Genomic DNA, 55,820 nt, shown 5'->3' on the forward strand with positions numbered 1-55,820 from the left:
ATGGGGAGAAGGCAACTCCAGCAAGGAGAGCGCCTGCTGGGAAAGGTGCCCTAGTGTCTGCCCCCTCCACGTGCTCCATCTGTCCATCTGTCAATGAGGCTGGGGAGAAAGAATGCCCCGGGCCTGGGAGGAGGTGGGCGTCCCGGTTTCTTTCAGGGAAAAGGAAGTCGAAAGGGCTGCGGGTTCAAGATGGGGAGAAGGGGCTCCGCAGAGCAGAAGTGCGGGACTGTGCGCAGGAAGGGAGCCGCACTGGCGCAGGGGCGCTGCAAGGGAGTGCTCCCGCCGCCTCTCCCGCCTCCTGGAGCGGTCCCACCGCTCCCTCCCAGGCTTCCGCTGCAGCGCGCGCCCCAGCCGGGAGGGGGCGCCGCGCGGTGACGTGGGCGGGGTGAGGCGGGGGATTCAAGCTTCAAGCGTGTTATAAGGCGCGGAGCCTGAGAGCGATTCATTCCAGAGGTGCGCACCGCCTTCATGGCCGCCGCCGGAGCCCGCCTCCTGCTCTTCCGCGCCGGCCTGCTGGTCGTGGCCGTCGCCGCCGCCGCCGCCGCTGACCTCGGGTCCGGGGATGGCGGGGATGGCGGGGATGGCTGGGATGCCGGTGCGCACCCAGGGAACCGCGACCGCCCGGAGCTGCCCGCCGATACCGCGGATCACCGCATGAGGCGTGCTACCACCGGCCTGCCGGTAAGACTCAGACCCCCGAGCCTCAGTTTCCCCACCCGGAGCCCGCACCTCCCTGAGGTCCAGGACACACCAAGGGAGGAGGGCGCTAGCTCCCGGGACCTGCCTGACTTCCGGTGTTCTTTCTAATGTGGGGTGTTCCAGGGAGACAGAAGGGGTCTCGACGCCCCTCTGCACAGCGGGTATTATAAAACCCGGCCTTGACCTTGGCTTTTGGGTAGTTTTCTTTGGCATTAAAGCAACATTCTATTAGGCCAGTGGAATATGCCGTTTATTTGGGGTCAGAAGGTAGTTGGGAAATACGTGGAAATAACTTGATGTTCATGGGGTTGGAAAGAAACGTAAGCAAATTACTGACTCCCTCCCGCAATCTATTTGGTGAAATTCCCCGTGAAAACAACTACTTTTCGCAGGTCTGGGGGAAGGAGGTGTGAGGGCTGCAGAACCCAGTGAGGGTGACTTCTGGATGTGCAGGAGTCCCCCTAGCTCCGCCCTGCTCCTTCCTTCCCGGCTGGGGCGAGGGGAATCAGGATGGGGAAGGTGGGTAGGAGGGTGTTGGGAGAGCCCTCGGTGTGGTGGGGCCTTTCAGACAGGAAGGTAGTCGAGTCCCTGCATTATCAAGATGCTCATGCGCCCTGCAAAGGAGAGAGTAGCAGTGGGGCCTCAGGCCTGAGCATCTGCTCTCAGCATCACACTTGGACCACCAAGGCCAAGGACACCCCTACCTGTGGAGGCAGCCAGCCCTTCTGGCTCCCTGGGAGGGCCTCCCTGAAATCCAGTCTCTCCACCTCAGCTACTTCCCATGGATTGAAGGCAGACCCCTCCCAGACACTCAACCACACCCCTGAGGGGCAGGGCCACCAAATGTTGGGGCTACACTGCCAGGAAGCAGATGGGGACCCCGGGTGCTTCCAGGCAGGGTTCTGGCCTTGGACCCTCTTTGGGGGTCAAGGTTGCACCAGAGACTCCCCAGCTCCTTTCTGAGAGTCCCTGAGGCTGGAGACCTTCGTCAGCCAAGGCAGCTGCTGGACACCCACTCACACCACAGGCCCATCTCCCAGGTCTCCCGACCAACATGGCTCCACCTGTTTCTGCTCTCCCCACACCAAACTGGACAGGACACGGGACCAGCTGTGAGGGCCAGCTCGCATGCTCGTGCAGCCCTCGTGGAATCCTGCCATGTGTTTCTACTGAGGGCAGTGTGAGGCTGTGAGTGGCATCACAGGTCCTTGTTTTCGGTGAGCAGCCAGCAGGTTGGCACCTCACAGGGCCCACCACCCAGTGAGACATGGGAAAGCTGGAGAGAGAGACAAGGCCCTGGACCCTTGGAGGCTCCTCCCACAGAAGCCTCCACATCCTCACCACGGCACAGTGGTTGCTGAAGAAAGCCCAGGGCTGGGAGACCACCAACTCTGTCTCTGATGAAAGGACCTGACCAGCTCTAAAACCCTAGGTCCTTCCACTGGCCCTGGAGTCGGTGCCCATGACCTCATCTAAGCCCTCTGGGGCCAGTTTCTCCCCTAGCCGGCAGCCTTGCCTGGAGCCCAAATCATCTGAGGCCCGCTGCCCAAAGGGCTACATGTAGGCCTCTCCCTGGAAGGTACCTGCTGGCAACTTTCCTGTCTGTCATGATTGGTCAGAATGCAGTGTGCAGGGGAATGGATAATTCTGGACTGGTCACTGTCCTTGCTTGGGTCAAATGTCCTGGAAGTCCTGAGGAGGATGGGCAGTGTCACACCCCACGCACAGGCCTTAAGATCCTGCCATCTCAGTGCTGGGCCACCCAGACCCCCGGACTGAGGGCTGAAATTGGCTTCCGTGGAACTTCAGAAAATGCGGGTGGGATGGGAGGCCGGCTGATAGCTGGAGACCTGGGTAATCAGTCGCCTCTTCCTGAGCGCCTGTGGGTGTCAGTGGTCTGAGCCTTCCGGTAGCTCTCCTATGGAGGGAGCTGGAAGAGGCCTGGTGGTGCAGCTGGGCGGGATTGCCACCTGCTACAGAGCTCTGCACCTGTCTTCCTCTCCCACAACGCCCAGATCATGGTAAAGCCCATTCCCCATGGTCCTCCCCAGGGGCTGTGCTTCAAGGGCACCACTGAAGGCCAGTCCTGTACATGACCTCCTGAAAAGTGTCCTGTCCAGTCTGCTCGGTGGACACCCGCTGCGAGGAACAGGGGGTGGGAACCAACCTGATGCTTTCTAGGAGTCCACCACCGAGAGAACACCCAGCCAGGACCCCTGGGAGACCTGGAAAGCCTTCCTCAGGCACAACATGGAGAACGCTAAGGCCAGGAAGAACAGAGGCAAAGGCAGGAAGTTGGAGGTGAGCAAGGCCAGCCAGGATGTGTGTGCGAGGAGCCTCCAATTGTGGGCCCTCCGTGAACCCCCAGCCCACCACACCCCTCGCCGGCCCCCACTGGCACTCCCTGAGCACTTCACCAAGCAGACTCTCACCTTTGGCCTGGGGCCAGAGAGCACAACAAGTGTCAAGCCGGAGGCTCAGGTGGCTCTGGGGCCTGTTCCTACCATTTACCCTGCACCTCTGGAATGCCAGGCAGCCCCATCAGCTCTCCTCCTTCCACATCCTGCTGTAGGAGACCTGGGCTGGCCTGGGAGGGCAGCTTTCAAAGCATGGAACCTCATTGCCTTCTCCGCAGTCTGAGGCCCCAGTGGGAGCCCCTTTTGCCTGCCTGTTAGAGGCAGGAGCTTGTCAAGCAGGTGCCCATCGTTCCCAGCCTGTCCATTCAGATGTCTTCACTGCCAAGTTTCCCTTCCAGCCATGCCCCCGAACCTTTGTCCTCCTGAATGACTCAAGGCCCATCAACTCATCAGAACTGGTGAAGGAGTTCCGGCGGCTGCTAGAAGGTAGTAGATGCACACCATGCGGGGATATACCCCCGGGTGTGAGTGGGGCTGGGGAAGGTCTCCCACAGGAGCCAAGACAGGCTAGTCCTCAGGACCTGCAGCACCCAATACGGCCCCTGCACTGTGCCAGGCTCAGGGTCAGGAGTTGGGGGTGGGAGTGTGGTAAGGACACTGCAGAGGAAGGCAGACTTAACCACTCGGTGCTCAGTAGGTGCTTGGGAACCAGCACCCACCCCCAACCTGGGAAGTCAGGTGAGTCCAGGAAAGGCCAGATCTGAACCCATACCCCTCAAGTGAGGAGTGTCAGGGAGGGGGTCAGGGCTCTTTAAACTTTCACAATGCTCCTCTGATTCCCCCAGTGCCACAAGGGAGATTTAAGGCTCACCCCAGTCAACACAGGCCCCGACTGCAAACCCCAACTTCTTCCCCTCGATCACCTCTGCCCCTTCCCCTGACAGATCTCAGCTGCCGACACAGAGAGAGCCCCTTGGGAGGCTGCCTGGAGGGGCAGGGAGGACCAGGGGCAGCACAGGGCTAGCATCGCCAGGTCACCATCTGACCCAGGCTGAGCACGAGATGGAAGGCATAGAGGGAGACAGCAGAGCTGAGCTGAGCTGTGGGACTGGGGCAATGTCCCTGCACTGTGGTCACTGCTAATGGGTAGCTCACATTATTTACTAGATTAATTTTATTATGAAGAACCTAGTGACAGAGCCCTTCCCCCACTTTAATTCAGTGTAGTGGCCCATTAGATACCGTTTCAGAGGCTGAAGAACCTACATATTATTTCCAGTATAGTTGCAATGATTATGTATACCCAGCTTCCTTCCAAAGTTGGCCAGGGCTGGTTGATATGATTGCGTTCGCTGATACAATAAAAGCATAAACAGAAAAAACACCACTACAAAGGGGGCAATGTGGGTAGGATAGGGAGGTGAGGCAGAGAACACGGGCACTGGGTGTGACTCTGCCCTAAACTTCCCGGTAGCCGAAGTGTGAAGGGAAACAGGAGCAGCAGCAGGGTCAGGAAGCAGTTTCTGCCTGCCAAGCAGGCCGAGACTCTGTGAGGGGTTTGAGGAGTGGGGGGCATGGAAAGGAGGGCAGGGGGGGCTCAGCCACCACTTGCTCTGCCAGAATTGGTGCCACTGCGAGAGCGCTTGGAGCTGGGTCTTGCCCCAGAGGAGGCAGCAGGGGACAGGGACAGGGTGCCCTCGCTGACAGAGGCCCTGGCCATGAGCCCACCGCTGGTGGGGGATGCCTTCCACTGCCGCCTGCGCCAGAAATTGTTGGTGGAGCGGCGCACGCTTCACGAACTTGGTGGCTACTACCTGGTGAGTCCTAGCCTGGAGGGGCCCAGGAGAGGGTGTGTGGTGGGCCCAGGTGACCCTGTCTGCGCTCCACAGCCCGAATCCGAGGGCGCCTTCTATCGTGGCCTGGGCCTGAACCTGACCAGCGGCCAGTACACAGCGCCAGTAGGGGGCTTCTATGCTCTTGCGGCCACGCTGCACGTGGGTAAGACCTAGCGCCAGAGTGTGTGTGGGACTGGGGGTGGGGTAGTGCTGGGGGGGCCTCGACTCCGCCCACCGTGACTACTCCCTCCCTCCCCTAAGCCCTCCCTCAGCAGAGGAAGCCAGAGCAGCAGCGCCCTCGGGACCGCCTGCGCCTGCTCATCTGCATCGAGTCCCAGTGCCAGAACCACACGTGAGTGGGTGTGCGGGTGGGGGCGGGGAGTGCCGTTTGGGGCACTGGACCTGGACCCTTTCCTCCATCCTCACTGCCACCCTAACCTGGGTGACCCCAACGCTCCCATCCCAGCAGCAGGAGCTAACTGGGCTTCCTGGGCACACCCCCACCACCTCAGCCATTTCCAGACCACTCTGCGCGACCCTTCCCCATTAATTCTCCCACCAGCTCCTGTAAACTTCCTTCACTGCGCATGACCATGCCCACCTTCCAACTGCACCTGGTCACTGAGGGCAGGGGTTCCTCCCTCTGTCCCCCCACCCAGAACAGATCCAGACCCAGGCAGATGCTGGCAATACCTGTTGAAGAAAGGAATAAGTGAAGTTCAAAAGTTCTGATTCTGGTTTTGAAAGCCCTCCACACTGGCCTGACACGGTTTCTGCGGCCCCTCCCACCTAAGCTGCAGCAGCCAGTGCAGTGGGGTTCCTCAGAGCTGCCCCCAGCTTCGGCCAGGCTTGCCTTTCCCGAACCTGCAGCACAGCTGGCCCTGGGGAGACTGGCCTCCTTTGGGAGCCCAGTTCAGACAGTGCCTCCACCCGGAGACCCGAGACGGCTGTCCCCTTGGCACCTTGCTGGGTCTTGTCAGTTGTGAGGGACGCGGGTGGGGTCTGGAGTGGAGGCCCTGTGACCCTCTTTCTGCTTTGGCCGCAGCTCCCTGGAGGCTGTCATAGGTCTGCAGAGCAGCGGTGAGCTCTTCACCATCTCCGTGAACGGTGTTCTGTATCTGCAGGTGCAGGGGCAAGCTTGGGCATGGGGGGTACCACCTGGTTGTGGCCATGGGGTGACCTGGCAGGGAGGGGTGCTGGTGGGCACTAAGGGGCTCTGGGTGCAGCACTCCAACTCCAGGCCTGGGAGAGACGTTGAGACCTCCCAAGTCCCACACTGAGGGCTGGTGCTCCTAGTGGTAGAACAGGGGTCAGCTCCAGAGCCCAGACTGACCTCCCTCATGACATCTGAGCCCATTGCCACTGCAGGAAGCAGCACATGTAGTTATTTCCTACACAAATCTCTTTCTAGCACTGGGGATTTGGGCAAGTACTCAAGGAATTGATGCAAAGGTGAGATTCACTAAAAAAGAAAAACTGTCAGTGTGGATGTGAACAGCAGCTCACATTTAAATAGCACTATGCAGGCCCCATTCTGAGTGCCCATTTCACTGTCACGGCGCTCTGAGGGCGGCACTGCCATCATTCCCATTCACAAACAGGGAACAGAGCACAGAATGGTTAGATAACTCGCCGAGCTCACGCAGCAGTCAGGACTCCAGGCCCAGCTGCTGAAAGGCATGTAGTGGTCTGGTCTGGTCACAGGCACCAAACACGTGGGGGAGTCAAATGGCTCACAGTGCACCTGGAGTCTGAAGTTTTGGGAGTTCCCAGGGGATGGGATCCTGCTGGTGTGTGGACCACATCTGGAGCAGCCATGCCAGAGTACTGATCAGTCCCACGGTAGCCCTGCCCCGCAGGTCAAAGACCAGGCCTGTGGGACGGGGCCACCCTCACACCCCAGGTTAGAGCCTTACAGGCTCCATATGCAGCACAGAAGCATGTTGGACTCTTGACCCCCTGCTGGCCCTGAGCAGAGGTTCGCTCTCACAAATGCGAACTGCAGGAGCCCATGAGCGCAGAGGCCAATGGAGCTGGAGGGAAAGCACTAGAACGGGGCGGAGGTGCTGTTTTGAGGGTGTGTGCCAGTGCCCAGGCTGACGCTGCCCTTCTCGCAGCTAGGGCAGTATACCTCCGTCTTCCTGGACAACGCTAGCGGCTCCCTCGTCACTGTGCAAGACGGCTCCCAGTTCAGCGCTCTCCTCCTTGGCATCTAAGCAGTATCGAGCTGGGTCCCAACAATCTCTGGGTAGTGTTGGAGTGACAGAGGCCACATGCAGGAGAGAGCCCATTCAACTGCACACAGTGGCCCCTGCAGTTCAGCTCAGAGATGGCCACTCCAGGCAGCCTGGGGAGGTGACAAGCAAACCTGCTGTCCCAGAACCAGAAAGGACTTTAAGATCCCGCTTCACCAGAGTTCAGCGGACTCAGGCCTGGGCCCCTCGCTGCTGGCCTATTGGCTTGTCTAAAATCTCAGTTCCACCGGCCTGCATGGTTCAGTGGTTAGGTATCAACCTATGAACCAGGAGGTCACGGTTTCATTCCTGGTCTGGGCACATGCCCAGGTGCAGGCTCGATTCCCAGTGTGGGGCATGCAGGAGCCAGCCAATCAATTATTCTTTCTCATCACTAATATTTCTTTCTCTCTCTTCCTCTCTGAAATCAATAAAAATATATTTAAAAATAAATAAAACCTCAGCTTCTTCACTGTGGCCAAGTCCCGCCCTTTCCATCTTTCTTAAGTATTGAGAGTGCCGGCAGAGAACGGCCGGTCTGCCTGCTGGGGTGCCCTGTGTAGAGGGGCAAGGCAGTCTGTGCAGGGCTGCAGGGCCTCCTAGGGTAAGTGAGCTGCATGGAGGGCCAGCTTTAGCAGCAGCCTTCTCACTGTGCCCATCTCCACCTGGGGCTCCCTCCCAACCACGCCTTTGGTCTGTACCAGCCGTAGGCAAACTATAGCCCGCGGGCCGTATCTGGCCTGTTTGAAATGAATAAAACTAAAAAAAAAAAAAAAAAAAAAGACCGTACCCTTTTATGTAATGACTAGGGGCCCGGTGCACGAAATTCGTGCACTGTGTGTGTGTGGGGGGGGGGAGTGTCCCTCAGCCCAGCCTGCCCCCTCTCACATACTGGGAGCCCTCAGGCGTTGACCCCCATCACCCTCCAATCGCAGGATCGGCCCCTTGCCCAGGCCTGACGCCTCCGCCAGAGGTGTCAGGCTTGGACAGGGGACCCCCATCTCCCCCCGATCACTGGCTCTGACCCCTGCCCAGGCCTGAGGCCTCTGGCCCAGGAATCATGCCTGGGCAGGGGACCCCCATCTCCCTCTGATCGCTTGCTCCACCCCTCGCCCAAGCCTGATGCCTCTGACCCAGGCTTCAGGCCTGGGCAAGGGGACCATCATATCCCCCCAATCCCCGGCTCCGCCCCCCACCCAGGCCTGATGCCTCGGCCAGAGGAGTTGACCCTCATCACCCTCCGGTCACCAATCACCGGATCGGCCCCTTGACCAGGCCTGAGGCCTCCGGCAGAGGTGTCAGGCCTAGGCAGGGGACCCCCAGCTCCCCGCGGTTGCAGGCTCCGCCCCTGCCCAGGCCTAACGCCTCTGGCCTAGGCGTCCGGCCCGGGCAGTGGGGACCCACAGCTGCAGCGGCCCCACAATTGTGGGCTTTGCTTTAGGCCCAGGCAAGGGACCCCTAGCTCCTGGGACTGCCAGCTTCGACCGTGTCCAGCTCCCATCGCTGGCTCCACCCCTACTTCCTGCTATCACTGGCCAGGGCGGAAAAGGCACCTGATTCTCTGATCATGGCTGGGGGGCAGGGCAAAGGCGGCCCCAGGGCCGCCTTTGCCCTGCCCCCCAGCTCTTAGCTCCCCCCTGGGTTTCCGATCACTGTCAGTGGCAGGGGCTTCTTCCTGCTTTCCCTTTCGCCTCCCTGCATTGTGCCTACATATGCAAATTAACCGCCATCTTGTTGGCAGTTAACTGCCAATCTTAGTTGGCAGTTAATTTGCATATAGCCCTGATTAGCCAATGAAAAGGGTAGCTCGTACGCCAATTACCATTTTTCTCTTTTATTAGTGTTGATGTTTACTTTGAATTTATATTAGTTCACACAAACACTCCATCCATGCTTTTGTTCCAGCCCTCCGGTCCAGTTTAAGAACCCATTGTGGCCCTCGAGTCAAAAAGTTTGCCCACCCCTGGTCTGTACTGATCACAGGATCCAAGACTCTCTTTGTGGCCCCTTGGACATCAGACAAGACACTGGACAGGGCTTATGGGGTGGGAGGCATAGAGTCTGGGCCCAGCTTCCAGGAGATCCTTTCACTTCTAACATGTACAAGCTAACTGGCACGCTCAACTTGCAGACAGATGATTTATCAAAGAGGAGTGGTAAACCTTTTAAAAGACCAAGTCCTTTCCCATCCCCTCTGAGGCTGACTCACTGCTAGGACCCACTAGCCATATGGAAGAGCTAGAACATCCTTGAAGGCCCCGCCCACCCACCTGACCAGGCTAAAAAGAGGCTTCCCAGCAGCTAGCAGCCCCTGGTCCCCACCCTAGCCTAGCAGGGTCCATGGGTTCTGGGGCTCTTCAAGCACCCACTCTAGTTAGATGGAAATAGGCTCCAAGCTCAGACAGGTAGAGATGGAGACCATACTGAGAAAGAACTGGTCTTGAGAGGGCTGGGTACCACCAAGTCCCCTGTGCTGCTGCAGTGATAGCACCTACATAGTTGTCAGCCTACAGCACATTCCATCTAAGGCAGTGGTTCTCAACCTTCCTAATGCCGCGACCCTTTAATACAGTTCCTTATGTTGTGGTGACCCCCAACCATAAAACTATTTTTGTTGCTACTTCATAACTGTAATTTTGCTACTGTTAGGAATCGTAATGTAAATATCTGATATGCAGGATCTATTTTCATTGTTACAAATTGAACATAATTAAACCATAGTGATTGATCACAAAAACAATATGTAATTATATATGTGTTTTCCGATGGTCTTAGGCGACCTCTGTGAAAGGGTGGTTCGACCCCCAAAGGGGTCACGCAACCCACAGGTTGAGAACCACTGATCTAAGGAGCAAGAATGTCCCAGAGCAGGTGGTCCTTCTGAAGTTACCCAACCCCCATTCAAACACACAATGGGCTCACATGAAATCTGCTACCACAGGATATGGCTCTTGTCACCTTAACCTCGTAGCTGGCCTCAGGATGACTTCCCCAGGAGCCTAAAGCTTCTACTCCTACACAGAAGTAAACATCTCACTCCCAGCTGGCTCCCAACATGAAACCCTGTACCCCTTGCCAGGCCTGGCACAGGCACGATTCTCAGTAGGACCTGCACCCGCCCTACTAGGAAGTGCCAGCTGGCCTGGTGTCCTGTGTCCCCACACTCTCTGATAAGGGCTGGTGTAGCCACAGATATTTTAGGAAAGTTATCTTTTACCCTTGAAAAAGCCACAGATCTCTTTCATTTTCTCCACATAAGTATTATAGCCATTTATTAGAGTATTTATTTAGTATTGCCAGATGAAATAATTTATATAACTGACTTTATGAATTGGTCAAGTACCTAAGAATTGTTACGTGATTATACAAAGTTACAAAAATAAAGTATAGACCTTAAAATATAAAATCTTAATCGTTTTAGGCCAGGTCCACTGAGGATGGGGAGGAATGACCTCTTTGAGGCGAGGTGGGGGATGACCCCCAGCTGGGGAGGCGGCTTGGACTCTATGAAGGTGGGGGAAGGGACTTGCCAGGGAAGCCACAGTGGCAAGCCTCTTCCAGCTCTGAGACAATGGCACACTGGGAATTAGGGGCATGTGAGTCACATGTTGACACCTAGTTTGCTATAGGAGGATATTTATCGAGCAACTTATTTCCCAATTTGAGATGTTGAGGCTCTTTCCTTCAATGATGCCAGTTCATCAGCAGCAATGGAGCCTGGCATGTAACTCTCTGGGGAAGGGTGTGCTCAAAATGTTCCCCTGAGGTACTTGTAGCAGGACACCAATCCCACCAACTGACTGGGTGATAAGACCATGTGTGTATGCTGGGTGGGGGCCAGAGAACATTACAGAACAGCTTTCTGAATGGCAAGTTTCTTAAAATCTTACATCATCCCGAGGCAAGCGTTTGCCCAAAACGACCTTAGAGCTGCTTTCCTAAAAAGTAATTACAGCAATACCGATGACTTGTTTTATACAGAAATAAGAGCTTGAAAAGTATTTTCTAATCTTCCCGGTAGGCTGATCATGCATGCATTTTCCCCTTTGGACATCTTTAACTGAAGGGTACCACTGTAAGGTGTTATTGGAAGGTGGACTCAGCCCAGCAGAGCTCACTGAATGCACATTCTTACAATGCAGTTGGCTCTCAGAGGCCACACTCCACAGTAGCTTGACTGCTCCATCCGGGAAGTACATTCCACGCCCAGGGGATCCCGATGGGAGACCTGGTAAAAAGCCAGTCCTCCAGAGCCCTTCAGCCAGACTGTGCCTGTTCTCACAGGAATTAGAAACAAGCTGAACCACCGTGCTGCTTCGGAGAGCTCGTCAGGGGCACACCACTCTAGAGTAGATAACTTTGTGTACCAGTCTACTGTCCTGGCTCGGCCTGGATCGAGATATAAAATGTTCTGTAACCTTATTTTTGTATGGAAATTTGAAAGAAGCTGGAGTGCTCCATTAGCCCTGGGGTTGGGACCTACCTGTCCTAACAAGACGACCAGAGTATATTCAGAAGCAAACACAATTAGCTTCTGAAGGGTCACGAGTTTCTCAAAATGTAATGAGATAAGATTAGAAAAAAGAGAAACTTTTATTTACAACCATGGGAATCCCACAGGAGTACACTAAACACACATAATGTGTACACACACACATGAACCTCTGAAGCCAGCGGCACGCCACGCCCTCAGTGCCCTATCCGCACCAACATCACCGTGACGTTATCCGCCGAACCCCGCTGCACTGCCTTGTTGGCCAGCCTATTGCAGGCTGCTTCGTAGCGGGTATCCACAGCAGGCTTCCCTTCCCGGCTCTGGATCTTCTCATCCTGCCGGGCAGGAAAGGGTGCTGGTGAATAGGGGAATCCTGCACCCCACCACTCTCCTGAGACAGCATCGCCAGAAGGAAGAATTGCTCAGTCCCCATCACGGCAGGCAGGACAAATTGACCAGTCTCCCGGACATTGAAAATGCACATAAGGATACCCCCCAACAATGGGGATGTAGGGGAGGACTGGGGTGTCAGTAAGGTGCAGCTGGACAACTGGCACTCACTCCCTCGTGCAATTTCTTACCTCGAGGCAGGACAAGATGAAGTTCACAGCTTCTTCTGGGGTAAAGACCTTGAAGAGGCCGTCGCAGGCCAACAAAATGAACCTACAATACGGGGAAGAAATATAAATGGGTTTTAACAGCAAACTCTATAAAATCGCCAGTAACAGAGGAAAAAGAAACAAACACTTGTCCAACTACAAAAAAAACTAAGACTTTTAAAAAAGTAATTTGACTTCTATGAGACAAAGATTAAAACTACTTGAAAATAATTGTGGGTGGGTCTAATACATCAAAACTGGAACATGCCTTCTGTTCACCAATATTGAAAGTATGAATTCAAACATCAGGTAGGTATTGCACTTTCTTATATAAACGCAAAAGGTACATCACCGAATAAAAACATCAGGTATTATGGTAAATATACACAGAATTTCTTTCGCCACCTGCCTTGAGCCATTTCCCAAAGACATAAAACTAGTGGTTAGACCTAAATGGAACATCCTAGAAGCCATGCTGAGTCCAAGGCCCCAGGAGAACCACCACCCACCTTCACTGTCTGAAAACAGGATTATTTCCCTACCAAAACCCCCATCCTCTGGGCTTCCCAAGGAAAGTCATTCTGAACAATGGTGGCTCAGATAGAAAGATTTTAGTTCTCCAAGCACCAAGGAATGTTCCCCATGGCTTTAACCACCTCTCTTTTCTCACTATCATACCCAGGTCTTAGTTCTCCTCTTCTGACTGGGCATTCATTCAACAGGCATTGACCAGCACCTAGTCTGTGCCTGGGACAGTGTGGGGCACAAGTCCCAGAAGACTCCTGCCCCTTCCAGTGAGGTGACAACCATCCAGAATGGGGGGAACTAGCATATCACACAGCAGGGGCCTGGTCTGGGGGCAGGCAGACAAGACTTTCTGGGGCATCATTCAGAAAAACAGATGTGCGGCTAGTGGAAACACGTTCCAAGACCCTAGGGTCAGCAAGAGCATGGCGTGCTGAAGGCAGGCATGGAGAACAGGGAGGCTGAGCAGGGAGGACCAAAGCAGGGCTCCTTACCCGCAGCACTGAGACCACGGCTCAGAGCTGTGCTTCAGAAGAGCTCCTGCCCGCAAGGCTGCAGCTTGATCAATGAGCCTTTCTCCCCTCCCTCATCACTCATTCTTGTGAGCCCTTATTGAGCTCTTTCCTATTCTCCTCCACGCCACTGCCTCAGTTCAGCCCCGTTCAAGCCAGGGCCACCACCATATCCTAATGAGCCCCTGGGCTCCATCCTGCTCCGACCCCCAACATTTAGGGCTTCCTGCCACCAGGCAGCCAGGCAGTGTGGTGCCTCATCTTCAGGCAGCTTAGAATGGCGATGGACAACTGACCAGACCGTCTTTCTCAACCTAGCTTGGTCTGCCTAAAAATCGCCCATGACCCTCCATCATGAGAAGCTAAAATTCAAACTCCTCAGCATGGAACTCAGTCAGTGGCCATCATCTCTCACCAACATCCCCTGCCACCATTTGCCTATCAATCTGTCAAGGGCAGCAGCCTGGCGCCCTTTCACACCATCCCATTTTAATGCCTCTGTTGTGTGTTTCCTCTACTAGAAAACCCTCTTGTTCCTCCAACAGGGACACCTTCCACCCCCACTGGCCAGGCTCCCAGAGCAGCCCATACTCCTAGGACATGAGTGCCCCCAACCAGACTGTGTGGCCCACTAGAGCAGAACCGTAGAACTGTATTTTTTCTCTCTGCACCTCCAGGGCCTAACACAGTGCCCAAGACACGGCTCCTTACAAGCCAAGAGTTGGGGATAGATAGACCATATATGTGCATGCCCATGCCTCTAGCGGGCATTTTTACCTGTCATTGGGGGTCAGCTGGCAACGTCTGATGTCTGGCACAGAAGTGACCCCGCAGCGCTTGTACTGCCCATCCCCAATGGATCGGGATACCTCCAGCACACCTAAGACACGCCCGTCTCTAAAACAAAGGGAAAACAATTCAGACTCCATCTGCCAGATCATAAGGCCACAGTACTTACAATCTGATCTTAAAATCAGAAAAATAGGACAGAATGAAAGATGTAGCCTGCAGAATTCACATTAAACAGCATCATGCCCTAGCCGGTTTGGCTCAGTGGACAGAGCGTCAGCCTGCGATTGAAAGGTCTCAGGTTCGATTCTGGTCAAGGGCACATGCCCGGGTTGTGGGCTCAATCCCCAGTGGGGGCTGTGCAGGAAACAGCCAATCATGATTTTCTCTCATCATTGATGTTTCTATCTCTTTCTCCCTTTCCCTCTGAAATCAATAAAAATATGAAACAAATAATAATAAAAAAAAACAAAAACAGCATCATCTCCTGACCTCAAATAATACACAGATGTGCTGAGTCCCCACTGCTCTAGGTCAAGCATGCCAAACTCTCAGCCCAAAACAAATATTTTTGCTGCCCAGCCAATATAACAGTTATGTAAGAAACGTTTTAATAAAAATTTCATAACTTAATTTTTACAATATCCTGTTACACATAATTATTAATAATGAACTACAATGTTCTAATGACTGATTACTATAATTGTGTTGCATTCATTTCCCTGACGCACAGGTGCACCATTTCTCTCACTAATACTAGCAGCGAATATTTTAGCAGCCAATTGCCACGTCCTTAGTCTTGGACTAACTTGTTTGGTGTGTTGTGTGCTCCAGGAAATATTTCACTTTCAGAGAACAAGAAAAATGGGTTTATTTGCGTTAAACTTATTAATATGTGCAGTTATTCATTGTCTGGTAAGTCAGTGTTCAAGGAAAAATATTAATTTATATTAAAATGTTCCATTATTTTATGTTAACGATGACTCATTTATTTCAGCCCTTTGTATTCAGCATGTCTCTATTGAAATAAACCTATGTTTCTATGAAAATTGAAGCTTTTGTTTTTTTGCGGCCCACATAAACTTAAACCTTGTTTATTTGGCCCGTTTTTAGCCTTTGAGTTTGACATGTTTACTCTAGGTCCGTGGTCGGCAAACTACGGCTGGTGAGCCACATGCGGCTCTTTGGCCCCTTGAGTGTGGCTCTTCCACAAAATACCACGTGCGGGCACGCATACAGTGCGAATGAAACTTCGTGGCCCATGCGCAGAAGTCGGTTTTTGGCATGGGCGAGGCTATCTTGAAGAAGTACTGTTGATATTTGGCTCTGTTGACTGTTTGCTGACCAATGACCTAGGGCATTAATATTCCTGCGGCCTCAGCCAGGCTGCACATTAGAGGGAACAGTGCCCCCTCTGGCTGCACTTATGTGGTCGCAATGGCCAGTTGATTTGCCCAAAGCTGGGAGTGGACTTAACTGGGCTGAATAGGGGCTTGGCTTTGTTTTCCTGTTTATCTTAAAGCTCCTTAGGTGATTTGAGCATGCACACAGGGTTAAGAAAAGGTGGAATAGAGGACTATTTTGCATTTCAATCTAATTAGGTTTGGAAAATACTCAAAGTGACCATTCCCAGACTCCACAGCACCTTTTGTTTCCACTGGGTATGGGTATGATTAACTTACATACAATTGGTAACACTCTGCATAGCATTACACTTTTACCCATCCTATTTTTAGGTAAAGGATACAAAGATGGTAGGGTGACCCATAAGTGGGACCATGCTGAAATACAGGGGAACAGCAGTCCTTGACTCAAGGCCCCAAGAACAATTCTGGTGGCGCTACCACTGTGTGACCTTAGGCAGCTGCCACTGGGGCCCTCAGACTCTCATGTATACAGCCAGAGGAGAAACCAACTGGAGAAGATGCAGGAGAGCTTTTGGCAAACACCAAAGCTGGGCCTGGAGATGCTGCGTGAATGGAGGCACATGGCAGAACATCCTCGCCTGGGCCTGGGCCACTGTCTCAGAGTCAGAATTCAGCCTGGTCCTGGCCCTACACTGTGTCCAGTCACCCTCCCCGCAGGAACAGCTGAGGGATCAGCAACAGACTTAACCAGGCACCTGAAAGAAGCAGTACTCCCCATACAATTACTACAGCAAACAGCAGCTGGCGAGGTACACAGGAGCAGAAGTGAAAATGGACAGGGAAGGGTTGGGGGAGTCCCTCAGCCCTAAGAGTGCCATTATGGAAGCCGCTCAAAGCATAAGAATCCAACCAAGTGCTTCTTCAGTGACCAAATGGCCAGGTGCCCGGTGTGGACACCCCTCCGCCACATCATGAACGCAGCTCATTTCAAGGAGACAGAGTGTCATGACCTGGGCAGAGGGCTGGACCACCACCTTCATGCTCAGACAAGTTCAACAGGACTACATGCTTCTTCACTACCCTCAGAGTTCTCCCAGACCACTGTGCTGAGGAGTGAGGGGTTCTTAAGTTTCAACCCATTAATCCTGGGTACCACCTTCTCTGGCACATTCCCCACTTTTGCTCAGAATTGTGTTAGTTCCCATCCCTTTCCCACCTGCCCATCAATCATAGCTTCATGCTTCCTCAGCCAGACAACTATTTTCCTGCTAGTTACACAGACAGAAGCCCTGATCTCTGTGATCTTTGCTAGTACTTTGTTACAGTTTCTCCTTCACAATGAAAGAGAGAGGTACTGAGACAGTTGCCCTGGCGGCCAGGATAAGCTGCACACTGCTCTAACGTCAGCTCCTCTAGCACATCAGCAAAAGCAGGGCACAGTCGGTCTCAATGCTTTTGCATCCTCTTCTGACTCAGATGCCCAAGTCCTGTGTCTTACTATGATGGATGCTAACGAAGTAACTGAAGGTGGATTCCAGAATAGCGCCTTTTCAATATCAGAGACCTGAATGTGACCTGGTCCCAGACACATGCACTGTATATTTGTTTATTTAATATATTTTTATTGATTTTCTTTTACAAAGAAGAAGGGAGAGGGATAGAGAGTTAGGGTAGTTAGAAACATCAATGAGAGAAACACCGATCAGCTGCCTCCTGCACACCCCCTACAGGGGATCAAGCCCACAACCAAGATACATACCCTGGACTGGAATCAAACCAGGGACCATTCAGTCCGAGGGCAATGCTCGCCACTGAGCCAAACCAGTTAGGGCTGCACTGCATATTTACATCTAAATGCTACACATGCAAGCTTGCCTCATCTGTCCTGTCCAGTTGCCTTCCTCGTAAAATAAAAATAAAACTGCACCTTCTCAGAGAAGTGCACTGAGATAGTGTGACACACTGCTGCACACAGTATGCTACCTTTGGTGGAAGAAAGTAGGAAAAATAAGAATCTGTACACAGATTTGCTTCTTTCTGTAAGAAGAAACATTGGAGAGAATCCAGAACTATGAATAAGGGGGACAGGCACGGAATCTATAAATAAGCCTTTTTATTTAACCATGTAAATGTGGGTTTTTATTTTTTAAATTATAGTAAAATATACACAAGATAAGATTTGCCTTTAACTATTTTTAATGTACAGTTGAGTGGCATTAACTGAGTTCACACTATTGTGCAGCCATCACCATCATCATCTCCAGAACTCTTCATCTTCCCAAACTGAACCTCTGTTAAACACTCACACCACACCCTCTTTCCCTGGAGACCCCCATTTCACTTCCTGTCTCTATGAATCTGGCCATTCTATGCACCTCATATTCATGGAATCATACAGTGTTTGTCCTTCAGTGACTGGCTCATTTCACTCAGCATCATGTCCTCAAGGTTGATCCATGCTGTAGCCAATGAGATGATTTCCTTCTTTTATAAGGCTAAATAGTATCCACTATATGGATGGACCACATCTGTTTATCACTACATCTACTGATGAACACTAGGATTGCTTCCACTGTTTGGCTGTTGTCAATAATCCTATATAATAAAAGCCCAGCGACCGAATGGCACAACAACCAGAACGACCGTAGCCCCTCACCCTGGCTGGCCCTGCCCCTGATCGGCCCCCATTGGGGCAGGCTGACTGGACCCCACCAGTGTATGAATTCATGCACTGGGCCTCTAGGATTACTATAAACATGTATGTGCACACACCCGTCCAAATCCTTGCTTACAATTATTTTGTGGAATTGCTGGATCTCATGGTAATTCCATTTTTAATATTAGAGGAACCTCCATACTGTTTTCCACCACAACTGCACCATATTACATCCGCAACAACAGTGCACAAGGTTCCGATTTCACCATGTAAATGGCTTATAATATAGGGGGGAAAGCCCTAAAGTCTAAGACAAATTGAAACTAGTGATAATGACCAAGGTGGTTTACACAAGCACAGTGAAAGCAATTATTCTAGGTTTACAAACATGTCCTTCATGAGAAATAGTTCAAGGACAAGAGAAAAGGAACTCAAACTTTGTAATAGTGATAATGCAAATAAATGTACTGTTATTAGGAACCAAGATTTTCAGCAAAAAGGACAGATCTATGACTACTGACCCACAAAAGAGAAAGCCCTGTACTGTTAAATTTGAATAACAAATAGCAGCCTACGCTCACCATCTAAAGAGTGCTGAACAGACTTAGAATTAGTGACATCCCAGGTGAAACAAGAGTCCCCAGCACACGGAGCTAGGTTTTAAAGATGAATGGAACAGTCAGCTCAAAAGCACTCCCTTTCACTGGCTACACTGGGGGTAATGTGAGCAGGAAACGCACCAGGACCCTATGACTAGCATCAGCACTGAAATCACACCCCCTGACAAATGGTGGTTCACAGAGCAAGGAGAGAGGAGAAAGGGAGAGAAGCGGAGTGAAAAGAAAAACCACTAGGCCCCTGGGTAGCTCAGTTGGTTACAGCATTGTTCTGATAGGCCAAGGTTGCAGTTTCAACCCCATCAGGGCACATACAAGAATCAATCAATGAATAAGTTAAATTAAGTTAACAAGTCAATCTTTCTCTCTTTCCCATCCCCTCCCCTCTGTCTCTAAACATCAAAAAAAAAAAAAAAAAAAAGAGGGAAAAACCCCACTAATTTCCATAAGTGCAGGGGGCCATCTTACTTTGCAAATTGATAATGAAAAAATTGAGTATCGACCCTGCTTTCTGGGAAGCAAGTATGGTTCATTCATACCCCACTGATGAAGGAAAGCCTCTCCTTGTAGGATGCCTGTTAATACCTGTGGCAGGAATTCCAGAAGCAGGAAATCATCTTTGTCATCCCTATGAAATAGATTCAGACAAGAATCACTAAGGGACCTACCACCGTGAGATGAAAGATGGATGCAAAACAGAATGTTCCCAAGGTGCTAAAGCACATCTCTCCAGATCACCTGCTGATCACACAGGAAAACCTGTCCCTTTCCCTGCGGGGACTCATTACCACCAAAGTCCAGTGCTGGGAACTCAGCAACAGTGACCTGACGTGGCCACTAAAGTGAGGGATTATCAAATATAGGCCACCCCCCAATAAATATTTTTCTAAAAATGTTTAATCTGAATCTAAAGAAGACTTAAAGCTAATTTCTAGTTTATAAGAAAAACATGCAAACAACTTAAATGATAACATGAAAACACAGGCAAACTCAGAACGTGACCCTATACAACCACTGGCCTAGACAACTGCATGATCCAACCTGAGGAAGAGTGGAGACCATTCTACACTGAATGATGTGAATCCAAGGTGAGCATGAGCGCTGGCTGGACCCTGCTTTCAAACCAAGACACTTTGGGGACAACTTGGAGAAATATGAATACAGACAGAATTACAGATAACCTAAAGAATTATTTTCTTAAGTGTTATCTGCAACTAACTTCCAGATAGTTCTGCCTAGCATACACACACACGAAGCAAATATGGCAAAATGTTAATTACTAAATCTAGGTGGTAGGTATTAAAATGTTTACTCTAATTTTATAAAAATGTTTGATAATTTTAATGAAGTGGGAAGGGTAGAGGGAAATAAATGCCCACCAGTCCTGGACTCGGGCAGATGGGGTCACAGCCTGGCCCTGCTGCTGAGGAGCAAGGTCCCTGCCACCTGAGCCTCCTTGCCCTCTTCTCTGAAGTGCAGGGTTCACCTTGAGCACACTGTCAAATGAGCTCCCTAAGGTGGGTACTGGGAAAAAGGAAGAACCTGCAACAGAGCTGACCATTCACCCACAGGACTGTCAATGTCAAAAGCCTCTCCAAGGAGTTCAGGCAAAGCAGAATTTTAAAGTTATAAGAAAGGGCAGAAAAGATGATGCTGACATTAACACTGGGATCACATTCTCGACCAGTAACTTCTGCAGCAGCCACAGTGGGAAAATGGGGCATGTGCCACTGCCCAAGGTCTAGAACCATGCCCACAGTCCCATCAGTGCTAAGATGACCACACTATAACCAAGGTTATCTCTTACTACCATTCCAGCAATTTTGAACAAACTCAAAGAGTGTTGCCTCCTCTCCAGACCTCTCTGCACTGCTGGCTAGAATCAGCCTGGAGTAAAACTTGTCTAAGGACAAGTGATTGCAGCCTTATATTGCTGATATTTCTCTCTCATCTCCAACAAAAATGTAACACTAATGGTCAAACTGAAAAATGAACCAGAAAACACTTCTGGTCAAATCCTTAACACCATGTCCCAGGAGTGAATCCCCGTTAAGTGTATTAAGACTGAAGCCTTGGAGAGATGAATGGAGGTGCTGTGGGCAGAACAAGGGCAGAAGGCCCCTGGCCAGGGGAGCTACTCCCCAGGAAACCCAGAGACTGTCAACCTGTCACATATTTCCTGTCTACATACTTTAGATGTTCTCTCTGAGCAACGCCCCTAAACTGCAACTTATTCAGTTGTGACAAATGATAGTATTTATGGAAGTTCCTAGGACCAGAGAACTGTTGCAAATGGTGACCTTGAATTTGAGGCAGGTTTCCTCCCTTTGCAAATTTAGGAAGGCATGTTTCTTGTACACATTTTGCTCCCACTTGGACATAGTGAAATCCTACAACCTTCATTCACCTACTTCACAGGTCAGACCTCAGTCTCATCACACTAAAGACTGCATGACAAGGAAAGTTCTCCCCTTGGAGGACTCATGGCCATTCCTCCCTCCCTCCCTGGAGTTCCCACAGTTCCTGGTTACCTGACGTTTCCTCCAGCCTTCTGTATTCTCATTCGTTCTTCATACTGTGTTGGGTTATGCTCCTTGCTGAGGCTTAAGGCTGCATGTTTTTGACTCTCCTCATTATAACGACACAGGATTGCCTGGGAAGATGGAGATTACAACAGCAGTAAAATTCAGGAGCCCAGTGCCCAGAGTTACCAGTTGAAGACAAAGGTCAACCATGGAGTTTCAGAGTCAGCTTCCTGCCGACAAACGCGAGTTCAAAGAAGAGCCCAAGTGGCAAAGTGGTGCCACAGTAACACTAGCCAGGGAGAGAGGCCCCGGTGTGGGCCTCTGTTGGGTGACTAGAGTGGGCACTCATCCTCTCTAAGATGTTGTCCTCTCATGGGTGACGTGGAAAGGAGGCAGTTAATGAGCACCAAAGCCCCCTTTGGGCCCAGTTACTAGTTCCCAAGTCTACACGAGGCAAAGATGAGGGCATGCTGACCAAGTGCATCTCCATGTGCTCCTGACACCACATTTACCATGTAGTAACTTCTGGATAAACCTGGATTTTAGAGAGGAGGGAGCTGAGGCCTGGAGGATAGGTATCATGTCCAATGTCACACACAGGATTCAAATTTGACTCCAAAGTCCCCCCTCTCCCTTTGTCTTGGTCCAATTTTACTCATGCTATTTTAAGTCACTTGGTCAAAACACTTATGTACTGGAGATAGCCTACTAAGAGGACCTCCAGAATATAAACTCCACTAGGCAGGGACTGTCATCTGTAATGTTCACAGCAGCATCCCTACTGTTTATTTCTTCAGGAAATAAATCACCCTAAAAGCTACAGGGGCTGGGGGCAGCTGTCTTCAGTTCTGCAGATGGTGCTTATGGGTGGGAAGAGTCACTCTGTCACTGTGACTCCAAAGGAACACGAGACGGAGGCTGGCTGAAAAAGCTCCTGACTGAAGGCAGGGGGCTGAACCCACCTTGCAGAAGGCCAGCCTCTAGCTTCGTTTCCCACCACAGGCTGTCAGCAGTGGGAAATGACTGGCTTTTCTCCCTTAGCCTTGTGAACTGGGCTCCTTGCATGAATGGCGCATCACCTAGCACTTTCCTAGCTGCAGCTCTTGAGTTATTCTAACATAACAATGATTTTGAGAGGCAAGGGCCTGTGGTCAGAGATAGGAAGTTAAATGATATTTGTAACTGCACACCAATTAAATTCCCACCTATAGCACTACCCTGACAGAGTACACACACAAAAGGAAACATAGAAAACAAAAAGAATGTATTTGGGTTTTAAAGCAGAAGAGGTCTACTGCAGGATGTAAGTCTTCCCAGGGAACAAAGTGACCCAAGCTCAGTTGTTGCTCCCCACCCAGAATCTACACTCTGCACTGGAGCCCCTGCAGCAATCCCGCAGCACATTCCGACCAGCCTTCGTCATTGTAATCTTAGTCAACAAGCGCCTACTGCCACTCTTCCCCACAGAACATGGTGTTAGCTAAGCGGGTGGCTCCAGAGCCGCATACCCGACTATCTCCGAGGTTGGCAATATAAAGAGTGTTGTCTACAGCCAGAACACACGTGGCAGTGGACCCATCTTTCCAGGCAGGTTTCCTGGGGGGAAAGACATCAGAAATACAGTCACCACCAACATGCTAGCACTTCGAAACTAATTTCCAGAGTTGAATGGGAAGTGGTGTAAACTTTAAAATGAAGAGTTTCCTTAATACTTGCTTTTTTTCTGTTTCAGATTTAGTTAACAATTACAAGAACTTACTTGGTGCCAGGTACTTTTCAGACAGTGAGTGTTAGTATGAAACAGAATCAGAAGATCTGAAATGCATCCAGGAAAAGAACACAGACACACACACTTCATTCATAAGTTTTCATGTGGTTTCACTTACTGGCTTGAAGCTTGTTTAAGAAACTCTTCATCAGTATGCTTAAAAGTGTCCAAAAGGCATCTCTTCACAGTTTTCTCCACACTGATTACATCTCCTGTTACAGAAGGAACAAAAGAAAAACTCTTAAGGAGGAAAGGTTACCCTCCACCCACTGTCATTCTGTTTCTGAACTACGACCAAGAACAATCTGCACGGCTGGTATGGCTCAGTGGTTGAGCATTGAACTATGAACTAGGAGGTCATGGTTCAATTCCTTGTCAAGGCACATGCCTGGGTTGCAGGCTTGATCCCCAGCAGGGCGTGTGCAGGAAGCAGCCGATCAATGATTCTCTTTCATCAATTATGTTTCTATCTCTCCCCTACCCTTCCTCTCTCTGAAATCAACAAAAACTTTTTTTTAAAATAAAAACTATCTATTTCTTCACCTACAGGACAGTGCCACTTGCACTGGTGGTAGTAGACTCCCAAGTATAAAGGCAGGACACACACTTGTATCACAGACATTTCAGGAGAGGTGCCCATCACTCAGAGACATGAGGAGCTCTACAGGCACACCTGCTCACCTCAGAGCCCACTCCTCACAGGTTTGCTCTTCTACTTATTTATTATTTTTAAATATATTATTATTGATTTCAGAGAGGAAGGGGAGAAGGAGAGATAGAAACATCAATGATGAAAGAGAATCATTGCCTCCTGCACAGCCCCTACTGGGGCTTGAGCCCACAACCTGGGCATGTGCCTGACCAGGAATCGAACTGTGACTTCCTGGTTCATGGATTGATACTCAATCACTGAGACACCTGGCTGGGCTCAGCTCCGCTCTTTTAATTGTCATGACTTTTGTAAAAGCCAAAACGACATCTCAGTGAGTCACACAAACAGCAAACACCAAGATGAACATGAACTGATGTATTTCTATCTCACCTTTAGGAAATTTCCTGATTAAGTTCTGATGTAAATTCTGTGCAGCAAATTTTGAGGCCCGAATTCCTCCATGTCCATCAAAAACAGCAAAATAGGAAACCCGGGTACTAGGAGAATGATTGAGAGTCAATGAGAGTCTCACAGCAAACATTACTCCTCTCCATTAAAGCTTTCCCATCTTATTTCAAACAGTGAACTTTGACACAACAGAGGAAGTCCCACTGGTAAGACACTAGTCACACTGTCATGAATGGAAAACAGGTAATGACACTGAGACAAATGTGTAAATAAATTTCATAGTATTTCAAAATTAAACATGTTTTAAAAATCAAGGTCTATTAACTCTGACTTTTCAATGAAGGTGAAACTAAAATTCAGGATTTTTTCTATTTAAACTAGATTTGGTTTTAAACACCAAGACACAGATAAACAGTTACTGACCAAGAATCAAAAATATCTGTAAGGGTAGGGGGCAGGGTTGTTACTCAAACTTGGACAGATATCTAAATCTTAAAGCCTACCTCACCAGACTTATTCCTATCCCCCTCTCAAGTTTTGCCAGAAAACTCACATATATATGGAATAAATGGCATTTATAAAGGGTTTCAAGAAAAAAATAAAATCCTTATGAGAAAGAACATTTTTACTGCGGAGCTGCTTTTTCCAAACATTTTTGCAATATCTTTTTATCTGGGACATCATGACCCACAGGAAAAATAAACTCAGAACTCAAAACTGCTATCTTGCAGCATGGTATCTACCTGGTATGGGTTAGTGTTCCCCACCAAAGGGTTTGCTTCCCCCCCGAGGGCTCCTTAGAAGTACCTATCCTGGCTTTAAAAGCAACTCCATAGTACACTCCTGATCCTGGTGAGCATGAGTGCATGCATAAATACACAGATGACCTTATAGGGCCATCATCTCCTCATCTACTGGACAAAAGCCACTAGCACCAATGGCTCCAGCACACTGTATGTTAACAACCAACTGGTGTCAGTTAATGAATGTATCATGTATGTTATGTAATTATGGAAATTAGGTGGTATATATGTAATTATTATATATGTAAACATGTAAGTTAATGACCACCTCCACATCCCACCTTTGGGTTGCTTTTCCACCACACCCAAGACCTTATCCAGAAGGCTTCATTGAGTTTGTACAGGTTTGGTAATTTCCTGTTGTTCTTCTCCTGATGCCATTCCTGCATCTGGTTCTCTTTCTGTGCCCTCACTAGCTGCACTAGCTCTCCTTCACTGCTGTGTTCAGTGGTTTCCAGCTCTAGCTTCTGGGTCCCAGAACAAAAAAACTCCCTGCAAGCAGCTCTTCAGATTGTGGGGAAGAGAACACACCCTGAAGGCCCCCAATATGGAGCCATTTCCCATTTATCAGGTTTCTCGATTTCAGCATGATTGACATTTGGAGCTGCACGATTCTTTGTTGTGGTGCGACCTTGGGAGTTGTAGGATTTAGCAGCATCCTGAGCCTCCCCACCAGATGCCAGTAGCACAACCTTCCACTGTGACAACAAAAAATGCCAAAGGGAGGGGGGCTAAAATCAACTGCAGTGAGAACTACCACTGTTGAACCAAGCAGCTCAAGTGTTATGTGTCAATCTTCCTAATAAATACAAAGTGGACAAAGTCCAAAACTGAAATCAGAGCTTGGTCCAGAGACTTTTAGGCCCACCAGGCTTGCCAGAGCAGGGACACTCACATGAGGGATGATAGGGGCCTACACTCCTCCGTGATGTCATTCAGGATGACATGGGCATCCTGCATCTCCTCCCGCTCGCCCTTCCGCTCAGCCACGTAGCCTTTCAAACCAAAAATCACTGAAGAGGCTAAGGAAAAGAGAACAAAAAGCCAATACAAAACTGTGCCCTGCCCTCCAGAAGCCCTAGTCCCAGAGCGAACAAGAGGGAACTCTGGCTATTTTACTCGGCAGTCTTAACAGGCAAACAAGCTCTTCTCCTCAAGGCATCTCCCCACTACAAGTCTGTAACTGAAATCAGACCACTGATGGTCAGGGCTGGTCTCTGCAAGGCTAAACAGTGGAGAGGAGACAGGCAGATGACAGCAAGTTAGTACAGGACAACTCCGTTTAAGGCATTAAAGCAAAATACCAGAGTTAAGAAATGTACTGTCATTTGAATGGGGGGAGAAGGGGTTCCAGTAAATCTAATCTGGTCAATAATTTAATGAGGACAGAAAAATTCCTACTCTAGAGAAATGCAAGTAGAGTTTATCCCAAAGGTCCTGCTGGACATATGAAAATATGTTATTTTCATGCCTGAGGCTTAGTGAAGAATTTGAACAACTGGTAAGATCAGCTGCTTTTACTCTAAATGAGGGAGAAAAAAATAAAGGGGAGGCACAGATGCCTCCTTCTATTGAAAAGCCTGACTAGCTTAAGCTCACCCTTTGACCCCTAGGGCCATGCAAATGAAGTGAGCACTTTCCGAAGAGCAGCTGTGGGTGGGCAGAGCTCTTTAGGCTAGAGTGCTGAAAACTCAGCTGAAGACCAGCAGAGCAAAGTAGGTCCTCTCACATACCTCCAAGTGCACCCTGCAGCTTTGAGGTGCTTTGTGGTAAAAAAGCAAACAAAACCAAAGGGGTTGGGACAGTGAACGAATCTACAACTATTTATCTTTAATAGGTACTTTTCATTTCCCTTACTCTGTGACAAATTACAAAGCTGACTACAAATTTCAATTGCTTTCCCCAGCCTTGGGCTCTTTCTAGGGAAGTTGCCTACTGAGTTAACCATAGTATCAAAACGCTAATCATCAGGCTGTAACAAAGACAGGGAATTTGAGAGAAATGGGTGGTCTGCAGGCTACCTGATCACTAGAAAGGGTTAAGTGAAAACTCTGTGTTGTTTAAGCCTAGGAACAACTGTAGGTTTTCTACCTGACCCAAGGTAGGGTCAGAGGCAGAGATGTCCATGGAAAGTAGAGAGAGAGAAGGCAGGAGTAAACTTCAAGAGTCTGTCTGCAAAAAGGGAGCCCTACCCAATTCTTAAATACAGACACAGAGAGGAAGCAGTATCATCAAAAAGCTGAGCTCTGGGTTGTTTTAAATTATGAAGTCTAATACATTTGTTTTCAAACTGTCTGAAAACCTTTACAAACTTTCTTTTCCACAAGCTCTTCACTGCCATTCTCCTCTTCTTCAGAGGGTTTTCTCTTTGCTCCTTTCCCTTCATTCTTTACCATCTGGGATATGGAGGTGTCAAGAGAACCTGGAAATAAAGTAAAAGCCAGACAGAAACAGCTGTAGACTTACAAAAAGACCCCTGCAGATCAGGCTCCATCCCAGCCCTCAAAGATAAAATGTCATGTCCAGCAGTCATAGCTCTGACTCCAAGGGCCAAGCCAGTGTGCCTGGGCACCCACAGTGGGAGACCACACCAACCATGAGAGGATCTGCAAGAGAGGCTTCTCAGTGGTAAAAAGAGACATCTGTACTCGGGCTGTAGCACATGCATGGTGTTGTACATCCACAGGCCCTTATTTACAATTAGGGAAGTTTCCAAAATCTGCAAAGTGACACATACTAAACAAGTTAAAAAAAAAAAACAAGTACCAAAAAAGGCTTAAAATGAGATAAAAGTCAGGCTTTAAGAACAGCTGCTGAAGCTATTCTCGGTGACAGAGGGATGAATCTGTGTTCAAAGCCAGAGCTAAGAGCACCTGCAAGGCACGAGCGTGGTGGTGGGTATTTAGAAAGGTCTAACTTCAAATCCTGGTTCTGCCACTCACAAGAGGGTTACCCTTAAGGCAAGTTACTTAGCTTTCAGCCTGTTTCTTCTTGGGAAGAATATGGTAAACTCAGAGGGTTGTTTGAAAACTGATGGGGACAAGTTATGTAAAGCATTTATCACAGCGCTTCGTCGATCAAGTATCCAAGAAATGGTAGCTGCTGTCATGATAAATGGCCCTACGTATTCTTTGCATTTAGCTATAAGAGCATGCAACTATTTATCAACTACTCTTTGCCAGGCATTTCTAAGTACTGAGGAAAAAGGAAGATGTCTGCATTTTGTAATCTGTCCTTTTGCAAGTAATTGACTCTTATTTCATACAACAGTATAACACAGCACACATACCCCAACCCATATAATGTGGCAAATTAACAAAATTTCCTGGGTGTTTCCAACAGGATCTCCCAATGGTCTCTTCATTAACCTCCAGTCACTTACTGTTTGTGTTCCCTTTTCCCAATGTGTATGTAAAAGAACCTTCCTTGCTTTTAAATTGGAAAACAGAACATTTTAAAGCTTTGTTTTTGACTTCTAAAAGAATCACACTGAAATCAGAGAATGTGGTCTATCTTCGTTGGGATTTTACTTTATGTCCTAGAATGCAGTCAATTTTTATAAATGTTTCTTGCCTGCTTGAGAAGAATATCTTTTCAAGAAATCCAAAATAGCCCGGCCGGTGTGGCTTAGTGGTTGAGTGTCAACCTATAAACCAGGAGGTCATGGTTCAATTCCCAGTCAGGGCACATGCCCAGGTTGCAGGATCGATCCCCAGTGTGGGGTATGCAGGAGGCAGCCGATCAATCAATGATTCTCTCATCGCTGATGTGTCTATATCTCTCTCCCTGTCCTTTCCTTTCTGAAATAAAAATATATATTAAAAAAAAGAAATAAATCCAAAATACTGGATGCAAGATTGGATTCCATATCCAAAATACCTCAATCTTGTTAAGAGTAATGTTGAAATCTTCTAAGTTGTTACCAATTTACTGTCTTTTGCCCTATGGACAACTAAGCCACAACTATGCTGAATCTTCCTTAGTTTTATTAAATCTGTTAGGGGCCCTGCTTGCACACAATATTCATTATAACTAAAAGCACTATCTTTATTGGGAAGATCTTTATTAGGCTAAATTGTATGAGCATGCTATAATTTTTTGGTATAGGTATGTAAATACAGAAACTATAATAATTTAATCCATACTTTCTAGACTACTTCCAACGACTTTATGGTAATGAATAATACAAAAAAGAAGTGCACTTAACCTCCAGGGAGCACGCTTATGCCATTCCCTTTCTCTCCTCCACTGCGCCCCCCAGCATATGGTCCCAGGCTAACCCCCTGAATGTCTCCAAGCCCCCCTTTCACCCTTTTTCTCTGACTTCCCAGTGAGCCAAAGCAGCCTAGCCCAGGCTCTCCTGTTGCTTCTTCTAGGTCAGTGGTTCTCAACCTGTGGGTCGCGACCCCTTTGGTGGTCGAACGACCCTTTCACAGGGGTTGCCTAAGACCATCCTGCATATCAGATATTTACATTACGATTCATAACAGTAGCAACATTACAGTTATGAAGTAGCAACGAAAATAATTTTATGGTTGGGTCCCAACATAAGGAACTGTATTTAAAGGGCCAGAAGATTGAGAACCACTGTTCTAGGCCCTTCTCTGTTTCACTGCCCTAAAGTATGTTTTTGGTGCAGTTAATAAATTCTTATTTGCTTTTCTACAAACAAACAAACAAACAAAAACCCAACAACAAACAAAAAAAACAAGAGAGGTTTGAAAAGCAAGTGTTCTATTTGACAACAGACAAGGTCTTGTTACCAGAAGACAATTGCATTTGAAAAAAACTGCATCCCCAACTGTTCCCAGGCCACTATACCTTCCCTTCCCCAGGGGAATTCCATGTCAGTTCTCAGTGAGACAGAGTAATAGGTTCCTCATTATGATAACCTAGACTCTAGGTCAGTGATGGCGAACCTTTTGAGCTTGGCATGTCAGCATTTTGAAAAACCCTAACTTAACTCTGGTGCCGTGTCACAGATAGAAATTTGCAACCATAGTAAAACAAAGATTTATATTTTTGATATTTATTTTATATATTTAAATGCCATTTAACAAAGAAAAATCAACCAAAAAATGAGTTCGCGTGTCACCTCTGACACGCGTATCGTGTCATAGGTTCACCATCACTGCTCTAGGTCCTACAGCAGTGGTTCTCAACCTTCGTAATGCCGTGACCCTTTAATACAGTTCCTCATGTTGTGGTGACCCCAACCATAAAATCATTTTCGTTGCTACTTCATAACTGTAATTTTGCTACTGTTATGAATCATAATGTAAATATCTGATACGCAGGATTTATTTTCATTGTTACAAATTGAACATAACTAAAGCATAGTGATTAATCACAAAAACAATATGTAATTATCTATGTGTTTTCCGATGGTCTTAGGCGACCCCTGTGAAAGGGTCGTTCGACCGCCAAAGGGGTCGCGACCGACATGTTGAGAACCGCTGTCCTAGAGGAATCCACTCTATTCTTACTTCCTAAATTGGGACAGGAAAAGAAGTTAAACATTTACAGAACAGGTAGAACCAATGTTAATAGGCTCGATGAAAATAAAATCAATAAACAGAATCTCAAGAACATATGAATTGACTGGAAAATAACTACGGTAGGTCTTGAATTTCAAGACAATTCCTGCACAGGGTCTATACCAAACACTAAATCAGGGGTCCCCAAACTTTTTAAACAGGGGGCCAATTCACTGTCCCTCAGACCGTTGGAGGGCCGGACTACAGTTTAAAAAAAAACTAGTTGGCTGCTAAGCAACAGGCAACGGCAGCAAAAACACCCGGCGGCCGGATAAATGTTTTCGGTGGGCTACATGTGGCCCGCGGGCTGTAGTTTGAGGACCCTTGCACTAAACCAATGTCATTCAGACCTCATTTTTTTCTTCTTCTTCTTTTTAAAAATATACTTTTATTGATTTCAGCAAGAAAGGGAGAGGGAGAGAGAGAAACTTCAATGATGAGAATCACTGATCGGCAGCCTCTTGCACACCCCACAATAGGGGTCGAGCCCACAACCCATCATGTGCCCTGACCGGGAATTGAACCGTGACCTCCTGGTTCATAGGTCAAAGCTCAACCACTGAGTCATGCCTGTGGACCAGACCTCATTTTCTTTCTTTCTTTTTTTTTTTAATATATTTTATTGATTTTTTACAGAGAGGAAGGGAGAGGAATAGAGTGTTAGAAACATCGATGAGAGAGGAATATCATCGATCAGCTGCCTCCAGCACACTCCTCACTGGGGATGTGCCCGCAACCAAGGTACATGCCCTTGACCAGAATCGAACCTGGGACCCTTGAGTCCGCAGGCTGACACTTTATCTGCTGAGCCAAACCAGTCAGGGCCAGACCTCATTTTCTTAAATCAAAATTCTTTTTAGTATAAGTGGCAGAAAACAGAAGACCTACATATCAGTATTTATGGGTTCAGGGACACTAAACACACACACACACACACACACACACACACACACACACACAATTTATTTCAGAGAGGAAGGAAGAGGGAGAGATAGAAACATCAATGATGAGAGAGAATCACTGATTGCCTCTTGCATGCCCCACACTGGGGATTGAGACTGCAACCAGGGCATGTTACCTTACTGGGAATCCAACCGTGACCTCCTGGTTCACAGGTTGACGCTCAACCACTGAGCCAAGCCGGCCGGTGACACTAAATATTTTAACTCTATTTCATATATTCAGATACTTCCGCTGGATACATTTGGGTCAGGAACATAAGGCAAACCAGAATGACAGATTTTTAATTAAAAAACATTAATAACAAAGTGGAAAGTAAATTAAGTAAACTCTTAATTCTTAGTCAGCTGTAAGAGGCTGAACCCCAAGGAAGAAAAAAAAAAAAAATCACCAAAAAGTGATGTTATAGCTAGCTAATCTTTTTCCTTCCATCTGATGATGCCTACTTGCGTTTAATAAATCTATGCTATAGTATAATTTAATGTCATCCTAAACCTTAAGAGCTATAAATAAATTTCACAAGAGTAAAATATGTATTATTTCCACTAGCACGTTGGATTTTTCCCTACTACTTACCTGACTCGCCACTGCTGGCTGGTGGGAGGTCATCAAAAAGCAAAGGTCCGCCTGGTCCTGAAACACAGCAGGACACTGAGTGAGCCCACAAAACCTGGGTAAGGCCTAAGTGTCAGAATCCATCCCACCAGGACGCCTATGCAGGTCACTGACATAAACTCAAAACTCTGTGTCAATCCAGTGGCAATTCACACTGCGGTAAATAATGTCTTTTAAAGTCCTATCATTGAAAGGAAACAAAAACCTGCCTTACGGAGTTACATCATATTTCAGCTATAATATACTCAAATGAACCAGAGAAAACTGCTCAACATTTCACGCAGTTTCTCAGAGCTAGCAACTAGTGGATTTTTCTGCCTTACCTGATGCCATGGATTCAAAACTTAAGACAGTCCAACACCTAAAACATCTGTGTGTTGAAAATGGGGGAAAGGGAAAAAGATTGAGACAACTACAATCCCAGGATGACACGTTGACACACACCTGGGAGAGCCTGAAGACTGTACCTGAGTCAGTACTGCTGGCCGGAGGGAGGTCATCAAAGAGCAGAGATCCTTTCTGAGCTTCTTTCCCTAGGACATGGAACACCTGCTTAGACTGCGCTTGGGCATCAGCCAGGATGGCTTTTCAAAGGGGGAGACTTTGACATAGGTTTGCTGTTAAGGTCAAATTTTCTCCTCCCGTGGGAAAAAATTTATTTTTAAAATATTTTCTTCACTGCTATTTAATATGGACACTTGTTTCCAACAGTTACAATCAACAACAAAAAAGCAATAAAAATGACCCAACAGGCATTGTAAGGGCCAATGGGTATTTTGAGAAAAACATTCTTCTTGATACCATAATTTCATTACTGAAAGCAACCATTAAAAACAAACAAACATTTTTATTGATTTCAGAGAGGAAGGGAAGAGGGAGAGAGACAGAAACAGCAATCATGAAAGAGAATCACAGATCAGGTGCCTCCTGCATGCCTCCTCCTGGGGGTCAAGCCAGCAACCCGGGCATGTGCCCTGACTGAGAATCGAACCATGACTTCCTAGTTCAGTGATGGCGAACCTATGACACGCGTGTCAGAGGTGACACGCGAACTCATTTTTTTGGTTGATTTTTCTTTGTTAAATGGCATTTAAATATATAAAATAAATATCAAAATTATAAATCTTTGTTTTACTATGGTTGCAAATATCAAAAAATTTCTATATGTGACACGGCACCAGAGTTAAGTTAGGGTTTTTCAAAATGCTGACCTGCCGAGCTCAAAAGGTTCGCCATCACTGTCCTAGTTCATAGATTGATGCTCAACCACTGAGCCACACCAGTTGGGCCAGTAATCAACATTTAAAAATAAAAATTTTTAAATGAACCCTGGGAAGACAAAAACTGATTTTAGAGTAAGAAAATAATGTATACCTCAAGATATAAATTCAGTGCCTAGTAGATTTGTCTCAGTGGATAAAGCGCCAGCCTGCGGTCCGAAGGGTCCCAGGTTCGATTATGGTCAAGGGAACGTACCTTGGTTGCAGGCTCCTCCCCTGCCTGGGCCCTGGAGGCAACCAATCAGTGTGTTTCTCTCTCTTTCCCTCTCTCTAAAAATCAATGGAAAAATATCTTCGGGCAAGGATTACCAACCACCCCAACCCCCCCAAAAAAGATATAAATTCAGCGATAGAGGGATTCTCCAAAGATCTATAGATCTTAAAATTTCCCATTTCAATAACATTCTGAATTAACCACAAAGTAAAATCTCAAAGCACAGAAATAAGAGGCTGAGGGAACCCCATACCTTAACTTGGTGCCTCCAGCCCAGTATCCAAGTCAATACAAATCCATGGAAAAGATAAGGAATTTCAGAAACTCCAAGATAAACTCAGGAGAGAGCCAGGCAAATTTTTAAATTTAAAAATCTGAATGATAACACAACAGAGTACTTGTCTTTAATGTTTTATACTCAATTTTCCCTTTCCACACAAAATTTAATTACAATTCCTTCTTCTCCAACTTCCCCCCAAATCTCTATTTATGCTATTAAATACATGAATTGGCACCCACAGGGCTCAAAATGAAGGTGTGCACGTCCCATGAAGTTTCACATACTGTCTCAAGACAGGCTCTGTCCCATCTCCTATTCCTTGGAGTTCAAGGACAGAAATGTGCTCACTGAAAATCCAAAGCATCCATACTGTCTTTTTGCTTCTATATAGATATGAACTGGGTACCAATTCTATTCTTTTAAAAACAAAAACTTTAATTAAAATTTATAAACTCCAAAGAAGGAAATTTCTTCAGGAGTCTTTAGGTCAGAAATACCTTAAATACCTGATAAATTCCTGATTTAATAAAAAATAACTCTTCTGCCTAACTGGTTTGGCTCAGTGGATAGAGCATCGGCCTGCGGACTCAAAGGTCCCAGGTTCGATTCCGGTCAAGGGCATGTACCTGAGTTGCAGGCACATCCCCAGTAAGGAGCGTGCAGGAGGCAGCTAATCGATGTTTCTCTCTCATCAATGTTTCTAACTCTCTATCCCTCTCCCTTCCTCCCTGGAAAAAATCAACAAATTAAAAAACAAAAAAACTCTTCTGCTTTATACATCTAACTCAAATGGAAAATAACTACTAAGCCCTGGCCGGTTTTGCTCAGTGGATAGAGAATCAGCCTGCGAACTCAAGGGTCCCAGGTTCGATTCCGGTCAAGGGCATGTACCTTGGTTGCAGGCACATCCCCAGAAGGGAGTGTGCAGGAGGCAGCTGATCCATGTCTCTCTCTCATTGATGTTTCTAACTCTATCCCTCTCCCTTCTTCTCTGTAAAAAGTCAATAAAATATAAAAAAAGAAAATAACTACTAATTAAAGTATATCCTAATTCCTCAGTATTACCCTTAACATATTAAGTAGTTGCAAATACTTTCATTTTTCTCACAAGCAACATAAAGACTCTGGGAAGAATTCAAGAGCAGCATTAGAAGGCCATTAAAAGGCATTCAGTGTTGCCGAAGCCGGTTTGGCTCAGTGGATAGAGCATCGGCCTGCGGACTAAAAGGTCCCAGGTTCGATTCTGGTCAAGGGCATGTACCTGGGTTGCGGGCACATCCCCAGTGGGGGATGTGCAGGAGGCGGCTGATCAATGTTTCTCTCTCATCGATGTTTCTGACTCTCTATCTCTCTCCCTTCCTCTCTGTAAAAAATCAATAAAGTATATTTTTTAAAAAAAGGCATTCAGCGTAACTGCTTACTCACGAGGAGTACAGGAGAAGGCCAACCTGAAGAACAGCCAAGCCTTCCACCTGTGCCAGGTCAGATATTAAGTTCTGAATTAAACTTCTCAGCTAAATCAGGTCTTTTCACTGCCAGTGTCCAATGCAGGAGTCCTCTTTTACCCAGGTAACACATTTTCAGTCTTGCAAGAATTAATTCCTCACTCAAGAGTTTCCAGCTTGAGAATTAGCCTGACCCCTCTTCTTTGGTTATAACAGTTTTCAATATGTGTGCTGCAAGAATTTTTAAAACATGCAATACCTGACTACTAGTCAGAGGCACTGATCTCTTTTTCCTTAGATTGTCAAATAAAAAAATGACAGTCAACACAATATTTGTCCGATGTGAATGAATCAAAATTATACCTATTTTTGGTTCAGATTGGCAAAAAAACATTTTTGGCATGGCGCAGAATTTTTGTAATAAGTTTATGTGTGCTATTACATGAAAAGGGTTGAAATCGCTGGACTAAGATAGTGTCCCAAACTGGGCATCGCTCCAAAGACGGCCTATCTCCTACTGCTGAATGGAATGGGCCTCTCCTCTCCTCTCCCCATCTTTCTCACTCTGGAATACGGAGTGATATTTCCATTAAAAACATGAGATTACCTCACATTTTTGTTGGCCACAACTGAGAATAACTTATAAAAATGATAATTAACATTTACTGCCTTCCAGGCACTGTTGTAGTGCTCTCCATATTTTAATACATTTAATTCCTGTAATACTCTTAGATACTACTGTTACCTACTGATGGTGAGACTAAGGCACTTTAAGATAAATACCTGCCCAAAAGAGCCAGTGATGAGTGAGGACTCAAAGCCAGGCACCCCGGTTTTCCCAATCCATGCTCTCAGTAAGGTGCTACATTATCTCCACACATAGGCACTGTTCCAGGAACTACTGCAAGTTAAAGGACCATCTCATTTAACCTTACAACAATCCCATAAAAATAATCCCAAGGCTCTGAAAGATCACTGGAATATCTTCTGCATCAATAAAAGGATCAAACTTAGTAATACCTTGCATCTGGATTCAATAAATAAATAAATAAATAAATAAATAAATAAATAAATCCGTAAGTCTTAGATGCTAAAGGTTGCTATCCTATTTAATAATCCCATACAATAAAAGGCTAATATGCAAATAAACCAAATGGTGAAACAACCGGAACAATCGGTCGCTATGATGTGCGCTGACCACAAGGGGGCGTGTGTGGAACATGGCGGGCATTGGCCACAGTGGGATGGTGGAGCAGGTGAGTGGGGGCAGCAGACCAAGGTGGGGCACTGCTGGTCACTGTCATTGGGGTGAGCCTCTGGTGGTTACTAAAAATTCTCTGCTCCTGCGCCACAGTCCTGCCTGGTGCTCGCACCTGCTGCCGGTCCTGATCACTCAGCGCCATCAGCGGGTGCTCGCAGCAGCTACTGGCCCTGATCGCTCCTGAAGGCTTCTCCACCTTCCCCTGTTCTTGAGGGGCAATCAGGGCAGCAGCCGTGGCTTGCACCCGCTGACACCACTGGCCCCGCTCGTGTCCGCTGCTGGTGCCGGCCCCAATTGCTCTGTGCTGTCAGCAGGTGCGAGCGGGACCAGTGCCATCAGTGTGTGGGAGTGTCAGTGTGTGGGAGTGGCAGGAGCGGGGCTACCAGCAGACAGGGGACCGGGGCCATGGCGGGAGGGGCCGGGCAGGGCGCGCGGAGGATGGGCCAACACACGCCCCAAGGCCTACTGCAGCCTTGTGGCCCACAGTTCCTTTCAAGGTGCACGAATTTGTGCACTGGGCCCCTAGTGTACAATAAAAAGATTAGTTTGCCTAACCAGTTTTTTTTAAAATATATTTTTATTGATTTTTTACAGAGGGGAAGGGAGAGGGACAGAGAGTTAGAAACATCGATGAAAGAGAGACATCAATCAGCTGCCTCCTGCACACGCCCCAATGGGGATGTGCCCGCAACCACCTTGACCGGAATCGAACCTGGGACCCTTCAGTCCGCAGGCCGATGCTCTTATCCACTGAGCCAAACCAGTTAGGGCCTAACCAGTTTTTTATGCCTGAATTTTCTCTTCAACTACAAATGCAAAACATGTTTTCCAAACACAAGGTATTAGAAAAAGGCCCTACCTCTCCACCACATTCCTGGACCACAGTAACAGTTGAGTGTATAAGTTCCATTCTCCTTTATGCTCATGTACTTGAGTACGTTGAGCAAAGGACATCCTGGACATCACTCATTCACAGGGTCACCAGAAGTCGGAGCCAACTCAAGGGCATTTTAACACCCAGCGCCCACACTTGTGTATGTGCATTTTAATTTTTAAAAGGTAGAAGTATTCTGTACACAATATTCTATGTTGTGTTGTTCACGTAAGCCATCAGGGCATGGTCCAGGCCAGCACACCTGGGTCAGTCATTCTTTCCAATAGCTTCACACTATTCTATAGGGGAAGTAGTGCCCATCACTTGTCAAATTCCCTTACTGACAGGCATGCAAGCTGATTCTGTTTTGGTTTTTTTTACATGACAAACAATGCCACAATAAATAACCTTTGACATAGATACTTCATCTGCTAGAATGCTTAAGGTCTGAGTAGTTTAAATTTAACAGGTGCCAAAAGCTGTTCCAAAAAATATTGCGGTAACTTCCACTCCCAACATACTTCACGAAAATGTCCATTCCTTGATATCCTCACCACTATGCTACCAATTCTTAAAACTGATGAGTGAAAAACATGGTACATCAGTGATCTGCTCCTTTCCTCCATGACTCAGGAAGCTGAGCACGGGACTGGTTCCTGTTTGTGGGCTACTCCCATTTCTTCTTCCATGACCTATCAGGATATAGCCTTTGATGATTTTTCTAATGGGTATCTGCCTTTTTCCTATTTGTATGAGCCATTCACTTATTAGAGATAGTAAACTTCAGTAATATGCATTGTCGTTGTATTTTGTCCTGCAGAAATTTTTATCTTTACATAGTTAAACCCATTTTAATTTTTATGACTAGAGTCTTTTCTTGCTTAACCCTGAAGTCTTACAATTAGTCTAAGTTATTTCTAGTATCTTAATATTTATTTTATATATAGATGTCCAATTTTAAAAGAAATATTTTGAAAATGGCCTGCCAAGCAAATATGTATTTAGTCCTTGACAGCTGGCAAAGTGTACTGGTGTAATAACCTTAAGTGAAAGAACTACTCTATAACACTAAAACTGAGTTATTGCCAAAGTAACTTTAAACCAGGACACCTTTAACTTGTTTGAAATATCAAACATAAGCTGTCAATATTTTTAAAAATGTTTTTATTGATTTTTAGAGAGAGAGATAAAGGGAGAAGGATATAGAAACATCATCAATCGGCTGCCTCCTGCATGCCCCCTACCAAGGATCAAATCCACAAACCCGCAACCCAGGCATGTGCCCTAATCAGGAATCAAACTGGTGATCTCTTGGTTCCTGGGTCAATGCTCAACAGCTGAGAACACCAGCCCAGGAAAGCAGTCAATTTAAAAGACATCAAGTCAAAAAAAAAAAAAAGACATCAAGTCAGCACTTCTAGAACTATGATATAGCTGAGAAGTTATTTCTGTCTGATATCAACAAACATACTTCCTCTTTTGGTAAACTATACACACAACTTAGGTTTGAACTGTGCATGTCCACTTACACACAGATATTTTTAACTAACCCGCACAGGTCAAGAGTCACCTCTGCAGTTGGGAGTCCATATACACAGAGGGAGGCTGTAGTCATATATGTAGTTACAGAAATTTCCATTGTGTGGGAGGTTGGTGCCCCTAACCTCTGTACTGTTTCAACTATGTGTGTGTAAACTTGATTGAGCAATCAAATCCGTAAATACTGGGACAAAAAAAAAAATACTAATTTAGCACAAAATCTGAAAAAATTTATAAGCACACCTTGCTTCACTGTGCTCCCCTTCATTTGGGCTTCACAGGTATTACCTTTTTTTACCAACTGAAGGCAAGACCCTCCACCTGCAAAAAGATTAGTGACTCACTTTATCGAGATGCTTTATTACAGTGGTCTGGATCTGAAACTTCAGTATCTCCGAGGTATGCCTATAATGTGTTTTCTATATTTTTTTTCAAACCATAATTAATTAAGAAGCTTAAAGGTGTGATGTTTAAAACAAAAATCATAGAACAAAATACACTTGATGTATCTGAGCAGTGTGATATTTCCTCCCATTGGACACTTAGTGTTTTCACAAAATCCAGTGAAGAGTGCATGTTTTCCCCTTTTAAATAGCTGTTAAAGTTAAGAGCTTACACACTACCTCTACTGAGCACGTGCTGCACCCTGCGCTAAGCCCTGTACAGGTAGTGCTCTCCTACCTGACAGAGGCAGGAACAGCCACAGAAAGCAGGTAATAAGAACAGAGTTGGGATGTGAAACTAGTCAGATCACATGTCCTGAACAATCCTTGTTTCCTGCACAGCTCAGAAATTTGTGATCCTACACACCATGTGTGAGGGTCATGATGGTGCAGTTCAACCCATCCTTCCATCCACTTTATGATGCCAACATTATTTTCTGTTCACTTATTCCATTTTTAATTTTATCAGTCAATACTACAGATTTTCTGAAACAAAGTGTGGCACCTTGTTGGTTTAACTAATTGCCTGTCAAGAGAACTGTGATCCCAATACTGTCACTCACTTTTAGTACTTACCCCTCTCAGCTTCCCATCATCTACAAACATACACATCTTCTTTATTTATAAAGCTGTTTTAAAAAATACATACAGCCAAGCAGGGCCTGTGACTATGTCAGTGCCCTTCTGGAAGGCAGGGAGACTTCACTAATCCATTCCAGGGAAAGGGGTTTTGAACACCATGCATGCAGCCCCCTGGCTCCTCAACCAGAGTTGGAGATGCCCTCCCCCACTGTAGCTGGTCACAGGCTACCAACTTGTAAACAAACCAGTGTGGCTCAGCTGGTTGAGCATCAATTGTTTCATGCACCAAAAGGTCACCAGTTTGATTTCCAGTCAGGGCACACGGCCAGGCAGGCTCTATGCCAAACATTGATGTTTCTCTCTCTCCCAAATCAATAAAAACAGCCCAGCGACATGGTTCAGTGGCTGAGCATCAGCCTATGAACCAGGAGGTCACGATTCAATTTCCAGTCAGGGTACATGCCCATGTCCGGGGTGCAAGCTCCATCCCCCAGTTGGGGGCATGCAGGAGGCCGCTGATCAATGATTCTCTCTCATCATTGATGTTTCTCTCCTCCCTTCCTCTCTGAAATCAATAAAAATACGTTTAAAAAATCAATAAAAACATATTTTAAAAAGTTGTTAGGATCTTCACCAGGATGTAAACTACAACATAGGGAATCTACCTATCTATATATCTATCTATATATAAAACCCTAATATGCAAATAGACCAAACAGAGGAACAATCGAACAACCGGTCGCTATGAAGTGCTCTGACCACCAGGAGGCACGCACGGAATATGGCGGTCGTTGGCAGCAGCGGGATGGTGGAGCAGGTGAGCAGGGATGCCAGACCAAGGTGGGGCGCCGGTCCCAGTCCCTGGGGTGAATGAGCCTCTGGTGGTTTTTGAAAATTCTTTGCTCCCATATGCCACAGTCCCATCCGGTGCTTGCACCTACTGCCAGTGCCAGCCCCGCTTGCACCCGCTGCCGGCGCGCAGTCACCCCCTCTCACACCTGCTGCCAGTGCCACAGCCACCGCTTGCACCCACTGCCAATGCCGGCCCCGCTCACACCTGCTGCCGGCCCTGATCACCCCTGATGGCTTCTCCACCTCCCCCTGCTCCCGAGGGGCGATGGGGGCAGCAGCCATGCTAGCACCTGCTGACAGCACTGGCCCTTTTCACAGCCGCTGCTGACGCCAGCCCCAATTGCTCTGTGGCGTCAGCGGGTGTGAGCGGGGCCGGCACTGTCAGCCAGTAGGAGCAGTGCCAGTGGGACCAGGGGCCACAGCAGGAGGGGCCAGGCGGGGGCGCAGAGGATGGATTGAGACCCGCCCCTGTGCCCATCGCAGCCTAGCAGCCCACAGTTCCTTTCAAGGTGCAAAAATTTGTGCACTGGGTCCCTCGTATATAAATAAAAGGCTAACATGCAAAGTGTCCCCTCAGGAGTTTGACCTGGAGACCAGGAGTCCGATCGCTATGACGTGCGCTGACCACCAGGGGGCGGCATGAAATGAAGGAAGGCCCCGGCCAGGCCTAGGGACCCTACCTGTGCACAAATTTCATGCACCAGTCCTCTAGTACAGTCAATAATATTGTAATAACTACGCTGTGCATTATGCCAGATGGGCAATAAACTTATGGGGGGATCATTTTCAAGTTACATAAATGTCTGATCACTATGTTGTACACCTGGAAACTAATATAATATTGTCAAGTGTAACTGAAAATAAAAAAAAACCATTTTTTAAAAAGTTGTCTGGTTGTTGTATCATCTCAAGGATGCCTTCCTCTAAGCAGGCCCAAATTGATTTCAGGTAAAAAGTTACATATATATATATATATATATATATATATATATATATATTTTTTTTTTAAATGAAAAGCTTATAGGCACATCTGTGAATCTAAACTCTTCCCCAAACATAGTTAGATACAAGTTATACTCCAACAACAAAGTAAAAATGACTGCATACACAAAGCCACAGTTTTTATGCACAACAGAAAACGAATGGCTTCTGTATCAGCGCAATGGTCCCTGGGGAAAAGCCTGGTGCCATTACAGGGAATAATGGCAGACAGAGACTGGCCAGGCTGTTCCCACGTGACAAGCCAGCATCCAGGCCACGTGAAGGACAGGAGCACCCCCGTTCCAGTGCCCCAAGTTGCAGTGCTCCTCCACACTGGTCTGCTCCGACTAGAGGGCTGGATGTTCCCCCTTTGCGCATATCGCTGCCTGCCTGGAATCTCTGCCAATCACAAGTCTACCCGTCTGTACTAGCAGAGGCCCAATTCCAGCACCGCTTTCCTTCCCACTCTGTCCTGCAACACTCAGCAGTTCCCACGGTCCTTAACTTTTGCCAGTTATCACTGCAATCACTTGCATTCAGAACTAAGCTCTTAGAAAGCAAAGGCTGGCTCTTATTCACCCTCGTGTCCCCCGCAGTAGCAGTTCTGAACCCGCCTTCTCCGGACTCCGGCTGAGCAGGCACGGCAAAATCCCCTGGGGACTTAACAGACTCAGGGCCCAGCCCCAGACTTTCCGATTTAGTGGGGATGAGCCTGGAAATCTGTATTTGTTTTTCAAGTGTTCCAGGTTTTCTGCCAACAAGTCGGGTTAGGAAGTAAGGTCTCACCTGCAAATGCAGCACGGAAACGTCAGCAGGATTTGTCCAATTAAAACGCGGACACACAGCAATAACCAAGGCACTGGTCTCCAACGGCTACTGCGTGAGGCTCAAACCCCAGCCTGCAGGAGCTCACCCCCGCGGTCAGGGCCGGGCGATGGGTGGACCTGGGCTGGTGCTCCTGACTCTGGGGAGAGGGAGACTTCCCGAGACCCGGGAAACTACTATCAACCGAAAAATCAGAGAAGCACAGAGGATGATTCTAAAACACTAAAGATAACGCTGGCGATTCCTTCAATCTCTGGGGTCAAAACAAACCAAAACAAAACCCTGAACTTGTACACGCACGCGCGGAAAAACGTCGCTCCAGGGAAAAGCGATTCAGACCCAGGCCGGAGGGCTGCGGGCTAGAGGCCCTTGACGCCGCGCCACGTGCGAAGGCGGAGGGACTCTGCACCGAGCAGACGCTGTGCTGCCCCAAGCTGGGCTGCCGGCGCGTGGGGGCCGCACACAAAGGCCGCGGGCCCCCCTCTCCCCCGCCCGGCCCGCGCCTCGAGCAGAGCCCTTTCTTCCTACGCAGCGAACATGGCGGAGCGCTCCGGGGCTGCAGTGCGCACGCTGGGGCCGGGCTGAGGCAAGCGCGCTTGCCCGCTCTCTCCTCCCGCCGACCACCTCAGGCGCCGCGGCCTCCAGGCCACCACCGGCCCGCCCGCCCGGCCCCTTCTCCTCGCCGGCAGGGCCGCCCCTCACTTACCGGCAGCCGGCGAGCGCTCGGGCTCCGGCAGGTCCCCGAACAGGTCCATGGCGGAGGCTGGTCGGCGGAGGCAGACACGCAGCCCGCAAGCAGCGGCGGCCTGCACACTCGGCGACGGCAGCGGCGGCGGCTGGGCGGTGGCAGCCAGGGCGCTGTCAATCACCCGAGGGCGGGCCCCGAACGCCACCAATTGGCGCGCGACGTGGCTTGGCCGCCCCAGAATCCTACGCGCGGGCGAAGCTGGGCGGCGAAGGAGCGGGGCCCGGCGCACGCGCACAGGACTCTAGGGCCGCGGCCCAGATGCTGAGGCCGCCATGTTTCCCGGGGAGTCCCGGCCTTTCCTGCTGTGCTGTAGCCCGGGCATCCGTTCTAAAAACGCCTGTCCAGAGAGAAATGTCTAAGCTCCAGGGCAACTATAGTGAGCCCTGATGTCTGGGAAGGCTCCACGGAGCTTTTCACGTGCGTCCGCCCCGTCACCCTCCCACTCCCACTGGGGGGCGGACGTCCGTTCCTAGATCATTCATTGTAGAGCTGGAGAAACCGAGGCTGAAGGGAGCGGCCCTGTGCGTTAGGACTGAAACCCCCTAAGATGCCAGAGGGACAGGAGGCATCCACGCTCTGCCCACACCCTTCCGGCAGGTGCGGGGAGCGGGGCAGAAGGACGCGAGGTCCCAGGAAAGCAGCCTGTGCCCCGGGGGGCCTGGCGCGCACAGCCAGACCTCTCTGTTCTCCGCCGCCGAGTGTGGACGGGAAGGGGCAGCCCACTACCCCTGCCCAGCCCCGGGGAGGACTGCGCGGGGGCCTCATAAACTCAGACCTAAGTGACCACCCGGGGTGGCCTGAAAGCAAAACTTCCTAGGTGGGTATCTTCTTGACAAACGTCAATCTTGACCCCAACTGAGCCTGCCCGCTGTCTTTCTGCATCGATGACAATGATAACACACCTTCGATGACAATGATAATACACCTTCGGGATTGTATACCCGGGTAGTCCTTCTCCCCGACCCTCAGGGCACAGTCTCCCATGCATACCATCCCCGTGTGCTGAACATGTTGATGTGAACTCTCCTGTGCCCACCAAGGTACATGAAGTATGTGTCTCTCCATGTTACTTTTCATCCAATCTCAGTTTCCCCCTGCTTTGCCTTCTCCTGCCTCCCCCATCTACCACCAATGATGTCACGTAGCTCCCCTCAGGCTTCCTCCTTTGATTGTAATGTCTAAAACACAGACTGCAAAGCTGCCCTTACCCAGAGCTAATCTCAGTCCCGTAAGATTTCACTTCCGGGCATGTCCTCAAAAGTTGGCTCAAATTAAAGTTCTACGACTTTTCTAAGGGCTGGACGTTCTTTCATGATCAGTGCCAGTTTGGGGCCAGACACTGGTTAGGTGTTTTGCAAATGTTAATTTTATTTAACCTCTCAACAGCTTGTGAGGAAAGTAATGCTGCCTTTCTTAGATCTGCAGGGGGTTCCCCTGGAGCAGCGGTTCTCAACCTGTGGGTCGCGACCCCTTTGGAGGTTGAACAACCCTTTCACAGGGGTCGCCTAAGACCATCGGAAAACACATATATAATTACATATTGTTTTTGTGATTAATCAATATGCTTTAATTATGTTCAAATTGTAACAATGAAATTGGGGGTCACCACAACATGAGGAACTGTATTAAAGGGTCGCGGCATTAGGAAGGTTGAGAACCACTGCCCTGGAGCCTTCAGGTGAGATCCCATTAGCACTGGAGTAAAAAGTCTCTTATCAGGAATGGTTCCTATATCCACTAACTAGAGTGGGAAAACCTCATAATACATGGGATTGTGTGTGTGTGTGTGTGTGTGTGTGTGTGTGTGTGTGTGTGTGTGTTTGCAGGAATGTACCCAGGGCACACAGGGAAGGCAAAGAAATTGTCGACTCTGAGGGCACTTGGGCTAGACACCCCCAGAACCTCCTATGATATGTGGAGTTCAGGGCCCAGACTCTCCTCCTTGTGGGTTCTTGCCTCATGAAGATTAAAGAATAAAATTCGCCCTGACCGGTTTGGTTCAGTGGATAGAGTGTCGGCCTGCGGACTGAAGGGTCCCAGGTTCGATTCCAGTCAAGGGCATGTACCTTGGTTTCGGGCACATCCCCAGTGGGGGTGTGCAGGAGGCAGCTGATCGATGTTTCTAACTCTCTATCCCTCTCCCTTCCTCTCTGTAAAAAATCAATAAAATATATATATTTTAAAAAAGAATAAAATTCTCGGACTAAAAGAACTTGTTAGTAAAAGTGTGGAAATTTATTGGAAGCAAATACATATACCCACCTAGAGAAGGGTTCTCAAGGGGGTAACCAACTAAGCCCCTTTGTCTAAAGTTTTAAAGGCTGGAAGTTCTTTATCTATGCTCCCTTCTAATTGGACCCCTTCCCCATTTATGATCCCTGTGCTTTCCTAATTGGTCATTCTGCAGAGTATCAGTTTCAAAGGTCAAAGCCCACATGGTGCCCCCCCTTTTCTCTCCCCCTCATCTTGCAACATTCCTGTATCTTCTGTAACATTTCTCTATCCTCTGTGAAAGTATGTCTTCCTCTTGTAACATTTCTCTATCCTCCTCTATCCTCTGTGAAAGTAAGGTAAGCACTCTGGTGTCTTGCAGCTACCTCTGTCCTTCACATATGCATTCCTCTCCCATGAATCCCCTTTTCCCTAAAACTGCCTGTCCTGTCTCTAAAATTCCTTTCACTACCAGGGGCTTCGTGTAGGGTGGAAGGTGCAGCACAAAGGCATGGATGTGGGGGCTGCCATGCCTCTGGAAGGGACAGAGAGGAGCTAGTTAGATGGCTGAGACAGTTAAGGTGGAATCATTTCACCAGTGTTTAGCTCAAAAGGGGAGCCATTTTTTGCAGTGAGAAAATCTCAGTGTTCCAAAAAGGCAGGGTGGGGTGCACCCTCTCCTGCTTCCACCCTGTTTGGTATCTGTAGTCATTTCACAGAATTACAGACCCAGCTATTGTCACAGCAGAAAGAGCCCTAGGGGCCTTGTGCTCGCCACCCCCCTTCACATTAGGCCCACTCTGAACTGTTTGCAGATTCAATTTATTGGCTCCTTTTTATCTAAATGTGCTGTGCCCCAGGGCATATTTTCCTAGAGCCTCCTCCATTTATTCTCTTCCAAAGTTATCTTTATGACTTCTTTGGCCTTAAATACAACTGTATTCTAATGACACATTTGTGCATATCTCTTTCATGACTCTTCTGGGAACTACCAACATCCCCACTTGGATGTCTAATAGGCATCTCAAATTAAATATGTGCCAACTACAACTCCTGCTCTCTCCCCCAAATCCCGTTCTCCCCAGCCTTTCTCAAATCACCATCCACCCAGGGGCTCCTGCCGAAACCTAGGCAACACCCTTGATTCCTGCCTCTGCCTCCTCCCAGACATCCAATTCAGTAGGCCTTGCCTGTTCACCTCAAAACCTCCACATCCCTTTCTGCCACCGTATTTCCTTACTATGCACGAGACTACCTCCTCTCTCTTAGACTCTTGTCCTCCTACAGTTGATTTTCCAGAGAAAAAAAGAGGGATATTTTGAAAACCTAACTCAGCCCATTGCCCTCCTCTGCTTTAAGTCCTTCAACTGCTTTCCGTTTACTTTAAATAAAATCCAAACTCCTTGCCATGTTTATGTGGCCCTCTATGATCTCACCTGTATAGGGATGTCCCACCTCCCACAGCCCATCCCTTGACTGTGGCCCAGTCCCCTGGTTCCTAGCGTTTCCTGTGAGCAATACAAGTTTTACTTATGAATATACTTGACTTTCCGCAAATGATTTGACTTTTCACATTTTCTGAAATTTTGAACCATGAAAATAGATCTACCAGAAAACTATATTTCATTCACTTAAGACAGGGATTAGTTCACGGTTATTCACTTTTTATGTGTTCCCTCCTCGAGAAACTTGCCTGAAACAACCCTCTCCTTCCTCGACATCAGCCGCTGTGGGCCTTCGAACCTCTGCGGAGCTTTTACTACCGCGACGTGCAGACCGCGGTCGGTGGCTGGCTCGGGTCCGACAGGGGGACCCATCCCAGGGGCCCTGGGCTGGAGCCAGCGCAGATGTGCGGCTCCAGCTGCGGAGGACCGGTGCTGCCGGGCACTAGCCTTTATGGCTTCCTCTCCCGGTGGCTGGGATGTTGGAGAGAACACAGGCCATCCTGGTGGGGATGGGAGTAGGGGTGGTCGCAGAACTCAGTTGACACCGCGGGACACCAGGACTCCAGCCCTCGGCGGAGGGGGCGCGGCTTTCGGACCGGGGAGGTTTCTGGGATCGCAGTCCCGGCTTGGCCAGCAGCGGCCTCGGAGAAAGGGAAGTCGAAGGGTGGAAACTACATCTCCCAGGAGGCTCCGTGGCTCACCTCGGGCAGAATGGGAACAGAGGGGGCGCGCCCACAGAGGGGCGTGGCCAAAACTCTACAACATTCCCCGCCCCTGGAGTTCGGCACCCTCTTTCCGAAGCCCCTCTGGCTTCCGCAATGCAGGCTCCGGGCTGTCCGCGGGCTGGTGCGCGCGCTGGTGCGCGCGCTGAGCGAGACTGGCCGGATCGCGCTGTCGGGTCGCTGGCAAATGCCAGAGCCTAGAGCAGAGCTGCAGAAGGGAGGTCAGGCGAGTCTTAAAGGCTTCGGCCAGGCGCTCCGCGTGGAAATGGCGAGGCGAGTTAGGTCTGCTGCCCAACTCGGGTTAAGGATGAAATGAGGGTGCCTGGGTTCGGTTGCTGGGAAAAATGACCCACGTGGAAATAGGAATTCGAACTAGAGTCATTGATCTGATTGAGTGGAAATGGGATGACAGAAAAAGAAATAAATCGAGGGTGACATATTTTTTGCCTCATCAGTGGGGTGCCTGGAAGTGGTAACAAGTACAGTGACAGTGCGTTTGGGGGTGAGAATCACCCCTGGCTTGTGCTGTCCACCAGACCTAAGTGGAGACATTGAGTACACAGGATGGAGGCAGGCCAAGGGTGGAGATGGGCTTTGGATGGAGGGCACACGGAGGAAACCAAATGGGCCACATGGGGAAGAGCTGGTACACAGCCTTGAACGTGTCTGCCCACATTTGGAGTCTGGCAGGGGGGGAGCATCTAATAAAGGACGAAGATGGCCAGTGAGTTTGGCTGACCTGGGGAGCGATGTTCTTGAGTTGGAGAGTTTCAGGACAGGAGTGGCACCATGCGGAGTGCTTCACTGGAAGGTTGGGTATGGACTCGGAAACATGGGTGTCTTTGGAGATCTTGACAAGGGCAGTTTCAGTCAGAGGTGGAAACAACATCCAGACTGGAAAGGAAGGGAGGGGAGTGAGAGGTGGGGAGGTGAAGACAGTGAATGTAGATGTTGCTTTTAAGGAATTTTGTTTTAGAACTGAGAAACAAGGCAGAAGCTAACAAGAGTACCAGGGAGGTTTTGTCTCCCCTTTTTCCAGATGGAGGTATTATTACAGCTTGTTTGTAGGATGGTAAGAATGATCTAGTGCAAGGCGAGATTTATGACGCAGTGAAGAGAGCAGAGTCGCTGAGAGATCAAAGGGGAGGGAACCCAGCGCCACAGTGCATCGTGGTGGAAGGCAGAATGCCTGGGCAGACACGAAGGTGGATGTGGTACACAGGATAATGGATCCCCAAAGTTATGCACATCCTCATTCCCAGAACCTGTGAATGTTACCTTCCATGGCAAGAGGTCTTGCAAAACTGATGAAGGATTAAGAACCTTGAGATAGGGAGAGCATCCTGGATTACCAAACTGAGCTCAATTTAATCACAAGGGTCACAAGGGACCGTAAAAACAGAAGAGGAGGGCCAGAAGGAGTTGTGACTATGGAAGAAGGGTCAGATAGATGCAATGTTGCTGGCTTTGAAGACGGAGGAAGGGGCCAGCAGCCAAGGAATGCAGGTAGCCTCTGAAGCAGGGAAAAGAAAATAGATTCACCCTCAATCCTCCAGAAAGGAGTGCAGCCCTGCCTTGATTTTAGTCTAGTGAATTCTGTCCCAGACTTCTAACCAATAGAACTGCAAGGTAATACATGTGCGGTGCTTTAATCCACCAAGTTTGTAGCCATTTATGGCAGCCAAAGTTCACCACAGTGGCCTCTGGGTGCTGCTGGGAGCCACAGGGGACAGAGGTCTCACAGGTGGATCTGCTCTTCATGTGTCCCTGCGGACACATCCTACATCTATCTGTGGGGGGCACTTAAAATAATCCCAGTAATAATATTTCTATCTTCTCAAGTCCTGTCTTATGGACCTGCCTCCCTCACCCACCCCTTCGACAACTTATCCCCAGTCACTAAAATTAAGCTGCATCTGGTTAGGACCTGATGACTGAGGCCTAAGACTGAATCATAAGGAAGCCAGTGTGAAATGCCTCTGGGGGTCAGGGCCAGCTGGGGGCCTTTGTAAGAGGGCTGTTGGGAAAGTTGTTCTCAAAGCACAGGTACACAACTAGAGAGGAGTACTGAAGCAAAAGAGGGGCTGGATTACCTATAGCAGTGACTGCTGTTAACTGACCACATGCTAACTGCAGGTCCTGACCCAGCCCAGGAGGGAAGTCTCCCTACACCCCAGCTGCCTATCCTTTCACTCTCCTTCCAAGGTTCTGACCTCCTGAGCCCAGTTTGACCTCCAGTCCAAGCTGCCTGCAGCCATGGTGCTTTCACTTCAAGTTGTGATCTGGGTCACTGAAGTCGCCAGAGGTAGCGGAAGCTCGCTCTCAGTCAAGAAAAGTGACAACCTAACAAAAGCAGGCTGACACCACACTCATGGATTCTAACACAGGTTTTTTAAAGAAACTTCCAAACCATGTGGCTAGAAATTAGGCACTGGTTTATTCCTGGGAGTTCATGAACCAGAGAATGGTCCAGGGGATAGGCTGTTTCCCTATTGCTTGATTACTTTGGAGACAAAACCCATGCCAATGATATCCATCTCCAGGCTGCACACAACCCCAGGGAGAGCAGGTCAGGCCTAAGGACCTGCAGGGGAAACCCACCTGGAGCTGCCATGCAATAGGGAGGAGGAAGCACCGTCTAACTGTGAGACAGAGTATCCCACCTGCACTGCCATTACACTGCTTACTTTGCTGATGAAGCGTGAGCGTTAGATACAGGAAAAACTTACTTAGTTTGCTATTTATATATTTGACACATTAATGACACCACATCATTCAGTAATACTTCAGAAGGGTAATAACTCTCCAAAATCGTTTATTTAGTAGAATTGGAATGTTCAATACCAACCTAATTTACAAACTCAAGTCTGCTAAATGCAAGACATACAGAAAGCCTTGCTTCTCTCTGACAGCCTAGGGCAATTCTGCACCTGCCCCACCTGTGCCTTGGCTGAAGTGGCAAGTTCAAGTTTCTGCTCAGCTCAGGGCTGCCAGGGCCTGAGGTCTCCTTCTGCCCCAGCACTAGTGCCCTGCACTGAGGAGAGGCTCAGCACCACTCCGGTCACCCCTGCCCCAGGTCCACACAGTGCCTAAGAAGGCTGGACAGGCAAAAGCCAGGGGGCCCTGGTAGCTCTGCAGCTCTCTCCTTGAGCTGGGGGTGGGGCCCATAAAAGTTACTCTCTTAAGGAAAGGGTTATCCAGGACTTCCCTACAAGCCATCCACTAGAAAAGGACAGATGTGGGAGACATCAGGACCCTGCCCCACCACATCCGGACTCCAGGGAGGAGGAACTAGAGGTGGGAAGGCTGGGCCCACCTTTGCAGGCTCAGGACTGGCAGGCTGGTGTTGGTCACCAAGGCCTCCAGATGCTCTGGACTACGCCCGCAGAGGTCAGGCTGCCCAAGGCCACAGGCACCAAGTGCAGGCCCTCTGCAGATGCTCCGCTCAGTTCAGCCTCGGGGGGCTCCTCCAGGTCGGAGCACAGGTCATCCCCGGGAACTGGGGGGCTGGGGACAGGGGGGCTGGGTATCGGGGACACCAGGGCCCCTCCTGTGAGCCAGCTGCTTCGCCTAGGGTCTCCCGGGGGCCCGGCCAGAGCGTCCCCCAGCAAATCCCGGAAGCTGCTGCCCTCTCGCAGTGGCATGGACTCAAGCAGGTGGTTCAGGAGCTGGGCAGCGACGGTGGCGTCGATGGCCTGGCACGTGGATACGAACGTGTGCACCTCATGCATGCACTGGATGTAGCCGGCTGCGAAGCGCTCGCTGGCTTCTGCCTGCAGCTGCTCGCGCCCTGCACCCGGGGATGGGAGGGAGAGAGCCGCGCCCGGTCTGGTGAGCCTGGACTGCCGTGTCCTGACCCACCCGGCAAGCGGTGATAGGGCTCACCCCGGAGATGCTGGGGCACGCCTTGCTCCGGGATGAGCTCTCGCCCCGACTGCACAGGGGCGTCAGACGGAGAAGTCTTCAACTTGCCGCGCCCCAGCCCGCGTGCCCCGCCACCACTCACCGCGAGCCCTGCCCCGCAGCACTCCCTGCACGCGCCGCACGGTCAGCTCCAGCACCTCGGCGTTCTCCAGCTTGGCCTGCACCTGCGCCGGCGGGGGCGCCAGGTGGGGAAGGGAGGTGAGGCCAGGCAACGCCCCGACCCCGTCCGCCCGCTCAGCAGCCCCTGGGCACCGGCCCGCCAGCCTCACCTCGGTGCCCGCCAGCAGCTGCCGCAGCTCCTGCAGGCTCTCATTGATCCGCGCGCGCCGCTTCTTCTCCACCAGGGGCTTCCGGGCCTGCGGGAAGCGGGCGACTAAGCCCCAGCGCCAGGCCGCCCCCGTCCCGCACGCCCACACGCCCGAGGCCCCAGCCCTCACCTTGCGGTCCCCCCGCGCCTCCCAGCGGTCCTTATTCTCCCGGCCCGCAAGGTCCCGTCGAGGCGCCAGGGGCGAAGCCATAACCAACACCGCCCGAAGCGCCGGGCGCGCCCAGCGCCCTTGGCTGCACCGCCGGCAATAGCCCCTGCTCTCCCCACTCTCGCTTCTTCCGCCCGCACACGGCCCCGCCCCTTTTATAGAGCTTTATTTGCATCTCTATGCGCCGATTGGCCGCGCAGGGCTGGAGCCGCTGGCCGCAGGCGCTCGGCAACCAATCAAAGCGGCGCGCTTTGTCCAGCCCCGCTGCCCTAGACGGTAGGCAGCTGGCGGGGCGTGCCGAGCGGGCGTGGACCCCAGCTCCGCCTCTGCGCGACCCCCTCAGGGGGAGGCACAACAGGGGCGGTGACCCTAGAGCTGAGGCTGGGGTGCGCTGGTTTCCCTCCATACCCTGAACAACACCCCCGGGTCAGCTGTGTGAGAGCAGGAGCTCATCCATCCATCCATCCATCCACATATGCATCCACATTAGGGTTCACCAAGTGCCTCCCCAGAGGAGCGCTGAGTTCTGAGTGCTGAGTCCTGGACATGGCCAGCAAAGTCAGTCAAGCCCGTGGTCTCCAGACTGGAGGGGACCCCGGGTCTGGACTGGCGTGGCTGCAGAGCCCCGGAAGTGGGAGCCCATAGGGCAGGCAACTGGGGTGGGAGCGGGCCATGGTCCCCTTGCGTTTCTTGCGGACTTGTGTGTCTGGACTCCGCCGCCCTCCGCCTGCGCGGGGATCCTAGTGGGGCGAGGTTCGTCGGCTTTGCCGCACCTCCAGGCTCCCCTTCTCTGGTCATTCTCCCCACCTCGTCCTTCCCTCCTCTGCCCCGCAGCCCCCACAGCTGGACATCATCCCATCCCCCTTGAGCCTCTATCTCCTCCGAATCCTAATCCCTCGCTCCTTCGTTCCCCTTGGACTTCCCTTTCCGCTCTTAGCTCCACGCCCACCCCTCCCCGGTAGCAACCCCCGTTTTCCTGTCCCCATCCCAGCTCACCCCCTACCCCCTGATTATTCCCTACCTCCCGCCCTTCCCTGGTCCCCTTCCCTGGTCCCCATCCCTGGTCCTTCGCCTGGCCCCCCTCTCCTCAGTCTCCTTCATCCCTCCCGCCGTGTCCCCCCCCCCCCCCCGGCTCCCTTTACCCTCCTGCCCCCCCTCCCCCGCCAGGCTCGCAGAGGCCGCCGTCTGGACCCCGTAACTTGATGCCCGTGACAGTTGGCAGCTGCAGCCGCTTCTGCGGAGAAAAGCGGCGGCCGCGCCAAGAGAGACAGGTGTTGGCCGCTCTTTTGTCGCTGCCGGCTTTGTCCCGCGGGCAGGAGGCGGGCGCGCCTGTGTCCGCCAGACGACCGCCACCCCCACCGCGGGCCGCCCATCTGCCGCCAGCCTCCATGCGGGTGGGATCTGTGGGCCGTGGAGGCTCGCCCTTGGACAGCGCCCTGGGGACCCTGGTCAGGCCCCTGCCCCACGGGCCTACGTTCTCACCACCAGGAAGAGCCAGATGCCAAGATGCCTTGTAGCATCACCTTTCACCAAGAGCACTCTCCAGACTCCCCCTTCAATGGCTATTTCCTCACTGCTCAGGTCTCAGCTTCCTTCTTCTCTCCCCTGGTGGGAGTGCACCTGTTCCACAGGAGCACTGCACCCTTAACCAGTGCTCTACTACTCACCAGGGATTAGGATTAGGATTGTACCTCCATCGCTGGTCAAGGATATAGACTGATCTAGGGCCCCCTATCTACCTGGTCTCCTAGGAGCACTGGGTGGGTAGGGAATGTCCAGGAACTGTGGATTGGTAGGACTAGGCCATAGAAACTATCCCCACCCCATCCCCAGCCACTTAAGGCAGACCTGGCAGCCCTCCAGGCGGCGATTTCACTCTGGCTCCCCACCAGAGGGACCTCACAGGCAGGGCTAGTTTCAGTAGAGGTTTGAAGGTTCCCAAAGTCACCTCACTGACTTCTATTATTACTTGGGAGCCCCTTCTGCTGATTCTCACCTGTGTTTGAGCTGCCTCTTGGTTGCTTCTTTGTGAGTGGGCCCCTGAGACTTCCCCAGCCCAGCACTACTCACCCAGGTATGAACCTGCTCCTTTACTTTGGTCACCCTGTTGTCTTCAGTCTCCTTCCCAAGCCAGAAAACAGCTCTCTCTTCCTTCTGCCCTCTCCTGGTTGCTCAGAGACCCAACTGGCCTGCCATCCTCCATACCTACTGGGGGCTCTGGCAGGGTTAGGGGGTGGACCCAAGCTGGCCTGTAACTTAATTCTTCTTTGCCATTTAGACGTCACTCCAGGAAAGGAAACAGCCCTGCGCACATGTGCACGAGTGCGCGCACACCCACACCCACACCCACACTCACCTACAGTTAAGTTTTCACTACTTTGAGAAGCTGAGATATGGAAAAATAAACTCAGTGATATTTCTCAAATTATTATTCATACCCCTGTCATTAGCCATTATATTATTTGAACAAGGCCAAACATGTGTTTTAGAGTGCTCTCCATGAAAGTTAGCTCACAATGGAACAGGATGATCAGGACCCTGGGGGAGGCCTCAGGGGAAAGATCAATAGAACACCTGTTTGGGTTCTGAGTGGGGGCCAAGGAGGACAAATAAAGGCAAATGGTGCAAGCAAAAAATGAAAAGCAACAAGGAACTCCAGAAAAAAAGCAAAAAAAAAAAAAAGCAGTTCCAGAATAATCTCAGCACGTTATTTGGCTCAGTAGCCAAATTTTTCACAGTCACAATACTATTCGTAGGGTTTCAGCATTTAGAATCAATCTATAGAGAAGGCAAGGAAGGCTTAATTATGATCACAGGACATAATATAAAGTTGGATGTAAAAAGAAAGGACAGGAGGTAGTTGTCCGGAGAAGGGAGGAGGAGAAAGGAGGGCTGGGACCTGAAAGCCTTGTCTTGCATGGGGGGTGGGGTGGCAGGGGGTGTTGAAGAATGCTGTTTAGAGTTGAAGGAAGGAAAAATTAAGTGCTGGGATATGTCCAACTGGGATATGACCAAGTGCCGTGGGGGGGAAAAGCGTAAGGATAGAACAGGTGCGTTAGTCTTGATTGGACTGGAAGTTGCCCAAGGCCCCGTCTTTGAAGTCAGCCTCAATTTTCTCTCAGTGGGCCACTCGTTGGCTTGTTTGGCCTTGTCCTTACAGAAGGCTGGCTACTCCATCTTGGGGCCACAAGTCCTCACTTCCTCCTTAACATGGGCTCCCTGAGCAGACCTATTTCCTGCCATTTGTCCCTTGGACTGATCCCACCTTCAAAGGCTGCCTGAGCTCAGACTTCCTGCGCACACCCTTTGATCCCCTCAGGCCCGGGAACAGAGGCCAGCAGAGGCTGGGCGGGGCTCTGGTGGTCACAGGGGGACCAGATAGTGACAGAGGTGGCAGGCCATAAACCCCCAGGGAACAAAGGCAGTGGGCAGCCTGTGGATGTCTAGGCCCCTTGTGGGCGATCAGCCCAGGGGGCGCTGAGCAGCTCCTTTTAGTTTGTAAAAAAGGGGGGTGTTGTGCCCTTGGGGTTATCCTATGTAATAAAGAGCTAATATGCTAATTAGACCGAATAGAAGAATGACTGTCGGATGACCTTCCAGAAGACCTTCAGGGCAATCCTGGGTCTGTGAGGGTCGAGCCCCTTGCACGAATTTTGTGCATGGGGCCTCTAGTATGGTAAATAAAAATGCAATTAAGGGTCCCCAAAGGCACTCAGAGCTTCAGTGAAACAGCCATATCTGGCTATTTAAGGCCAGTTTTCAGAG

At 49.4% G+C, this 55,820-nt stretch overlaps 3 protein-coding genes and 1 long non-coding RNA gene across 10 annotated transcripts; 1 reads left to right on the plus strand and 3 right to left on the minus strand.

Annotated features, from left to right (window-relative positions):
* Positions 1–397: 397 nt before the first annotated feature.
* ERFE (erythroferrone) lies at positions 398–7,533 on the plus strand. Of its 3 annotated transcripts, XM_059703728.1 has the most exons (8): positions 398–681; positions 2,881–3,000; positions 3,455–3,542; positions 4,677–4,873; positions 4,946–5,054; positions 5,153–5,243; positions 5,937–6,015; positions 7,009–7,533. In XM_059703728.1, the coding sequence occupies exons 1-8, from the start codon at positions 469–471 to the stop codon at positions 7,105–7,107; spliced, it is 996 nt and encodes a 331-aa protein (XP_059559711.1). In that variant the 5' UTR covers positions 398–468; the 3' UTR covers positions 7,108–7,533. The 3 variants fall into 3 exon arrangements, with proteins under 3 accessions (XP_059559711.1, XP_059559709.1, XP_059559710.1); XM_059703726.1 differs by having other exon boundaries at positions 4,677–5,054; XM_059703727.1 differs by lacking the exons at positions 5,937–6,015; positions 7,009–7,533 and adding an exon at positions 5,454–5,919 and having other exon boundaries at positions 4,677–5,054.
* Positions 7,534–11,699: 4,166 nt separating this feature from the next.
* On the minus strand, positions 11,700–43,390 carry ILKAP (ILK associated serine/threonine phosphatase). Of its 5 annotated transcripts, XM_059703729.1 has the most exons (13): positions 43,236–43,358; positions 42,491–42,683; positions 32,421–32,486; positions 31,915–31,971; positions 27,308–27,560; positions 25,737–25,863; positions 24,021–24,127; positions 23,097–23,190; positions 22,719–22,806; positions 21,217–21,338; positions 14,034–14,153; positions 12,202–12,283; positions 11,700–11,955 (listed from the first exon to the last, which is right to left on the minus strand). In XM_059703729.1, the coding sequence occupies exons 3-13, from the start codon at positions 32,451–32,453 to the stop codon at positions 11,815–11,817; spliced, it is 1,224 nt and encodes a 407-aa protein (XP_059559712.1). In that variant the 5' UTR covers positions 32,454–32,486; positions 42,491–42,683; positions 43,236–43,358; the 3' UTR covers positions 11,700–11,814. The 5 variants fall into 5 exon arrangements, with proteins under 5 accessions (XP_059559712.1, XP_059559713.1, XP_059559715.1 ...); XM_059703730.1 differs by lacking the exons at positions 27,308–27,560; positions 42,491–42,683 and adding an exon at positions 27,144–27,263 and having other exon boundaries at positions 43,236–43,390; XM_059703732.1 differs by lacking the exons at positions 27,308–27,560; positions 32,421–32,486; positions 42,491–42,683 and adding an exon at positions 27,144–27,263 and having other exon boundaries at positions 43,236–43,390.
* Positions 29,827–31,450, minus strand: LOC132238411 (uncharacterized). The gene is made up of 2 exons (XR_009453782.1): positions 31,209–31,450; positions 29,827–30,961 (listed from the first exon to the last, which is right to left on the minus strand). It is a non-coding gene; the product is annotated as an uncharacterized LOC132238411 (long non-coding RNA).
* A 7,063-nt stretch (positions 43,391–50,453) lies between the features above and the next one.
* HES6 (hes family bHLH transcription factor 6) lies at positions 50,454–52,205 on the minus strand. The gene is made up of 4 exons (XM_059703735.1): positions 52,017–52,205; positions 51,849–51,935; positions 51,662–51,743; positions 50,454–51,445 (listed from the first exon to the last, which is right to left on the minus strand). The coding sequence occupies exons 1-4, from the start codon at positions 52,095–52,097 to the stop codon at positions 51,006–51,008; spliced, it is 690 nt and encodes a 229-aa protein (XP_059559718.1). The 5' UTR covers positions 52,098–52,205; the 3' UTR covers positions 50,454–51,005.
* Between the last annotated feature and the right edge of the window lie 3,615 nt (positions 52,206–55,820).

The sequence above is a fragment of the Myotis daubentonii genome, chromosome 7, assembly GCF_963259705.1.
Source record: "Myotis daubentonii chromosome 7, mMyoDau2.1, whole genome shotgun sequence".
NCBI classification, from domain to species: Eukaryota; Metazoa; Chordata; class Mammalia; order Chiroptera; family Vespertilionidae; genus Myotis; species Myotis daubentonii.

Excerpts from the sequence above, each read along its gene's own strand:
- ERFE (XM_059703726.1), top strand. The coding sequence starts at position 469 with ATGGCCGCCGCCGGAGCCCGCCTCCTGCTCTTCCGCGCCGGCCTGCTG. Across the intron at positions 3,001-3,454 it reads GCAAAGGCAGGAAGTTGGAG|CCATGCCCCCGAACCTTTGT; the intron begins GTGAGCAAGGCC and ends TTTCCCTTCCAG. Across the intron at positions 3,543-4,676 it reads GTTCCGGCGGCTGCTAGAAG|AATTGGTGCCACTGCGAGAG; the intron begins GTAGTAGATGCA and ends TTGCTCTGCCAG.
- ILKAP (XM_059703729.1), bottom strand. The coding sequence starts at position 32,453 with ATGACCTCCCTCCGGCCAGCAGTACTGACTCAG. Across the intron at positions 31,972-32,420 it reads GGCCAGCAGTACTGACTCAG|GACCAGGCGGACCTTTGCTT; the intron begins GTACAGTCTTCA and ends GCTGTGTTTCAG. Across the intron at positions 11,956-12,201 it reads TCATCTTGTCCTGCCTCGAG|GATGAGAAGATCCAGAGCCG; the intron begins GTAAGAAATTGC and ends CCTGCCCGGCAG.
- HES6 (XM_059703735.1), bottom strand. The coding sequence starts at position 52,097 with ATGGCTTCGCCCCTGGCGCCTCGACGGGACCTTGCGGGCCGGGAGAAT. Across the intron at positions 51,744-51,848 it reads AGCTGCTGGCGGGCACCGAG|GTGCAGGCCAAGCTGGAGAA; the intron begins GTGAGGCTGGCG and ends CCGCCGGCGCAG. Across the intron at positions 51,446-51,661 it reads GCTGCGGGGCAGGGCTCGCG|GGCGCGAGCAGCTGCAGGCA; the intron begins GTGAGTGGTGGC and ends CCCCGGGTGCAG.